This window comes from Gymnoscopelus microlampas (genome assembly GCF_963454915.1).
Source record: "Gymnoscopelus microlampas genome assembly, chromosome: 11".
In the NCBI taxonomy this organism is placed as follows: Eukaryota; Metazoa; Chordata; class Actinopteri; order Myctophiformes; family Myctophidae; genus Gymnoscopelus; species Gymnoscopelus microlampas.
In genome coordinates, this window is record NC_139948.1 from 28034335 (window position 1) to 28095282 (window position 60948).

A 60948-nucleotide genomic window follows, 5' to 3' on the forward strand; every position below is an offset into this window, starting at 1 on the left:
GCATTGAAAAGCATTGTGAGCTTGTAGATTGGCTATTTTCTGACATTTTTTAAAATCTTCGCCTATAAGGACATGCCCAAAATAGGGGTTTGTAGGGCCTGGGTTAACATGGTTAAATTAATGCTTATGATTTTGCGGTGTTCAAGTATTTTTTTTCTCTCCTATAGTATTATTATACATTGATATCTTTAGGCATTTAGTGTGCCCACTTTCATACAAGATATATCAAAATCTAATGGGTGGATCAAGAAGAACAAGAAAGTTGTTGACCTGGAGGATGAATCCTATGACGTATGTGACCACATGGCCTTTCTTCCTCTAAAACCACCAGACCACCACCTTTAGGCTAAAATGTTCATTTGCACACCCTAAGTATCTCAAAGTGTAATGGGCCCATTAAACTAGCTGAGTGCATCAATGTTCCCTGGAGCAGGAACCATATTTATATTGGTGACCCCATGGCCTTTCCTCTTGCGCCACCCTCAGGCCAAACATTTAACTTGTACACCAAATTTCTCAAAATGTAAAGGGTAGATTGTCATGAAACCTTCTGAGCGCATGTCTGCTCCCCAGAGAATTAACCTTAACCATTTGAGTGAACCCATGAGTTTTCCTCCAGCACCATCAGCAGGTGACCAAAGATGGCATTGTATTATTTTATTTTTTTTAAGATTCGTTTTTGTGCTTTGGAGAGAGACAGGGAACAGGGGAGAGCGTTAGGGAGTGATGCAGCAAATCCGTCGCCGGGCTCGGGAATCAAACCCGGGACACAGTCAGGCATCAAAGCTTATATATGCACTAACTGGTGAGCCACTGGGGCACACAAAGGTGGGAGAGGAGATGATGATCATGATGATGATGATGATGATGATTTTATTATTATCATTTTTATTTTTTCATCAAATAAATGACAGCAACAGCAGACAATATTGAATGAAAATGTCCATAAGAGTGAAACTTTAAAATGGTACACCTTGTACAGTATGTCTTGTGGTATGCATGGCTGGTGGTTGTGGATGACGTTTTCATTGGGTGAAAGGGCACTTTTCCACAAGTGGATTTTAATGACTTATTTGACCCAGTTCAGGAAAAGTCAGTGTACATTTTATTTTATAGTTATGCAATAGTATTATTCTAGATTCATGATGAAATCAGAGAATAGATAGATTTTAACAACATTGATTAAACTGTAGAAAGAGATCAGGTAAAAATAATAGCTGGCATAGAGATCTCATAGCGTTTGAGACCTCCCTCCTGTCAGCCACCTGCATCCTAGCCGCCTGAATCTCAGTTAATACTTTGTCATACAACTGTGTCACTTTCTGAAAATAGGAGATTTCCGCCAGTAATTTTTTTCTCATTGTGAGTGATGAAGACAGTGTTCTACAATAGCTTGCCCACGGTCTTTTGTGAGGCACCTGCCAATCTGCAGGTGTGCAAATGTTGCTGCTCTCTTAACTTCTTAATATAGGAAACTCTTTTTATTGTGCCGTTCAAGCGTGGGCATGCCCTGAGGCATGTAGGGAAATCCTTCCAAGCCAAATAGGCACACCCCGGAACACTGCACTAGCCTACCAGAGTCCACCACCATGCTGAGGTCACATGTTTTGACTCTGTTGGAAATACAGTAAGTACATGATGCTGCCACACCACCAGAAAGCTGATTCAAAGACTACCTGTTGAGCATCATTCTGGTCTGCTTTGGCTTGAGGTGTTAACCAACAGGATAATAACAGTCCACAGTGACAATTTACCTGTCAATATTATGACCTCACTGGTAGAAGAAAGCTCTGAATGCTTAGTGTTTAAAGCAAGGCATGTATGTTCACATTTTAGAGTGGCTGACGCCATTCATCATTCGAGCGCACGCACGCACGCACGCACGCACGCAAGCGCACGCACACACACACACACACACACACACACACACACACACACACACACACACACACACACACACACACACACACACACACACACACACACACACACACACACACACACACCAAACCACTCTTTACACCTTGTTCTTGACTTCAAACAAAAGAACGTGTGGATAGAAAAGGCATTCCTTTGGTATCATGCTTGCTTGCCTTTGGTAAAAGGCTAAAATAATGAACTTGGTATTTCAGTAATGCTATGGTTTTGTGTGTATAAACTAGACAGAGCATGACACTCAGAAAGTTGGAATGTTTAACGTAGCTACCACAGGAATGTTCAATAACATGGTGCCATGGTAACAAATCAGCTTTCCTAGCTTGTGTGCGTGACACAATTAAACATTTCCATGACAACACTGTTGTGCATCTCATCTTCCATCTAGTACCTCCCATGGTGTAATTAAACAAGTCAGACTTGAATTTGAATATCTATTTCATCCATTCAAATCCTGTCATTTGAATGGATGGGGGGAGGCTCAATGATTCTTTTGTAACGCTATTGCAGGGCACCATGCGTTATCACTATCCATACCACCCATATCACTGTTGATGAATGTTGAATTGAACAAGAATGACCAGTCTATCTGTTCCAGTGCTGTGGTTTGAAACTCAGACATGGAGAAGGTTGGAGTAATCCCTTCTAAATCTATTGTGGGGCACCACACCTAGCTGTAACTCTCTGACTCTCATCAGTACATTAGAGGCTACACCCTCACTACAGACCCCAAGGTGACAAACAACGCCCATCAGCGTCTGCTGGGTGTGTGTCTATATCAGTGACTGGGCTGATATTTGATTTGGAGAAAAAAAAGACACAAGATAAATATTTGATACTTGATACATCAGTGTTCTACCAAACAAGCCCTGAAGATGAGAAGAGGGAGAAAGAGAGTAGAGCAGAAAAATAGCGGAAGAGACAGAAAGAGAGAGAGAGAGAGACAGACAGACAGACAGACAGACAGACAGACAGACAGACAGACATAGTGAGAGAGAGGGACGGAGTGGGAGAGAGTATGTAGAATGTATTGTAGAATGTGGTCAGACCTGTCCTTGGTGTTTCAGCCCCACCTCACAGGTGAGGTAAGCCTGTGTTTGTAGTTTGGGGTGCAGCGACTCCACAGAACACACTTGTACACATACAGTAACAGTGTTAAAAAGCATACACATGTTGTCGATCAGCAAACTCTCTTGCTATATATATTTATTTATTACTTTTTGTTTTTCCTCAGTTTTTGATACATTTCATGCAGAGGAAATACCATGAGTCACACCTCCCTCCTCTCTAATATTTCAACATGAAACTTTGTGGGCATTTGACTGCATTGTACACGCCAATGCTGCCTGATGCCGCGTGTCCCCCAGGGTGTGTGTGTGTGTGTGTGTGTGTGTGTGTGTGTGTGTGTGTGTGTGTGTGTGTGTGTGTGTGTGTGTGTGTGTGTGTGTGTGTGTGTGTGTGTGTGTGTGTGTGTGTGTGTGTGGGGGGGGGGGGGGGCTTAACTAAAATACAGGTCTCCAAACACAACCCGACGAATCACATGCCTGTGTAACTTTTGAAGAGGACCAATAGGGTGCCTTGTTCAACAAACACTAGCTCTTTGTTGTGCATAATTTCTAATCAGTACTGGAAAAACTAGAGTCGTAAAAAAAGCACTTGGAACCCTTGTGATATTGTCTCATAGTCCCAGTGTTGTGTGCACAAGTATTAAGGACGATATTTTGTGAAGATATTTTCTCAGGGTGTATCTATTCACTACAATTCATGGTTTAGAGTTCATTGTGGACTCACCAAGAGTTGACTGCATGGGTTAAGCTGCTATTTAGCACTCTTTACACAACAGTAGTGCGGTATGCTGCACATACCATTGATCACTTTCACATTACTGTACATTTTTATGACGTGCTATAGATACATTTTTAGCTGTTATAACTATAGCCTCTTGCCTGCGCTGAATTCGCTTAAGACAACATATTCAGTTATTTCCCCAAAATCCAAATAAACTGCTTTACCTCACCTTTCTATGTCTCAGGGTCACAATATATCTTTTGTAGAGGCTCCTCAACTCAAAGTATCATACCCACAATGCATTGCATGAAAGGCCAGAGGCGACAGAGCTGACATAACTTATTCATCTTAGAGATGGTTAAGTTCAGGTATATGGCTAAAAAAGTTTTCCTTAGACATTACATTAGAGATGGTTAGGTTTAGGCATGGGTTTGGTGTGGTTGATGTCAGGGTAAGGACCTGCGAGAGCGGTTAGCCAATGAGATTGCATGGCCTCACACTCCCAGATACTGAACTTGCATAAATAAGAACAGTGCCAGTTCAGGAACCACAACATAGTTTTTTTTTTTTTTTTTTTTTTTTACTGTTATCTGGGCATGGACCTATTAAGGTAAATGTTACTCTCTCAACAACGAGGATTTGGCCTAGGAATGTGACCATTTAAAATCTCCATGAATTCAAGGCTTCGTGGGGTGAGTAATTGATAGAAAATAGGTAATTTTTTGGGTGAACTACTCCTTTAAGTGTGTTTGTCTGTTTGGTTTGTAGCAACATAACTTGAAAACGGATGGGCAGCTTTTCATGAAACTGGTCTGAATAATCAGTAGGCTGCCCATAAGAGATGATTACATTTTGTAAAGGTCAACGGTGAAGGTCACAATCGAGAGGTGTTGAACAAGTTGATGTTGGTGTGGGCAGGGCTTGCATTTGTATATTTGAAATGTTGCACTTATGTTTGGTCATTTTCCATAAAGGTATCAGTGTATCGTATGTAACATTAGAAGGAAAAACTGTTTGTCAGGCCCTTTTTCATGCTGAGAGGATGGCCCTGCACATACTTTATTATAGAAACCATATTGCTCACCATGAATATTGAAGGGACAGAGACCCAACAGTACAATGGGATAACATTTCACCTGAATTGACCGAAACATAAAAAATGTGACATCAGTGGGTAAACATGGGGTGGCATAGATCACTTTAGCCCACTTGAGCAGGGTTAAAATCCCTTAATTAAGATGTTTGTGAGGAGCCCCACCAGTGACAGTGTGTTTCCACACCACCATGTGAAACAATGCCAAAGTGCCGCCTCACATGCCAGTGGAGTGAATGCGACCACAGGAAAGTCACTGCCGCTTTTACACAATAGTAAAGCTGTATGTCTGTGGTCGACTGTCTGTCGGTCTGTCTCTCTCAGCCTCCGTGGTTTCTCTGCCTTAAGCCCAATTTAGTGTATGGTCGCACTAGCCGCGCCTTTTACGAAGAAAGAATTCTGTCTAGATTGCTTTTTCTGCAGAAAATGAAAAAAAAAGAATAGAAGAAGAGGGGACTGGGGTAGGGGCGTGACTGACTCAAACAGACTTCAATGTAATCTATGGAATTTACAGATTATTGAGAACAAAGTTTTTAACTAGTTGGTGTAGATAAATAGTAAATAGTGTGAACACTGCCTTATACTTTGTTGTACGATGTCGCACGCCAACCTACAATCGGACCTACAAGCTTGTGACGTGTTGTGAGCTTGTAGATCAGCTATTTTTGGCATAAGGCACTGTGGTACCACAGAACATAAATTAGGAATTACACAGCGTCACTCCCTTCACAGAGAGTCCTTGAATTCCTTTTCATAAATGAAAACATAACCAACCCCAGGTGTATATTTACAGGATTTGCAGGGGACGGTTGTGGGTGTACTTTTGCGTAAGTTATGGGAAACACAAGGTCCCGTGCAGGTGGCTCTATGTTGAAACTCTCACCTCACGCTCATGCCCTGTTGACTAACGGGAAACGTCTACAATCGCCCACATCCCACTGCTCCCATTGCTGCCGCCGGCCTGGATTCAAACATGGATAACCTACACTGCACATAGCACACATGCAAATCAGTGGCTGGCACACGCACGCACGCACGCACGCACGCACGCACGCACGCACGCACGCACGCACGCACGCACGCACGCACGCACGCACACACACACACACACACACACACACACACACACACACACACACACACACACACACACACACACACACACAAGCATGAACATACAATCTCACCCTATATCCCTGAGGGAATGATACACACACAGCCATAGGCTCTGGTGCACAACAGACTTTTAAACTCTCTCTCTCTCTCTCTCTCTCTCTCTCTCTCTCTCTCTCTCTCTCTCTCTCTCTCTCTCTCTCTCTCTCTCTCTCTCTCTCTCCTGCTCCAGGGAGGCAGGACCTGCTCCCCAGCATTTTGAATGAGTGAGCCGACCAGTTTCAATTGCTGTTACTGACTGAAGGGTATAGTGTACATGGTTTTCCATGTTGTTGCATGCAGCTCATGTCACATCACTCATGTCTTATATACTGCATATATACTGTATATATATACTGCACCTAGGGACACTACCAGGCATCTAACCGCAGCCAACTGTGGGGTATTGGTTAATACTGTAGGCTCTGTGCATAACTGTAGTCCCAGGTTTCCAGCCAGAAGGTCCTGTTCCGGTTCATTTCACCATAGCTTCATTTGATTGGCTCGGTGTTCCCGTTCAAATCTGCTGTCGAATCAATCAAACAAAGCCATGGCACACTGAACCGGAACAGGAAACAGTTATGCCACCTTCTGGAGACCTGGGACTACAGTTGTGCACAGAGCCGATTAATGAGTCTCCATGGTGAGTGAGAAAGGAGCTGGTGATAAAGGGCCCGACGTGGTAAGCCTCACTATTTGGTTGGCAAATATTCATGATAAATGTGTGGGCTTGTTTTGGTAGTATTCATTAACAGCTAAGCCTAAACACAGTATAATCCTTTTAAATTACTGTTCATTTAACTCTTACACTCTCTGAGTTATATATAGATAAATGAACAATGAGGATCTTACTGTGCAGGAACTCTCTAGTAATGTGATTACTAGATCTTAAGCATACAATGTACTATGTGCATTCATCTACTGACGCCTCTGGACAAATCCTCCGTGATGTTCCTGGAATCACTGAGTGTTTCGGGTTTTCAACATAAACCCTCCTCCAGGTGGCCCAGCCAGGGATGATCAGACCCTAGCTTGTGTCAAGATTTTCTTTTTTAAGCCACAGTCATATTGAGGCCCTCTCTGCTGCATCGATGGTACTGTTGATGGACCTCCTCTTCCTCTCTCCCTCGATGCACAAATGACTGAAGGCATTTGTAGAATCGGTCTTAATTGGTTAAGATATCTAGTCAGGACATAGGCAGGATAAGTATTATTCAAGATCCACACCTGCCTGAATAGTCACCACACTTTTCATAAAAGGTGTGCCGTATAACGGTACAACATTTCAGGTCATTGTGATAGGCACCAGCTGTTTCAGTAGGCAGAATTGTCTTAATATTTGAATGATACTGTCACTGCATGTGGTTTCACTGTGGGCGTGCTGACTGATTCCCCTGTAGCAGAAACACTGGAATCCACTGCCAACTATTCACAGCATTAGAATAAAGGGATTCAAATTGGATCCTGTTCACTCATTTGGCAATGGTGCATTAAATGGAGTGAAAATAGAACAGAACAAAGATCACAGAATGAGTGCATACAGCCATGTTATTAAAGCAGAAATATACTGTAGTATGAGGCCGTGGTTACAAGGGTTCTTAAGTTCCCCAATACTCTTGGTGAGGGGAATTCCAACAGACCAGAAAAAACATATGTCCTTGTCCGTGAATCAGGAGTAAACTGTGAGTGAGTGGGCAATCAAAATCTAATTAAGGCATAAAAATAAAAAAACAGACTAAACATGCAGCAAAGAAAATGGCGTGTCTCTCTTAAGTATTAGCATGTGCTCCTCTGGCCGGCTGCCTACGGTTTGAACATTGACTCATTACTCCGTTTCACAGCTCTATATCATGTTGCAACTTGAAATTGTGTACATTGTGTGCGGTGGGGGTTTAACCACTGCACTTTTGAGAAAATCTGAATGGAGAGCAGATATTGTGTGTGTGTCAGTTGTTGTGGTGGTCTAGTCACTGTTTACATTCAATACAAATAAAAGAAGGAATTCCTCATATTTAGCTGGACGGCCCGTTTCCATGGTTACTGGTCAGAGGTTTTTATTCTCAATCCGTTTCTCTCACCCCAAGCCACCTTTTTTTCCTCTCTTTTTAGCCCTCTCTTTCCCCCCCTCCTGCTCTCTGTTGTTGCTACTTTTAACTTCAGTTTCCCCACACGTGATTTCTTCTCTCTGGGAGTGCTTCTACTTCCTTCTGTTTCCGGACTAGTGCCACCGCTGTGTGTCTGCTGTGGCAGCCTGTGACCCCCCCCCCCCCAACTATAGTCTTGTTTTGTCAATGAAATCCAGACACTGTACACCAAGTGTTCTCCATCTGAGAATCGTCGCTCTTGAAAAGAAAACAGCTCCTGGTCGTAGCTAGGCAACTCCAAATATGAGTCATCACCACTGCCGCGCCCGTCAGCTTAACCCCACCCCCCACATTCACACACAGGCGCACACACGCACACACACACACACACACACACACACACACACACACACACACACACACACACACACACACACACACACACACACACACACACACACACACACACGGTGAGCTTCCTCGTGGAGTTCAGGGAGCTGCTCAGATCATTGTGTGTGGACGGAATGTTTCAGTTGAACAAATGCCAATGGGAGTATGACGTAAGAGCAAAATGCCAACCGTGTGAATATGATCAATTGATTTATTATGTATTATATGGCACTATAGATGCTATGTACAGCACAGTATGGTCATTCACCTTGGTTGTTCACGTATTTCACAGTAGGAAACAGAATGACCAGGTGCTCATGGAGAAAAAAAGTGGTATTTGTTTCCTTTCTATTTCACAGTAGGCCTATCTTTGTGTTCAGTGGATGGAACATCTGGAATGTGAAGTTAAAGGAGAAATTCAGACATTTTCAACCATATCTTCATATAATTGGTACTCACTAATGCTCATCATAAGACGGTACCATTTCTGTCTACTTGTTCTGCATCTCAGAGGTGGGCTGCATGTGAATAGTTCAGAAACCTGCCTACCAATGACATCATCGATGGGGATTGCTAATAGAAACTACAGCCTTTCTCCCCCTGGAAAATTGGCATGATGGAATGGAAGCTGTTGTTCTTTAGTCAATAAAAAACTGATGATGTCATTGGTAGGTAAGGTTTCGGAACTATCCACAGCCCTGAGATGCAGTGCGAGTAGACCAAGATGGTACCATCTTGTTAGTGAGGACCAATTATATGTAGATATGGTTGAAAATGTGTGATGTGCTCCTTTAACCTAGTTAAATCACTATCATTCATTTTAGCATGATTCTTTTTATTTAACTTTTACGTGAAAGGATTAACACTATGCTTTCTTGATCCTCATGGAGAAATGAATAATCTGCATTTAACCTATCCTCATAATAACCATGAGGAGCAGTGGGCAGTCACTGAGCAGTGCCCAGGGACCAGGTCCAGCTCTATGAGGCCAGTACCTTGGTTAAGGGCACCGTTAGGAGTATCAAGAGAATCAATTGTCACTCACTCCCACAGGTAGGCTACAAATAGTGAAACGGTGGGACATGTTCCACAAAGATTGTGCTAAACACAAAAATACAACAACAAGATAGTAATACAAATAATAATAATGGATGGAATTAAGTAAAAATGAATAAATAAAAATATATAAAATTCTACATGAGATTAAAGTAAAGCAGCATCTTGTCTCAGTCTTAATCTTAGCAATGGGGAATGTGCAAGAAGGCTATACACAGCCTACATCATCACTTGTCTATTTCACTTGTCTGTGTAGGCTTCATTTTGCAAGTAACATTTCAGCTGCTGTGCCTAACATGTAAAATAATTATCATTAAAATGTAGACATTTCATACATTTCTTGTTGAGAAATTTGAGGTAAAATAATTTGCTGCGTGCGTTAGGCAATGCTGCTCTCTTGTGGAACGACGCGGTACAGGAAACTTGGGTCGAATAATATAGGCCTTTGTATCATTCACAGTTCACACTTTCACCAAAATAACTTTTCTGTCATTATGGCGAATCTGCGAATTTCATGTCCAGCATCTTCAGATAGAACTCATCATACCGTCAGCTAAAGCTACATATTCCTACTATAGCTACTGCTACTTCATATTTTTCTTAGTTAAAGAAAGTTAAGAATATTTTAATAAAAGAAGTTTCATAAATCACTAGTAGCAACAAATCACTACTTGCAACTCACCCCAAATTATGCTTTTGAGAGTAATTGGCCAGTTAAAAGTAATTTGTGGGCGTGAACAGGTGTGCCTGATAAGTTGACTTCATCAACAGTCTTATCATGACTCGTTGTAAGCTTGAAGATCTGCTATTATTAAATATTAAATATGTCAGTCATTTCTTTGTATATTAATGCTATTTGTCATATCTGCCCTGTGCAACTTTTGATTATGAAGCCTAAAAGGCAAAACAGAAATTAGCTACATTTTTATTCATATGTTCCAATGTCAATGTCAAACACAATTAAATCGTAATTATTTGTGTGAAAATCAATCGTTAACTTAAACTTTGTAATTGTGACAGCCTTACACAGTGGTGGACCTAGAAGACACTTTTACCACTAATACAGGCCGAGACCAGTGGCTGGAAATCCTTCCTCCCAGAACCTACATTTAGATCCGAGAAGGTCGCACTCTAATGTTGGGAGGCCTATTGGATCAAACGCACAGAGATTCCAATGCAGGATGGTGTCCTTCACTGACAGCCGCTTCAAACACCGTGATGAGGAACAGAAACAGCCATCATCCTCTTCCACGGTTTCTGACAGACACAGGTGCACTCGAGGACAAATTAAGACTTATATGAGTGGCAGGTTCTACATGGATGATGGGCACCTTGAAGCATCCCTAATGATGGATACTGGATAGGCCTATCAATCAGACTCTTTTTTTAACCCATTGAGACCTGTTGCTACCTATACGTTGTTATACCTTTCAGTCCGGATGCCACCTCTGTGTCTCATTAGTTGTTGCTATAATGTAGTAACATCATTTTTTATTTTTTATTTTTAGTAAGAATTTGAACGTTTTGAGAACCATGTATGCCAGCCAGTTAGCCATAACACTGTAAAGAGGCACAATATTCATTTAAGAAGTCTTCATTTAACTTTTGGCAAGTTATCGAATAGTCCAGAGATGTTAACATCTTTTGTGTGAAGTTTTGCCTTTTTAGTATTTGTTTTCTTTAAATTTCTCACATCCTACAGTACAGATGACTCATTGTTGAAAATCATAATCATGGGGAGATCCTGTAGTATTGGTACTCTTTTTGGTTCCGAAATGCCAATGGTCAGATATCTGATCCCTTATTACCACCTGTGCTGAGGCTGATAATGCCAATCTCTGTCAGTATTATGCAGAACAATGTCTGTATAATGCCGATCTACTGTATGTCAGTGTAATGTTGATCTATGTCAATATAATGCTGATTTATGTCAGTGTAATGCTGATCTAGGTCAGTATAATGCTGATCTATGTCGTTATCATGCTAACCACAACCACAGTACAGTAAACAGTAAGAACAACATTTCCCTGTGGATTAACTGAATCACAAATGAGTCACACATTTCAAGTAGAAGTGACTCAAATCTCATTGACCACACCCCCTCACAGCATTGAGACAGTCCATGTTCGACATATGCTAGTCATGTTTTTGATTATAGTACTGTAATTTGTTTGTTTTTCTCGCTCACATGGGAGTGCCTTCAGTGTCTGTTTTATTGTTCTTATCTTAGCAGATTTATGGGTTGAGCTTGTCACAAGTTAAGGCAATTTGTAATTTGTGTTGCAGCTTACAGACAAAATAATAACTTTTTTAGAATTCAGTTGTCCTCCTCTTAAAGTGCAATAATTTACCATATTATAAAATGAGTATATAAAAAAGAAAAAGAGTAAAATTGTCGTTTGGTTATGTTATGTATGTTGTTGATTTGTTATGTATGTCTTTGGTTTGTTTCTTGTTTCTGTTTTTTGTTTTTCTATTTTCATTTATATTTTGTCTTGTGGTATTTCTTTTATCTGTTGAATATGTTTTTTATTATTACTCTCCGCAGGAGAGTATTGTTTTCACTTTCTAAATATGACACACCGATTGGTCAAGCCTCACGTGACACGTGACAATACGGTGAAATACTGTATAAATACATGGCATCACTTTGACAGTGTCTGTGCCACTGTCAAAGTGAGGTAAGACAGGAACCATCACGAAATGGCTGCATGGCTGATACATAATTGGCAGATAGGACAGATAGGACACTTATATAGACAGGAGGGATATGACACTTACACAGACGGATAGGACACTTACAGTACACAGACAGGACGGATAGGACACTTATACAGACAGGACGGATAGAACACTTACACAGACAGTACGGATAGGACACTTACATAGACAGGAGGGATATGACACTTACACAGACAGGACGGATAGGACACTTACAGTATACAGACAGGACGGATAGGACACTTACAGTATACAGACAGGACGGATAGGACACTTATACAGACAGGAGGGATAGGACACTTACACAGACAGGAGGGATAGGACACTTACATAGACAGGACGGATAGGACACTTATACAGACAAGACGGATAGGACACTTATACAGACGGATAGGACACTTATACAGACAGGACGGATCGGACACTTATACAGACAGGATGGATAGGACAGTTAGAACATAAGAATTAGAACATTCCCAACACAAGTCTGGTAAGAGTGAGGTAAGACAGGAACAATCACGAAATGGTTGAAAAATGGCGGATACTGTAACAATTGGATAGGACACTTACACAGACAGGACGGATGTGACACTTACACAGACAGGACGGATAGGACACTTACATAGACAGGACGGATAGGACACTTATACAGACAGGAGGGATAGGACACTTTGAAAAGAACCAATTGAAAACCTTTCTGTTTGGTCATGCTTTTTCGGAATATCTTTGATTTTCTTTTTTATTTATTTGTTGTAATATGTCTTCTGTTTTTGTATTATAATTGTACTGTTTTGCTGCTGTTTTTGGTTACATTTGTTGGTATGTAAAGCACTTTGTGAGTTTTCTCTGTGAGAAGTGCTATATAAATAAAATTTACTTACTTACTTACTTACTTACACTTATACAGACAGGACGGATAGGACACTTATACAGATAGAACATTCCCAACATTCCCAACAGCGGAGAGTTGTGCTCCGAGGAGCACTTTTTCTAGTTATTATTAAAATACCTTCTGTGAGGAAAAAACTGCAATAAACAGACTGGGGGGGGGACAATTACCTGGCATATGCTGGGTACTGGAACCTGAACATGGATATTTAACTTCTAGGTACAGAAGTACACTCCCTATCCTCACCACTACTACTACCACCTTCCACATCTCTTTCAGGCTGAGCTGGAGAGGTCGCATCATGCTAATGATGTGACTGTCACCACTACAACCTCACCTGTTGACCCTCTAACTGTGGAACCCGTTGTGAGCAGTCACACACTTCCTATCTTGCCACAGCCTCTGACTTACTATGGCTTCCCAAAGTTCCCATCATATGTACCCCAGCCAGTCAGAATTCACCTTATTTCCAGCTGAAAGGTCCTTAAACATAATCAGTGAGCATTCTGAGCAAAATTCAGAAATCAACGTTTCACTGAATGCAGCTGTCTTTTGGTTCAAAATATTTTTTGTAAGTTAGTGCTGCATTTCCCCCACTATTATTTTATGTATTTTTTTTCCCATTTTGAGATTTTAGTAAATTGAATATCTATAATTGTATATTATAGGTTCTAAATCATTTGTAGGATTGGAGAATTCCTTTTTTAAATCCATTATGGATTATTAGGATAATCAGTACTGTGTACAAACCACGTTCACCCCCTCCCTTAAATGTCATCGTAGACTTGCTGCTCTTCACTGCCCATGGTCTATGGGAGAAAAAAAAGGGGGAAAAAGACATGTCCCTAATGCCTAAATTATACTCTGACATATGATGGTGTCGCAACCCGTTGAGAGCTTGTGGATCAGGTATTTTTTTAATTATTGTTTTTTTAAATAATTTAGTCCCCTTTAGTTGTTGTGGTATTTGTTAGTCTCTTGAGACAGACTGTTGGCTCCATAGGTTGGCTCACACAATTTTCAAATGCTTCCACCTAGCAGTCTACTTTGGAAATGCTGAAAAATACAAAGAAATTAAAGCAGATGTCCTGCCTCCCCGCCACTTCCATTTCACCTTTGCAGTCCCATAAATACGTCCTACTATCAATCCCTCTACCTTGATGCTTAGCAGAAATGGAGATTCAATTATTATTGAAATTCTTTATTAGGAATAGCCCCTTGAGATGTTGCATTCCGTTTTCGAGGGGATCCTAGTCAATCAATATGATTTTAAAGTAAAAAAAAAACAAAAAAAAACTCCTATCTATCTATCTATGTATGTATCTATCTATCTATCTATCTATCTATCTATATATATATATATATATATTGTATATATATATATTGTATATATACTAGAGGGTCGGGGCGCTGCGCGCCCCTCCCCCCTATCCGCTGCGCGGTGCTTTGTGTTTGTTGGTCTCTATAATATATAAAGCCATAATAGGAGATGTTCCCAATGGAGCTATGCCCAAATATGGAGTGTGTTGTTGTCTGACCTCACTTGGGTCTCGTTGGGCGGTGGTCGGCGATGACGCTAAGGAACAACATGGCCGACTGTAATGTTGTGAGTTTGTGTTGGCCGCAATTAATTATGCTGCGAGGGGGCAGATGTGTGCTGAGCAGTATGAAGTGGCCTACAGACTGCGCGTAGTAATTCTGCACGTTGTGGCGTGTCTTGTTAGTGACATTGATATGTTGTTTTTGTGTTTAGTCCCACACAGTGGCAGGTTTTTTTTGGGGGTTTTGGGTTTAGAAATGTATTATAGGATTGTATATATATATATATATATTGTGTATATTGTGAACAGAAATGACAAACGGTGATGGCTTCCTGTAGCAATAAATTTCACAAGGCTCAGTTACAGGCTGTGTAGCATTTGTGGAAGATTGTGGAAGAGTTGTCTGGCTTCAGAGACTAGGTATTTGTCACTGCACATTTTCACATAGGCCTACATGACATTTGTCCTCTGTATTTTTACCCAATCTAACTGGATTGTTTTCAGTTAAACTTTTGTGACAAACCCTTTTTGGATGCTTGTTGCAAATTCACCTCAAAGCGCTCAAGGGGTTAATGGGTTAATGCAGCTGAGGGGCACATCATAGAGGTAGGTAGGGGCAGATGGGCAGATGAGTGAGGCTGGGACCGAGGCTAGCTGAGGGATGGGTGGGTGGTGACAGGCACTCATGCCTGTACTAAGGAAGAATAAAAGCACTTCGTCACCATCTAGTGGCGAGGCGATTTCGGCTGCAGAAGTTGGCACCGGTGCTAGCAGAAGCGCACGTATTAATGCTATTTTCCAAACAGTGCAGGTATTCTTTTTTCTTACCCACTGTGAACCCGTTGTCTAAATATCAACTGCACCTACTGTACGTATTTATCGCTCATGGGTGTGTTGGTCTGAAAATGAGTTGTGGTCTGGTGTTATCAGAGTACACTGCTATCTTATTCACAGAGTTTGCACTTTTAGAGCTGGCCTTAACATAAAGCACAAATGTTTCCTTACTATTTAGGCAGAGCATGTGATTAAGATGAGTAAGTGTCCTTCTGGTTCCATTTGTACACTCTCAGGCCCTGTTTCCAGCAAAAGAACGTTGGTTGTAGAACTGGTTCCGTTCTAGATTCTTGGAACCTTGGTGCTTTCGCGGAATCACACATGAACCAGGTTTGCGTTTCCACCAGTTTTAAGCACCAGTTTTAGGCAACATAGCTGAATGGTTTGTGGAGAAGCGGAGTTAGTGAATGCCTGTGGAGCAGGAGTCCCCAATTTCCACAGTTCTGATACAGGCTTGGCCAGCAATGTGTTTAATATGATTGGTCGAACTGTCCATTTCACAGGGAAAATTTGAGCTTGTGTGACGGTGGCCAGGTTGTCACATGTAACTTGCCACTTCTTTTTAGAATGCTGACACTCTTTACTTTGTCTCAATAATAAATAAATAACAATACACATTAAACTCACAACAATAAAATATCAGTTGCACGGTAAAGTGCGGGGTGCGTAATTACTGTGAGAATAATACTGTTTGTTAGGTACTGCAAGACTACGCCACCTTTTTATTTAAGAGGTAGGGTCCTCTGTAACACTCTTTCTTAGGCTATTCACAGGTTCGAGTTTACCCAGGTAAGTACAATACTTTTAAATGAGAACAACACTTCAACACATATCCCTTGGAGAAAGCTGGACGGAAACAGGTTTGTATAAAAAGGTAATCTATTTTATTAAGCTAATACAGTGGCGTCTATAAGCCATAAAATATTGAAAAGCATAAACAAAATATAACACTAATTCTAAAACCTCAACCTCCTAATGCGCCCACTAACTAACTAAAATACAGGAATACAGACAATCACCAAACACTAAAAACAGACAGGGCTTGTGCAAACTATAGCAAATAAATAATGAATTTAGCATTAAAGTGCCAACTATTACTGAAGCAGTAAAGTGCCAAGTGCCAATTCAATTGCTATATGTCATATACTCATCACGGTTCAATGCAAAAGGTGGGAATGTCCTTATATGGGGTTTAACTGGAGCGGGGGTTTAGGCCAGGAATCACTGTCTCTTCTTGTCTTCGTGCGTATTGCCTGCAATCATAGAAACTAGAACCAGTTCATCTGTTCAGGTATATTTCACATATGAGGTTTAGGACCGTGGGTTTATAAAGGTAACGTTGCATAGAAGGACACTTACTCGCCCGCCAGACTGTACGTCTGGCTTTGAGGGTGTGAAGCGCGCAACGTTATCGCCACTGGACCTCTCCTCCGTTCCTTGGTTCGTCTGTCTGTCCTCCCCGTCTCTGCTGCTACTGCGCCGTCTGCTCACCGTCCGCTGCTGGTGGCTTGGTACGTGCCGCGATCACTGTATTCCCCACCTCTGCTCCGTGGTATGTCTGTTCCTCCTGTGCACAACCGTCCCTTCTGGCTGTCACTTCCACACTGCCCTGTATGCCTGTCTCTCTGCTGTCCAAGTGGCTCGCGCTCACTTTTGAATAAGGTGGGCCACACCCTACTCCGCCCTCATTCGCTCTGCCACCAGCGTGACCTGGGGACATTGGCCGTCCGCTGTCACAAGGCCAATGTCACACAGCCTATAGGGGAGTCCAATGTCAAGTGGCTCGGGGACCGGGGGGAAATACATTGTCAACCATAAAACATGCAGTGCAGAAATATAGTTAAGAGAATGATGTTTTTAAGTGCGTAATACAGGTTTTTCATCATCAATAAAAAATGTTACAATTTGGTTTCACCCCCCTGCTTTGACCGTCACATCCCCCCCCACTTTTCCGTTGTCAGTCCCTGCAACCGTCCCTAATCATGTCCATACCTCTGGGGTGGCTGGCCTATATTTGCTCTTCCCGAGCGCCGTGGCTCATCTGGTGCTCTCGGGACGGAGAGAAACCCATAATACTGCGGCGTTGTTGCTTCTACCTGCTCGGGCTGCACTACAGCTGGGGGGTCCTCGTGGGGCGACCTGGGGGCTACACACACTTTCAACGCATTTCTATGTATGGTCTTTTCTCGCCCCCCCTTCTCGGGTCTGACTCGGTACACCAACCCCGTAGCTCCCACCTGTTCCATCACTGCGTAAGGCTCGGGGTCCCACCACGTACTCAATTTCCCCTGGCCATCTCTCTTCCTATTTCGAATCCACACTCTCTCTCCTGGTAATAGGGGTGTAATACCGGCCCTACGGTCATAAACCTGCTTTCTCCTCTTGGCCGTTTCTCCCATCCTCTCCCCTGCGGTCCTATAAGCTGTCGCCATTCTCTGTTGGTGGTCCTGTACCCAGCCACCCACTCCCATGCGCTCTTGCGCTGACTGCACTCCTAACTGGACATCTATAGGGCGCCTCAAATGTCGGCCAAACATTAAGTAGGCGGGGGCATAACCCGTAGCACTATGGATCGTGTTGTTATAAGCATGAACTAACTCGGGTAAGTGCTCATTCCATCTTCCTTGTTTATCAGTGTCTAGTGATCGCAACATGTTCAGTAATGTCTGATTAAATCGTTCCACTCCACCGTTCCCAGCCGGGTGGTACGGAGTGGTGCGACTTTTTGCAATACCATAAGTCTGACATAAATGGTGCATTAACTCGGACTCGAAGTTGGGGCCTCGATCTGAGTGGAACCGGGCCGGACAGCCGAACGGCTGGATAATATGCGTCCATAACGCACGGACAGTGGTGTGCGCAGTCTGGTCTCGGGTGGCAATAGCCCAACTATAACGGGTGAATAAGTCAGTAGCTACCAGAATGTTTTGCCACGCATCAGCAGGCCTACCTAATGTGAGGAAATCAATGGCTATTACTTCTAGTGGATATGAGACTTCAAAGGGTTGTAAGGGGGCCCGAGGCTCTGACCTGTTCCTCTGCAGGCTGCAGGCGACACAACCCTGTTGTAACTGACGCACCGCTCCCTCCATGCCTGGCCAATAGAACCGACGTCGCAGCTGGGCCAAGGTCCTCTCCAACCCAGCATGCGCCGCGGCCGTGTGGATTCCTCTCCATACCTCCTCTCTGCGTGAACCTGGACAAATGATCTGTGAGTATTGTTCTTTGGTATAAGGATCGGTCACCTTCCTATATAACACATGATTTCGTATAATCAGTTTGTTCCACTGGCGTAACAGTTGCCGCGCTCCCCGAGTCCAATTCTTCCTCTCCACCATATTAGGGGCTCTCCCCCGTTCCACGCACCTCTTCACCACCTGCACATCTGGATCCCGATCCTGCGTCTCTCTCCACTCATCCTCCCGGGCTGCTGGCGTCGATTGTACAGCCGCCACATCTACAGGCTGCACTGGGAACCGCGATAGGGCATCAGCGTTGGCGTTGTTTTTGCCCGGTCGATACTTGATGTCGAAAGTAAACGACGCAAGTTGAGCAGCCCACCGTTGTTCCACAGCTCCCAATCTAGCCGTTTGGAGATGCGCAACAGGGTTATTGTCCGTGAATATTGTGAATCGAGCGCCAGTGAGATAATCTTTAAACTTCTCGGTCACGGCCCATTTAAGGGCCAAAAGCTCCAATTTGAACAAGCTATAATTTGCGTCATTCTGCTCGGTCGGGTGGAGACTGCGGCTTGCATAAGCTATTACACGTTCGTGACCGTCTTGGACCTGGGCTAGAACCGCTCCCAACCCACGGCCACTCGCATCAGTGTAAACCACAAAAGGCTGTGTATAATCCGCATACGCTAACACCGGGGCTTGTGTGAGGGCATTCTTTAACGCATCAAACGCCCGCTGGCACTCCGAAGTCCACTCGACTTTACACTGGTGGGATTTTACGTCATTTGGGATTCCTATCAATAAGTTGTTTAAGGGTCGTGCTATAGCAGCAAAAGAGGACACGAAACGCCTATAGTAACCCGCTAGACCTAGAAACGCGCGGACCTCGCGGACCGTTGAGGGTGGTGTCCAGTCCCGCACTGCCACCACTTTCTCCGGATCGGGCCGCACTCCCTCTTTGTCCACGACATGGCCCAGAAATTGCACTTCCCTCCGCAGAAGTTTGCATTTGTCTAACCGCAGCTTCAGTCCATGTCTCCACAGGCGTTGGAAGACGAGCTCGAGGTGCTGTAGATGAGAGGAGAAGTCAGGTGAATATACTATAATGTCATCAAGATATACCAGCAAGGATTCTGTCACCTGACCACTCAGACACTGCTGCATCAGCCTCTGGAACGTCGCGGGCGCATTACAAAGCCCGAACGGCATGCGTTGAAACTCGAACAGGCCCAGCGGGGTCGTAAAGGCGGTCTTCTCCCGGTCCCGGGGATCCATTCCTACTTGCCAATACCCGCTGGCCAGGTCTAACGTGGAGAACCATTGCGCCTTCGTCAGGCTGGTGAGCGTCTCTTCTATCCTGGGTAGGGGGAAGGCGTCCTTGTGCGTCACGGCGTTAAGTTTCCTGTAGTCGACGCAGAACCTCCAGCTGCCATCTTTCTTCTTGACCAGTACGATAGGTGCCGCCCACGGACTGCAACTCTCCTTGATGACTCCCTTCTCCAGCATCTCATTCAGGAGGGTCTTCATCTCCCGGTACATGGAGGGCGGCAACGGCCGGTGTCGCTCTCGTATGGGTGCCGCGTCTCCGGTCGGTATCTGGTGTTGCACGACGTCCGTCCGTCCGAAATCCTCGTCATGGATGGCGAACACCTTCTTCCACCGACACAACATCTCGTGTAACTCTCTCTTCTGCGCCTCCGGCAGGTCATCACGCTCCGTCAACACTTCCATCTCTTCGGGCAAGGTCTTCAGTGGTCCATCATCTTCCACACTGATTACGGCCACTTCCACCTCTCCGTCGGTCCCCAGGGACAGGCTCAGGTCCCTGCCGCCTCGGACATCCGCTTCTTCCACCGGGTACAGCCTCCCCAGCTTCTGGTGGCGGTCCAGGACCAGACTATATGCGTGTGGGTTGCACACTCGTATGGGAACACGTCCGTGGCGCACCGTGACGAGGGCACGGGCCACTCCCAAATCTTTTCCATCCGGCAAGGCTTCCATCAAGGCCTCGTAGTCCGCTCCATTCGGTCCTCTCCAAGCGCGGCCCCAGATCATCACTTCACTCTGCGCGGGGATTCGAATCTTCCGCCGGCCGACCGGCCACACATAACCGATGGACCCATCTTCGTTCGTCACTGCCTCCACCCTCCTACAGGTGGCGAATGCGTCCTTCCACAGCGTCCTTCCCTGCTGACATGGAAACACAGGCCTCCCAGGCCATTTAAAGAGGGCATGCCATACAGCGTTCACGACATTCATCCCAATAATCAGCGGTTGAGTACAATGTTCATCTTTCACGATTACAACTCCTCTCCCTGGGATCTTCATTCCCTCCAGCTCTAGGTCCAATATGGCATAGCCAGTGTACGGTAAGTCAAGACCATTAGCGGCGCGTAATTTAAAAACAAGGGGCCCATTTCCCAACGTTAGGTGTGAGAATTTTTCCTCAAATAAGCTTTGCTGTATTAATGTGACTTGTGACCCAGTATCCAGTAACCCCCTTAAGTGGACTCCTCCCATAGTGATCCCAATAGTCGGACAGTCCCCAATAAACACTTCATTAGCCCTTGATCTGGCGAGTGCGCGCTGCACCCCTGTCTCCCGGACCTCGGCGACAGGGCGTACTAGTTTAAATGAATGGGGTCAGATTTACAAAAGCGAGCAATGTGCCCAGACTGCCTACAGCTCCTACAGATCGGCCTACCTCCCTCATCCCACTCGTTGCGTTGGTACGGCTCCCGGCGTCGTTCAGATGGAGGCGAACCGCGAGGTCGTGTATCGGTGGTGTTGGGTCGAAGGAGCGGTCTGATCTCTTTCATGAGCTCCTGCGTAAACCCCTGCATTTGCGATTTGACGTCTTCCATAATCTCCTGTTTCAGTTTCTCTCTCCATTCAGATTCCTGTGAGGGTGTTGGGATAGAGACAGGTTTAACAGCATGGCACAAGATTTCAGCAGTCCCTTCTCTTCTATGTTCAGTGTCTAGTAGGAAGGCCTCATTTTTTAGGGCGGCGAAGTCTTCTGTGGGGTTTCGACGGGCATATATTCTTAAGGCTTGACCCAGAGGGCCTTCAGACAGTCCTACAAGTAACTGCTCTCGCAGAATGGCATCGGAGGGAGCGGTGTCTGGGTCGAGTCGCCGCAGCCCGCAGAACAACTCTCTAAGCCTCAAAATATAAGCCTGCACACTTTCGCCTGCGCGTTGCGCACAGCCATAGAACAAGGCACGAGCTTGGGAAGCAGAAACAGATGTTTTATACAACGTGTCTAAACATTTAAAGACTTTGGCCACTGTATTGCGATCTTCCTTGTCAATTACACTAATTTGTCGCTTGGCTTCCTCAGTAAGGGTCTGTACTACAAAAGCAACTTTTTTCTCCTCTGTTAAATCCTGAGTGCCCAATAATCCTTTAATCTGTTCTCTCCATTCCCTGTATTTCTCCTCACCTTCTATGCCCGAAAACTTAGGTAGCCACGGTGCCCCTGGATACACTGGCATCATCATCATTACTTTCTTGATTCAACCAAACAAAACAAAACAAAAAGCAGCAAAACAGCAAAATTTCAATACAGTTTCTCTTAGGGATTTTGTGTTGTTCTCTACCCAGTCCTGCCGCGCTACGCCAAATATGTGACGGTGGCCAGGTTGTCACATGTAACTTGCCACTTCTTTTTAGAATGCTGACACTCTTTACTTTGTCTCAATAATAAATAAATAACAATACACATTAAACTCACAACAATAAAATATCAGTTGCACGGTAAAGTGCGGGGTGCGTAATTACTGTGAGAATAATACTGTTTGTTAGGTACTGCAAGACTACGCCACCTTTTTATTTAAGAGGTAGGGTCCTCTGTAACACTCTTTCTTAGGCTATTCACAGGTTTGAGTTTACCCAGGTAAGTACAATACTTTTAAATGAGAACAACACTTCAACACATATCCCTTGGAGAAAGCTGGACGGAAACAGGTTTGTATAAAAAGGTAATCTATTTTATTAAGCTAATACAGTGGCGTCTATAAGCCATAAAATATTGAAAAGCATAAACAAAATATAACACTAATTCTAAAACCTCAACCTCCTAATGCGCCCACTAACTAACTAAAATACAGGAATACAGACAATCACCAAACACTAAAAACAGACAGGGCTTGTGCAAACTATAGCAAATAAATAATGAATTTATTTTACTTACTGAAGCAGTAAAGTGCCAAGTGCCAATTCAATTGCTATATGTCATATACTCATCACGGTTCAATGCAAAAGGTGGGAATGTCCTTATATGGGGTTTAACTGGAGCGGGGGTTTAGGCCAGGAATCACTGTCTCTTCTTGTCTTCGTGCGTATTGCCTGCAATCATAGAAACTAGAACCAGTTCATCTGTTCAGGTATATTTCACATATGAGGTTTAGGACCGTGGGTTTATAAAGGTAACGTTGCATAGAAGGACACTTACTCGCCCGCCAGACTGTACGTCTGGCTTTGAGGGTGTGAAGCGCGCAACGTTATCGCCACTGGACCTCTCCTCCGTTCCTTGGTTCGTCTGTCTGTCCTCCCCGTCTCTGCTGCTACTGCGCCGTCTGCTCACCGTCCGCTGCTGGTGGCTTGGTACGTGCCGCGATCACTGTATTCCCCACCTCTGCTCCGTGGTATGTCTGTTCCTCCTGTGCACAACCGTCCCTTCTGGCTGTCACTTCCACACTGCCCTGTATGCCTGTCTCTCTGCTGTCCAAGTGGCTCGCGCTCACTTTTGAATAAGGTGGGCCACACCCTACTCCGCCCTCATTCGCTCTGCCACCAGCGTGACCTGGGGACATTGGCCGTCCGCTGTCACAAGGCCAATGTCACACAGCCTATAGGGGAGTCCAATGTCAAGTGGCTCGGGGACCGGGGGGAAATACATTGTCAACCATAAAACATGCAGTGCAGAAATATAGTTAAGAGAATGATGTTTTTAAGTGCGTAATACAGGTTTTTCATCATCAATAAAAAATGTTACAATTTGGTTTCACCCCCCTGCTTTGACCCTGTCACACTTGCCTTGTGGTGGTCTTACTGTATGCAAATCAGTTTGACATATCAAGGAGAGAAACAGGCATGGGGTTCCCTGATTGGCCAATCCAACCCATCAGTTTAGCAGATTTGCCAAACTTTGCATGACATTTGTGCTGCTCTACTGATATAAGTAGCAGCACAAAGTGTCACTTGACTCAATTTGATTGAGGTTTGGCTGTGAAATGTTTAGCTGGGTTGCACATCACAAAGGAGGACCGAGCAGGGCTTGGCACGCTGCTCTGACAGTCGGATACCAGATGTATTCATTTGGAGGGTATTGTGAGGGGGAGACCCACACCAATGATCAGATTGATGTCCATGTCTTCAACACACTGTCTTTGCATTGGACTAAGTTACCTCCATTGACCTCTGGAAGAGGAGAACATCGCCTTGAGGTTCCCTCCATGCGTAGAGGCCACACAGCTGTGTTAATACAAGATGTCATCTACATCTGGGGAGGGTATCCTCACTGCAAGGTGTTTTATGCATTTGATGTCGACACCCACAGATGGTTCAAACCGGAGGTTTCTGGGACTGTTCCACAGGAGAGGTACGGCCACTCAGCCTGTGTCTTGGGGAAGGTCATGTTTATCTATGGAGGACGGTCATACACTAATGACATCTACAAGTTGGAAACCACCAGTATGGTCTGGTCTTTAATTAACACCAGAGGAACTCCACCACTTGCTTCATGGTGTCAGTCTGCCACCATCATTGGGACAAAGATGTTTGTATTTGGGGGCCTAGAGGACCATAGGGTCCACAACAACAACAACATCAACAACAACATCAGAGTGTTTGACACAGAGACAAGCTGCTGGCTGAACACACCTTCTGCACAGCCTCTTCCAGAAGTACGCAGGTGTCATTCATCCTTTGTTTACAATGGAGAACTGTACATATTTGGTGGCTGTAACTGTAACAAGACCTTCAATGATCTGTGGAAATTCAACCCAGAGAAATTCTCCTGGAAGAGGGTTGAACCCAAGGGGACAGGACCGGGTCCAAAATATAGCATGAGCTGTTGCATGGTGGGAGATCTTATCATCCTCTTTGGAGGATACAACAGAAATTATGCATCCACTGATGACCTGTATATCTTAGACTTTAGTTCTAGTCTGAAGACATTGTGCAAGCTAGCAGTTATTCAGTATGGTTTGGAGCAGTCAGGACTCCCACACAACATCAGATGGGAACTGACAGCCATGAAACAGTCCAAAAAAATAAAATAAAAAACCTCAAGCTGAATAAGTACCTACTAGTGATGCGCGGGTCGGGTTTTTTCATGACCCGCCCTGTCCCGCCCCGCCACGGAACGCAACCCGCCTCAACCCGCCCCGCGACTTTTTTTTAATTCTGTAAAATTATGGTTAGAAAATAATCCCCAAGTGTATTCAAACTGTTTTATTGTTATTATTCTTATTCTTATTAGGAATAAAGACAAAACAAGAGCATGTTATTATTTTTATTTTTTTTGCGTGTGAGAGCGCGTGACCCGCTCACCCTCAGCCCGCATCATTTTCTCCGAAATTCTGACTTGACCCACCCGCGCCGCGGGTTGACCCGCGGGTCCCGCGGGTTACGGGTCAACCCGCGCATCACTAGTACCTACGGTTCAAGAGTTATAGGCCAAATGGTAAAATGGGCTGTTATAGCACCACCATGAGGCCGACTGGTGTGATTCTTTTTTTTTATAATTTGGCAATAAACTAGTTTTTTCATTTTCCCATTGAAGTCAATGGGGAAATGTAATGCACTAATAGATCAATATCAATTAAACTATACAACGTATCTCTTAAAATCTATCCAGAGGACGTGGCCTATATGGGGTGTTGCGTCATGACCCAAGGAATCCAGAAGAAAGATGTTTTGATTCTACAACCTACGGTTCAAGAGTTATAGGCCGAAACGTAAAGTGGGCTATTATAGCGCCACCATGAGGCCAACTGGTGTAAATATTTCTTTAATAATTTCGCACTGGACTATGAACCTCCCCTCCAAGTGTTGTAGCTGCAGCCCTTACGGTTTCCGAGAAAAAAAAACTTGAAGGGGAGTTTTCGCATTTTCCTATGCAAGTCAATGGGGAAAATTAATTCACTAATAAATTAATATCAATTAAACTATATAACGTATCTCTTAGCAAAATGAGAGCCGTCGATGTGAAGCCGGTCAATTTTACATATGGTGTGTGCCGCAAAAACTGTGGGAGGAGTAGCGCGACAAAATAAAGTTTATCTAGAGTAAATAAATAAAGAACTAGAAAAAGTGCTCCTCGGAGCACAAGTCTCCGCCAGCAGACTTGTGTTGGGAATGTTCTAATTCTTATCTTCTAATTCTTACAAAAAAGAACATGTTACTGTGTCATAGTAATATGACACAAGTGTCCTATCCGTCTGTATAACTGTCCTATCCGTCCTGTCTGTATAAGTGTCCTATCCGTCCTGTCTGTATAAGTGTCCTATCCGTCCTGTCTATGTAAGTGTCCTATCCGTCCTGTCTGTGTAAGTGTCCTATCTGTCCTGTCTGTGTAAGTGTCCTATCCAATTGTTACAGTATCCGCCATTTCTCAGCCATTTCGTGATTATTCCTGTCCTAGTGACACCTGTATTTATAGGCCGCTATACGTCACTAGCCAATCAGATCACACTATTTCACCGTATTGTCACGTGTCACGTGAGGCTTGACCAATGTTAGCTTGTTTCACGGAAAGTGAAAACAATGTCTCCTGGCGGAGACAATAAAGATCATCTATTACTATAGTCTGGTTACCCTATTTGGGCAACCACACTAATAAAGTCGGAAGAGTACTATAGTCTGGTTGCCCTGTTAAGGCAACCACACTAACTAATCTTATTAGGCGCACGGGTGGCGCAATGGTAAAGTCACTGCCCACCACCACGGAGGTTGTGGGTTCGAATTCACCGTGGTGCATCCGGCTTAGTCGAGTTCGGGGGAGGGAAGCCGGGCAGGGAGGGTGATGATGGTTATTGCACGTACTCCTACGGGCTGCGGCGGCACCTGTCAGCGGGGAGTGTTGGCCGGGAGGAGTAGGATGAAGGCTCTGCGTCCTCCTGGTGGGGGCTCCTGACTGGCAGGTGAGTCAGTAGGATACGACAGCAGTGACAACACATAAATGTGTTTGGGGAGGAATTAATTGACATAACGACTAAATCGGGGAGAAATAGGGGTAAAAAATGATTGGCTACCCTACATTTTAAAAATATATATTTATTACTATAGCAGCACACACATGTTCAACAGATTGATCAGTGTGCATGCATGTATGTTGTTAGTTAAAGCAAGCAATACATTAGGGTAGTTACACATTCAGATATTTTAATAATATATATTTCTTTATTTTGACACGAAAATAACCCACAGGAAAAGTGAGGGTGGCTATACCACTGACTGCACCTATACCTATGCAGACACCAGATGCTGTGTTGTCCTCGCGATTTCAGAATGTTGTTTTATGCCTATGGCAACAGCTTGTAAATCAACGCAATTAGTTGATAGTAAGGCTAGTAAGACTGTCAAATAATCAGACCAGGAATGAAAAATACGTGATTTGACCAATATTAAAACTATTTCATTATCCTCGGGTAGTTTTCATTGGCAAAGTATTCTGTCTGTGGGATAGTTGAAACAAGGTTATATTCTGGGCCAGATCTGATTAGTATCTCTGATTCATCCAGGACGTCCGTTTTCGTGGTCAGGAATTATTTTGGTTGAAATCAGGTGATATTCTGGGCCAGATCTGATTAGTTTTGGTTTGACTGGATCTAGCCCCAATCGAGACGTCACCGATTCGTCCGGGTCCTGACTGTGCTTGCTGGGTACAGTACTGTATGAGAACCATGTATGCCAGCTAGTTAGCCATACCACTGTAAAGAGGCACAATATTCATTTGAGAAGTCTTCATTTAACTTTTGGCAAGTTATCGAAGTCCAGAGATGTTAACATCTTTTGTGTGAAGTTTTGCCTTTTTAGTATTTGTTTTCTTTTAATTTCTCACATCCTACAGTACACATTCATTGTTTTAAAATAAATCATAATCATGGGGAGATCCTGTGATGTGTGCACTGTTTATTTAGTACTAAAATGCCATTGGTCAGATGGCATCTGATCCCTTATTACCACCTGTGCTGAGGCTGATAATGCAGATCTATGTCAGTATTATGCAGAACCATGTATGTATAATGCCGATCTACTGTATGTCAGTGTAATGTTGATCTATGTCAATATAATGCCCATTTATGTCAGTATAATGCTGACCTACTGTATGTCAATATAATGCTGATCTAGGTCAGTATAATGCTGCTCTATGTCGGTATCATGCTAACCACAACCACAGTACAGAAGAACACATTTCAAGTAGAAGTCACTCAAATCTCATCGACCACGCCCCCTCACAGCATTGAGACAGTTCATGTTTCGACATATTCTAGTCATGTTTTTGATTATAGTAGCTGTAATTTGTTTGTTTTTCTCGTTTGATTGATTGATTGAATATTTTATTAGGCAAAAAATGTAAAACAGCACAGTTACATTTAAAATACTTTGTCTGACAGGTCCGTTCATAAAAGTCCTTGCGGACTTGTTTCCAATGAGGGCCTTGGTATTCAATTCATAGACATATATAGTGGCACCACAGTTCGAATATCATTACAAAAAAAAAGTAACACTATGTACAACAAAAAATAAGCGGGGAAAAAGATATGTACAAGAACAGGGGGGGGGGGGGGGTCGGCTGTCTAATGGGAAAATGGTACTACCTCCTCTTTTGGTCTCCTTTTTTAAGGCTCTTTTAAATGAGCCCAGCAAACTGCATTTTTTGAGGGATGGGGTTAGACTATTCCAATCCTGGGTGGCAGTGCTGTAGAAGGAGAATTTGCCCATGTTTGTTTTATGGGTGGGTAGTACCAAATTGTTGTTAACGCTCCCTCTGGTATTGTGACGGTAGGTGTCGCTAACCTTTTGGAGGTATTTATTCAGATGGGAGTGCCTTCAGTGTCTGTTTTATTGTTGTTTTAGCACATTTATGGGTTGAGCTTCTCACAAGTTACGGCAATTTGTCATTTGTGTTGCAGCTTACAGACAAAATAATACTTTTTAGAATTATGTTGTCCTATTAACAGAAGTGCAATAATTTATATTATAAAATGAGTATAAAAAAATAGTTAAAATGAATACAAATATAATATATATACGAATAACACAGACGCAGTAGCATCGCACTCGGTTATCTTTCATTGTTGCTTCCCGATGCATTGATCAGCACAATGTCTACTTATTCTACTGTATGAAGTTGAAGTTATTGTGGGGCTAGTGGCTGTGGGGGGCAAGACAATAGAGCATCGCAGTTGCGCAGAATCCGGGTGCCGGAAGTAAATACTCAATGCATTTTTCCCATTGACTTTTCCAAAAATATTTATATCAATGAATTTAAGCCTAGAATCAAGCCATCCAGGATTCTGGTGAATCATGACCATAAAACCTTTTTTTCTGTGATTTTTTAAATTTTATATTTAATGATATGATATACTATGTTTAATAAATACCCTTTGTTTTGCAGTTTTCAAAAAAGTTTTTTCACAGAATCAAACGTTTTATGGTCATGATTCACCAGGATCCTGGATAGCTTGATTCTAGGCTTAAATTAATTTATATAAATATTTTCGGAAAAGTCAATGGGAAAAATGCATTGAGTATTTACTTCCGGCAACTGGAAGTGGGCGGGAACTGCGACGCTCTATATGCCCAAATATGGACTGGGGAGGCAATAACCCGGCGTATGCTGGGTACTGGAACCTGAACATGGATATTTAACTTCTAGGTACAGAAGTACACTCCCATTTCAGCCCCAACTGAATCTTACCTCCTCCATCCATTTCAGCCTTCCTTTATGAAGATGAGAGGTTTTCCTTCTTTTTTTTTTATCGGCAGCAACAGAAAGTCTGCTTCATCATTCTTCCCAGGATGATGTCCATGTTTTGCCCTTACTGTGGAGAGGGACTCCAGTGAAGATGTCCGGCTCTGTTCCTCTGTCCCATCCACCAGTATTGATCCCTTCCTCCCTCTGCTGCTCTACCCATGATATGACTGTCACACTGCAGGGGCAGTCAGCTGAAGAGGAACTCACAGTGAAAGGTAAACTAAATGAATCAATGCCTCTAGCCCTCAGGGACAGGATTATGATCATCATCTTACTAGCATTATGATGATTTAACAGTATTACAATATATTACTGTATATTGTATTGTATAGACATTTTTGTAAATGTTCATACTGATAAAGTAACATTCAGGATTTGGCCATGTTTATTCAAATAGATTTGTGTATGAATGGGCATACACAAATTGTGTATGAACGGGAAGTCCTTATTTACTTCCCTACAGTGAGAGGAGAGTGGACCCCTCTGGTATCATTGGCCCAACAATGTGGCTACACAAACAACCAGGAGAGCTTCAGATGGCTGCTCCTTTCATTGCATGTGGCATCACTGTAGGTCAGAGGCTACAGAGGCCAAATTTATTTAATTTGATTGTGATGCAAGTCCATTTAGACCACAAACATTTACAGGTTTTTGTTTCTTTTTTCCCCCTTTTTAAGTTTTGCTAGATTTATTTCCACTGCAAATGTATTTTATTCTTAACCATATTAATTTGATTTAACACATTTGGATTATTACATTTTCACTAAAATAACCCTTGTTGGTTTCTAGGCAGTCACACTGACCTGTCCAATCTCTCCACCTGAAGAACTCGCCCATCAATCTGCGACTGATAGGACCCATTATCCAACCAAAGGATCCACGGAGCCAGCCTTTGAAACCCTGCGTCCGATATCGCGGGGTCCACCTTTCTACCTAGCACCACTTTACTACACCCACCCTACTTATCCGCAGACGTATTGTACTAATTATCCGCAGAAGAATAGTAGTGCTGACCATTCTGATAGGAGTAATCCACCCACACTTCACTCGCAGTCTCCTCTACATACTGGTTCTTTCTTTCTTTCCTTTATTTATTCAGGGGAGACCATTGAGAGCAAAGCTCTCTTTTTCAAGGACGCCCTGATAACAGCATTTAAAACAAATGAAATACATACATAATGAAAAACCATAACAAACATTTGAATCAAATTACGATCATCACAGATACAAATAAATATAGTGTTACATGAAACAGGAGCAGTTACTGTCTTCTGGGCCGGAGACCCATTATTACTACCCTTACCACATGCTTCCTGGTGAGGGGTACAACAAGGAGTTCACCATCTCCAGTTCCCCCTTACAACAAACAGGTGGATCAATAGATTCAAATGGACCACACACAGGTACAAGAAATGATAAAGTAATTCATAAATTACCGTAAGTCACCTTGAAAGGCACCACGGCTCACATTCTCCCTCGTCTGCTGCAGAATTCCCAGTTCATGCTAAACCTCCTTCACTCCAGCCTTCAAGCTACACCTTTGACCAGTACTATCACTACTACCATCACCCTAAAATCCCCCCCCCCCCCCCCCCGACCTTCGTCAAGACCACAATCCCGGCACTGAGGCCGTCAATGATGAAAGGCATCCTAAAGATGAGCAACCTGCCCATACATTTCCTCCTAGACCTGAAGCTCCATCTGGATCAACTCCCCTTATGGCCTATTCCTGCAACGTATTCCCCTTATCCTCCTCAGCCCTATCCTCACCACTACTTCTAGCACCTTTCTTTCAGGCTGAGCTCGAGAGCTCACACCATGATGATCATGTGTATATCATATAAATGCACCATTTACTGTCACCACTACAAGCTCACCTGTTGACCCTCTGTGAAACCCGTTGTGAGCAGTCACACACTTCCTATCTTGCCACAGCCTCTGACTTACTATCGCTTCCCTTCATACAGTATGTACCCCAGCCAAACCCAGGTGAACCCTCTGATCCTGAAACTGAAGCAGACGCCTGTTCTGCTTTTGTCCGTAGAAGAAAACATGGAGAAAGGGAGACAATTAGGAGAAAACCCAACATCTGTGCTTTCTGCAAGCCATCCTCTTCTCCCTCCCAGTTACCATTATGACCCTCTTCCCAAACCACTTAAGAACAACCATCAGCAAGGACCTGAGAGTTTACCCAACCGTCCACCTTCATACCCTCCAGCTCAGGTTTCTGCCTCTTCAGCTGTAGAACCAACACAGTTGCCGTTTTATCCATTCTACTACTATTACTTCCCCAACAAAGACATGGAGCCTGCTGGGGATCATGGTGACAGTAATGAACCTCAGATCCAAACTCTGAATGCGGAATCAACTTGACCAAAACATTTCCTTTCATCTTTACTACTCCTTACTACTGCCGCCACCATTACCAGCCAGCCGTGTCCCCAAACAACCAAGAACCACACCCTGCAGATGGGAGTCCTTCAGAAAAGGTGGCGTTAAAGAATGAAGCTGAGGTGTCCTCTGATCCTGTGTTCTACACGATGGGTTCCCCTGTCCAAACTGCTGAGGATTCTGGCACTTCCAATTCTGGCACTTCACTTGATCTTCCATGATAACAGGAAAATTGGCTCTGACATTTGCACATATTATTTGTTAGATTATAATGAGGGTGATCTTGGGAAATGGCATCTGACTCTACTGTTGCAAATGTAAGACATTCTGCCTTACATTTTGTAGAATAAGCTTTTATAAATGGTGGATGGAATTAGGGTTCCCGTCAGAATTCACCTTATTTCCAGCTGAAAGGTCCTTAAACATAATCAGCGCAACAAGAGCAAAATTTAGTAATCAGCGTTTCACTGAATGCATCCGTCTTTTGGTTCAAAATATGTTTAGAAGTTAGTGCTGCCTTTCCCCCACTATTATTTTATGTATTATTTTCCCATTTTGAGATTTTAGTATGTTCAATATCTATAATTGTATACTGTAGGTTCTAAATAATTTGTAGGGTAGGAGAATTCCTTTTTTAAATCCATTAATTATGATTAGGATAATCAGTACTGTGTACAAACCACATTCACCCCCTCCCTTAAATGTCATTGTAGACTTGCTGCTCTTACTGCCCATGGTCTATGGGAGAAAAAAAGAAGGAAAAAGAAAAGCCATGTCCCTAATGCCTAAATTATACTCTGCCATACAATGGTGTTCCATGCTGAAAATAGCAATCTACAAGCTCGCAAACCGTTGAGAGCTTGTGGATCAGGTATTTGTTTTATTACTTAAAAAATATATAATAATTTAGTCCCCTTTAGTTGTTGTGGTATTTGTTAGTCTCTTGAGACAGACTGTTGGCTCACATAATTAAAAAAACAGTCTACTTTGGAAATGATAAAAAATACAAAGAAATTAAAGCAGATGTCCTGCCTCCCCACCACTTCACCTTGGAATCCCATAAATAAGTCCTACTATAAATCCCTCTAGCTTGTTGCGTAGCAACAGAAATGACAAACGGTGATGGCTTCCTGTAGCAAATTTCACAAAGCTCGTTACAGGCTCTGTGTAGCATTTGTGGAAGATTGTGGAAGAGTTGCCTGGCTTCAGAGACTAGGGGGTATTTGTCACTGCACATTTTCACGTACATGAAATTTGTCCTCTGCATTTACCCATCCTAACTGGATTGTTTTCAGTTAAACTTTTATGACACTGATACAGGTCACATGACCTGCCCAGACCCGTTCATTGTTCATCCTTGTGTACCAAACTCTCCACAATGCTGCTTCCTTCACAATGCACACACCAAACAATGCTGTACCTACTACAGTTTGGCAAAATTGTATAATTGAGTTGAGCTGAATAATCTATAAATGTTTGCGATTGATACTGTAAGTGGCCATTGTAGCCTACCAATATCTTGAAAGGCAGAAAGGGAAGAACGCTTGTGTCTGAAAAATATCAATGGAAAGTCTCAACTGTACAGAACTGCAGTGCCATTAATATGAGAAACAATTGCTCTGACGTAAAACATGTATGAGGGTCAGCCAGTCACTGGATATGTTGTTCTTTAAATGCCTGTGCTACTTTTTATCATAAATACTGTAAAAATGCTAAATACTGCTGGGATGAAGACGATCTGAGATATTATGCTTTTCACTGTATGCAACTTGGCTAATTAATGTTGATTGTTGGCGACAGTGTGCACAGTCAAATCCAAATTTTGGTTAAGAAGTTCTGTTGGCAACTACACACTAACATCCTCAGTAAGAATGTATGCATTTTTAACTGTACAGATTTTAAGTGTACAAATCTCAGAGTTACATTAACACTGAGGATTTGACACTGTAGAAAGGTTGTCAGTAAAGTAAAGTAGAGATGCATGAATACCCCCACCTCTCTCTCTTCTTATATACAGTGACATAATCTGCCATTCACTTTCACGTGTCTACATACCTGCTACTGACTGTCAGTTAGGCTACCGACTGTCAGTTTGGGTTGACATGTTGCCTTTGAGAGCCATAATAGTAGCCTCACGTTGCCATCCCCAACGTCACTTCTGCAGAACTTAGGGGCTGGGTCAAACCTGCCAGATACTGGTCACCCTCCAGTGGCCAAGGCCACTTATCTCTCCTGCCTGAGTGTCCTGCTGACCACTGATATTCTGTTTCAGGTAAAAGATGGCTGATATAATCATGTTATCTGCACTGGCCATCACTCACTCCACAATGAGCCACACAGGGGGTTTGTTGTCTTGAAGGACAGAGATTTTACCATAAGAAGGATGTGAGCAAGGGTGGGTTGAGGGTACTCATTAGTAACACTCAGGGTCGGTTGCACCAAGAGGGATTAAGCTTTAACCTGGTTTAAATCAAGGTTTATCTATTAATCCAGTTGCACCAAACTTTAAACCTAGTTTCCACTAACCAGGTTTAGTTTTAAACCATCCTTTAATCTTGGTTTTCATTTTCACAGTAAACCTGGATTAATGTTAATCCTGTTGCACCACTACTTTAAACTCCAATTTAAATGTCAGTAAGGGATTAATTCTAAACTTGCAGTACAGGTGGTTTAAATGTAAACATGGCAGCATATAACAGATGGCTTCATGAAAACGAAAGAGTAGCTCAAAGAAAAATAAGGGACCGTCTAAACCCAGTCGAATGTTATGATAATGCTGAATTTAAAAGGCGGTACAGATTCAGCAAAGAGTCTGTAATGAGAATAATTGATAAAATTAAAAAAATTAAAAAAGTAATTCTAATGATATTTGGCTCAAGACAAGAAGTATTCCTTTTTATTGACAGCGCAAATCCAAGATGGCGGACACAAAACAAAGTTTAATCCATGAAATAATCACTGTTTAAAGTTTTAATCACTGTTTAAAGTTTTAATCACAGGTTAAGGATTTAAATCACAGATTTGTTAAGCAATGCTTAAAGTTAAGTGGTGCAACACAACTCGAATTAAAATAAATCCTAGATCAACAAATCTTTGATTAACCCTAAACTAAGCTTTATTTAATCCCTTTTGGTGCAACCGACCCTCAGTCTGTATTACTGTAGTACATCACCGCATGTATAATATATCCTGTGTTGTTTTTTGATGGCAGCTTGCAACGTTTTCCACCCTTCATGTCCTATAATCACTGCAACTTGGAAACAGAGTCAACATGCTAAAGTTGTACTCCCCCCATTGATGCTGCTGACTGTACCAAACCAAAACAACTCAGCATATCACAACTGGGAATGTTAATCCAGAGAAGGATGTTATCATTTATTGTGATTTTAATGACTGGTAATGTTGATGGTAATGATAATGTTGATGGGCATCCAAGTAAATCAAATATTAAAAACAAGTGAGGGCTGTACAGTATTGAATGTGCTCTTTGGCTAAACAAACCTGAGGAGAAATCAGAATAAAATAAAAATCATTTGAACCTTGCTTCTCTATTTTTGGGCATGTCATTAAATTGTAAATCATGCTCATAAAGGTGTAGTTCATGGGTCTTCAATAGGGGATCCTCAGAGTTACTGGGGGGGGGGTCATTATAGTGTGAACAGTATTAGCAAAGATAATCTATCAAACTAAAATATTACATTTACACAACACTGGTATGGTTGTCAAACTAAATTATGAAGCCATCAGAGCTGCAACATCAACACTGAAGAGTAGTCACTTATGCACAACATAAACAGCAGAACTTTTTATTCATAAATTGGTATTTAGTGACATCTAGTGACCACTTGTAGCAACGGCAACAAAATGAATTGATGAAGCACTATAAGAAGGGTACGCAGTACAATGTTGAAGTAGTATATTTTTACTTGTTTCCATTCCTTTTTTTGTTACATTCCTTTTTTTTGTCAAATATTGTACCTTTTTCTTGTTTTCTTACATCTTACTTGTTTTTTTACATCCAGGCTTAACGGGAGAGTGTAAAGGACAATGGCAACTTATTGACAGGATACAATTAAGAAGGGACAATGGACAATGACATTGAAAGGACATTGCTTCGTTTCTGTCCTTCTATTCTTGTTCCCAAAAATCCATCCCTTGAAACTTCTGTTGAAAAGCCATATCCTGATGGTCGTTGAGGATCCGCTTCAGTTCACTGCGGATGATCGTCCAGGGGTGAAATGTTGAAAATCAATTTGACAGTTATTAGGCTGAACACACCTTTCATGTTTTTGAAATAGAATTTTTGAAACGTTGAAAATGATCTGAAACTATTTCTGTTACTTAAGACAATACTGTGCACATAGGTAATGAAACAGTGGTGGTGGTGGTTGTTGTTGTTGTTGTTGTTGTTCATAATACGTAACTTTTAGCAAAATACCATTTCAACCACTTAAACCAAATAGGTTTCACAGAGGGCTATACTTGGTGGTCCCCTCTTTTTTTCCCCTTCTACGCAAAATCTACCGGGTGCGAGGGCCCAGTCATTGCTGCTTGCAGCTTTAATTAATAATAGTTTTCCATGATACAATATTCATAAACCAACAACAACAAAACAGTTTATGTGGTGGACAGGACCCTTATAAGCAAAGGATACTCACCCGGTGTAGTAGGGAACGATCCCGGAGAACGTCATTGTCGCGGTTTGCGTCTCGCGGAAATTGTTAGGCAGGTCAGCAACGGCCTGCCACTTTGCATCCTACAAGAGAAAAACATCAACACAGTGAATGTTGAGAACCACTCAATGTTCTACAAGAGGATGAGTGATGGGAACCACTCGAAGACGTGGGTATGTACCAGGATCTCAGTTGAAGAGAACTTGAACTTGTAGCAGGATACAGGGTTGAAGTTTCCATCTGCGTCATGCACGATGTACAAGGAACCATTTCGGCCACGCGCACTAGGTTGTCGGGTTAGGATTTTTTGGCTGAAAGTCCGACTTGCTCGCATCCTCACAAGCAGAGCAGTGATGTCCATCCCCGTCTCCTCCTTCACCTGAAGGTCAAAGTCACAGAGAAACCTTTTATCTCCATATTCTAACTTTTTGTGTTTTTTTGTAAACTAATGTCCTACTTAATCATACTACAGCGTCACACAAAAGCATCAAAAGTAGTTTTGAGTAGATCTGCTACTTTTGAATTTGAATCCTAAAAAGTAACTGTTTTGGATATTGGATATTTCCACCCGATAGACAGAGACAAAATGGAATTCAGTTGAGTTATACACACATGTGTGTAACCTCTTTAACCATTATTTTATACTTTGGCTATTCAAGATATACAAGCTTATAGCGCATCACTTCGTGCCGTGCTATGAGCTTGTAGATCTGCTATTTTTTGTTTTTAATCTTGAAAATGTGTGCCAATCTTTGAATATATATATATGTATTATTTTTATTGTTATTATTGTCAGGAGAGACAATACATTTATGCATAGCAGTGCATCATACTTCACAATACAATATTAGCAATGTGTGTGTCGATATATAAACCGGGGGCCGCGGCCAAATACATACCATTTTGGTGGTCCTTGACATGAAAAAGTCTGAGAATCACCGATATAGCAACATAGGTTTTTCAGAGAACTGTTAGGATTTAGCAGACATTTGTAAAATCGGCCTCAGGTCTTACTGGGTTAATAGAGGAGTTGTTAGTATGCAAACTTTATATATATGTGCCATGTCTAGTTTAGGATATTCATTGTCCAGTTAGTTGTATAGAATGTTTATATGACCTAGGTTCGGTAAAGGTTGGCCTGTAATTGATACCACATGTTGACCCCAGATGAATAAAAAGAATCCTGTGTGACTAGCTGAGCTGACCAATGTTGTGTGAGGAAAGCATATATAAACCCCTGTATTGCCAATGTTCTTTGGAGAACTCCTCGGATTGATCCGTACAATAAACTGACACAGAGAAGGACTTATTCACTCCTGTCTAAATGTATTTTACCAGTGCCATGCCATGAAGGATTCATATTATCAGGAGTGTTTTTGACTCACCTCTCTTATGGCGCATGCACTAGGCGTCTCATCAAACTCTTTTTTCCCCTTGGGGAATCCCCAAGTCCTTGTCCTCCTTTCCTGAACCAGCACGACCTAGAATGGAATGACATCAGTTAGTAGGTAATCATATCATATGGCTCTTTTCGACTACAAAGGGTAGCCGAGAACATTCCATAACCTGGAACTTTCCAGGGGGTCCCGGACACCACATTGAGAGCCAGTGCTATAATGCAATTACTCACATGTGTCAGTAGGTCACTTAAAATTATGGCGCCGTGGGTGGGGAGTGTTATTGTGACGTTGTCATATCTTGTTATGGCCTGGGCGATGGTCCTAGTCTGGTCTGGACGATGGATGAAAAGATGATTTAAGCCACAGAGTATATCGCTGTCAAGAACAACACTAGCCAGTGGTGGACAGTAAGGAAATGCATTTACTTGACTATTACACTGTAAACACTTTGAACCTGGCGTCCCTATTTTGGGCATGCCATTATAGGTGAAAATATAAAGAAATAGCTATAATAGCAGATCTACAAGCTCACAATGCATCTTGATGAGTATCGAGATCTAGAAAAACTTGTCCATGCATTCATCTTCAGTACACTTCTGAATACTACTATACTAATATACTAATACTACTATAACAGTATCTTTATAGGTCTACCTAAAACATCAATCGGACGACGGCAGTTGATTCAGAACGCTGCTGCTCGACTCCTTAAGAATACCAAGAAAGTGGAGCATATCACAGCAGTTCTTAAATCCTTACACTGGCTCCCCGTGTGTCAAATAATTGATTTCAAAATACTACTGTTGGTCTATAAAGCTTTGAATGGTTTAGTCAAAATACATTTCTGATCTTGTGCGATATCATGAACCATCCAGACCTCTCAGGTCATCTGGGAAAGGGTCTGCTTTCTGTCCCTAAAACCAAACATAAACGTGCATATGATATACAAATAAAACTGCAGTGCCTATCTGCACATTACTTTATGTTTATGACAATTAATCGTCAAGTAAAATGTTAATATTGTGACAACCAGTGTTAATTTAGACAGCAAATTTTGATATAGTTTTAGAATTAAAAGAAATAAAAATGATTTTGCAAACTAAAAAATCTCCATGAATTCAAGTCTCCATGGGGTGTGTGATTGATAGGAAAAAAAGTCATTTTGGGGGTGAACTATTCCTTTTAAGTTTTCATTTAGTTTTTGTCAGTGAAAAAAGGTAGTCGACCAAGATTTTTCATCATAGTTCTAGTCAACGAAATTAACTCTGGTGACAACCCACCTCATTCACTCACTCACTCACTCATTCACATCAAAGGATATGACTTCTTGTAAAGTCAACAAAAGTAACGGATGGTAGGTACTGCTGATCCGTCTGTAACTTATCCATGTAGTGCCAGTGTGCCCTCTCTAGCTGGCTGCCGATATGGTATTCCACCTCATTACTTGCCACCCTCCTGTCCTCGTCCAGGCCCGCCATGAACCTGTATGAAATATTTGTATTATCATTCTAACTTCTTTTTTTATTATTGCGTTAGAATACCATTTTAACCATGTTAGATTTGTCGAAAACACCCGTCCTTGATTCTGGTGACTCACCCTGCCCTCCTAATGCGTGAGGGCGCCGTGTTTTTCCGATTCTTTTTTTCATTTTTTTATTATTTTTTTATTGTATTAATTTTTTTTTAAATAATAATTACATAAATAAAAAAAGTAATTTAAAAAACACGGCCCCCTCCCCTAAAGGTCAGAGGTCAAAAGTCAGAGGGTGAAAGTTGTTCAGCATGAGGAGACGCATATGTGTATCCAAGTTTCATGGAGGGCATGAGTTGTACCTGTTCGAAGTTGGCATTTTCAATTGAGTGCTGTAGCGCCACCCTTTGACGAATGAGTGTGAGAATTATTTCTTGGGTCGTTTTTCATGACCATCTACAATATGGCCGAGTTTCGTAAAAAGCGTATGCACGGTTAAGCCAGAACTGGCAAAATCGGCAGAAGAAGAAGAAGAAACAGAATAATGCCAAAAACAAAACGGAGCCTTGCTCTGCAGAGCCTGGCCCCGTAAATATCAGAAGAAACAGGATAATTACCCGCTGAGATATGGCAGAACCCACGGATCCACATTAAAATTGGCACCTGGTGGTGGGACCAGGTTCCACCAAGTTGGACATCTTGCGTACATGCCGGCTAGCAGTGATTCTGTTGAAATAGAATTTGATTAATTGATCGAATACAACTAAAATGGATCACCCATGAAAGCCGCAATAGGTTGTTTCAAAAGGCATCCTCACGTACTCAATTCATGGAGAGAACAGAACACAAGTTTACACAACACAACACTATCTTTATAGTTTTCTAGATTCACTGGAGGCTATATTCATGAACTATTGCACAAAACGACACAAGTATTCAATAAAAAAAGTGTTGAAAATGGGAAATACTCCAGTAAAGTAAAAAAATCCTAATCGTAAACTTAACTCAAAAGGTCTTAGTTAGCAGGACTCATTTCATGGCAGTAAACTTAACTCAAGGTTCTGAGTTATATTAAGTAAGCAGCACTCCTACAAATGTGTTATCCTTACTACTAAGCCTTCACATAACTTAGAAAACATAAGGAAACCGATTGCCTTGAAACGTTTAAGTAAGCTTAACTCAAATTGTTAATCTGTTGATACAAGAGACCAAATTGAAGGCAAAAGTTAAACAGTTTATTTAACAAACTTTTTTCAGATCAACAGCAGTCATATTCTGACACCAGTCCACAAAGGGTTGAAGTGGTTAACATACAAGACAAGTTCTTGTCTATTCAAATCCTGACTGAAAAACTGCCGCCAACATCTTAACATTTGATAGGGCTGGGCAATATGGATAAAATCAAATATTAAAATGTTTGTTTTGACAAAATACCTCAACATGATATTGTAACAATGTTGTAACTATATCCCCCCCACCCTGTCAAAGCTTAAACAGTGAAAATAGCATATCTCCAAAATCAAAACAGGCCACATGACATTGTGGGTTTGTAGATTTGCAACAACAAAAAAAACGTACATATAAAATACAGTTTTAAACCATAGCACAATAGACATACAGTATATCGATATAATGGCAATATTGCCCAGCTCTAACAGAGTGGTTCTCAACCTGTGGGTCGGGACCCTGAGGGGGGGGGGGGGGGGGGGGGGGGGGGGTTGAAAATAGCTACAAGCTCGCTGATCTACAACGATCTGATCTACGTTGTGAGCTTGTAGATCTGCTATTTTCACAATAATTACCTGTGGACTAATTGTAATGCCTAAACTCCTACTTGTCCGGGTGGGAGGTCCCCAGTTCAAATATGATTATTTTGAGGGGTCCCCAATTCAATGATGATTATTTTGGGGTAAAGGCCTGCAAAGGTTGGTGATTAAAACCATACCAGTTCAAATAATATTGTTTTGGGGGGGTCCCAAGCTCACTATGATTATTTTGGGGGTCACGGCCTGAAAAGGTGGAGCACCACTGAACTTCAAAGAAATGAATTACAATTTTGCTCAAAATAAAGCACCTGCAGTAAATCGGTAAAATCTATAAAATAAAGTGCTCCTTCTAACCATAACACAAAAGAAAGGGGGAGAGGTCCAAGTTCAAATATGATTCTTTTTTTAAGGATTTACTGTATGTCCAAGTGAGAGAAGAACACTTCAAAGGTGTTCTTCATTGGTTTGGGGTACTCCAAATTCAGTCCGTAAATCAGTTCAAACAGTAGGCAGATGGCATGTGGGAGACTTTGAAGGTCATCTATCACTGTTCCTTCCAAGACGATACATGATAGTGAAGAGTTCAGGTGCAGTGAGTGAGGAGAGGCCGGGCTGTCTTCAGGAACCACGGTCAGGATCCCAATGGCGAGGTGGGACATGTCTGGAGGGTCATCAGTGTCCTAACAACCACAATTACATGTCAAATGTCGCCTTGGATTTATATGGTAGAAAACACAATACACACCGACTAAGAGGAAGTTAAAATCTGGAATTATTATACTCAATAGAAAGATCAGACTGTAAATACTGTACATGCATAAATAATTAACAGATTAATTAATGATTTAAGTACATTTAGACAGCTGTAAACATTCTGTCTGCTTGAAAGTAGAGTTGTTATCCCAATATTTATTATGACCAGATAGTGTAACACATTGTTAAACATAGCCATGTCCTGAACTAAGCAGTTGTCATGTTGGTACCATTTTTAAATAGTATAGCAAACGTATTTACCAAGAGTACCAGTGAAGTGTTGATGTTGTTAGAAGAGAAAGAGTCTCAAGTTGATGTGTTAGTTAGACTTTAATTAGATATAGGAAATATTAGTAGATCCCCTCATAAAGACAAGTGAAGGTGTACAGATACCTGTGTGTATGTGTATAGATACAGTAAATGACATTTGTTTTATCATTTATTCATTTAGTTTATGAAAGCAATTGGGTTTCACATGGGGTGACACTAGGGAGCTGCGACTGGACCCTTTGGAAAGACAGGAGATACCACTAAAAGGGTCCTTCAGCGATAGGTCATCAGTGCATACAATAAGAAGCTACAGAAGTGTTGATGAAGCTGAGTGGAAGATAAGTAATACTAATACTAAAATATATCAAAGTAAAAATTACAAGTGTTAAAATAAATTGGGAATCCTGTGGTGTGGAATGAAATTGTCAGGACTAGAGACAACTTACAAAGAAAGCATGTCTTGAAGAACTCTGTGTCATCATCTCCAAGGATCGCAGGAATGCCACGGAGGACTGCAGTTCGCCTCCCAGTAGTATCGGTACTCTGAAAAATAATTTCAAACACACAAGACTCCTAAGTGGTCAGGGACTAGACACAAGTGACTACTGCAACGTCTAAGTCGCAATTTCCATCATACACGGTCCTCTTCATGAGAAATAAAACTTGATTGCATTTCATGGCAATAAACTCATCAATATTGCACCTCTACAATCAATCAATTCATTATTTATTGAGAAAAAGTTGCTCATGAGATGAGTTTTATTTTTTTGTCAATTTTTGTCTGATACAAAAGAGAATGCGATTAAATGCAATCAGATACAAGTTTTAATTCTCATGAATAGGGCAGTCTATGGAGGGAATTGTGACTTAATGACAAGACAGATGAGGGTGTAACTTAAGCGATCCATCAATAGCCTACAAACTTACCTCTGGTGATACCTGCTACAGATACCCCTTGAGTTGTGGAGCACAACGTCTTCCCTTGGACTTGAAAATCTCCAAGAACCACCCAAGAGTGTGTTTGTCAAGTTCTTGGAAATCTTTGCTTTTGAGATTTTTGCTTGTTAAGCGACAAAACTCTGCTGCCACAATCTAAAAGACAGGAAGGACAAATTAAGATTCAAAATAGTCGTTTTAGAGGTACATTGAAGAATAGCAAAACACTAGTTCAGACTGGTCAGAAAAATATTGTTGCAATGGCCTCCAGATTGAATATAGGTTACTGTAAATGTTGTATCCAAATAGCTCTAATGAGGTGAAGGCCAGTTAAACACTTTTTTTCTGCCCAATGTGATGTGGTATTTCTTTACTGTTTGGTTAGGATTTATAATGGTAAAAGTAATTAAAGAAATTGGCGTGGTTCTGGCATAGCTTCCATGTTTCAAGCGATAGTGCTTAACTAGTTTTTCTGAAGAAAAAAAACAGTTCTTACAATTCCAGTGCATTGCTATGTACAGTCTCAAACACCTAAAAAAGAAACATCAAAAGTTAGTGAAAATATAATTAACTCATTGTCAAGATGAGATATTTTTTTACCTGGTACTATAGGCCAGTTTAGTTTTTCTAACCCACAGGGCTGGAACATTTAATTGAATAAATATTTTTTATAAAAGCTATCTTCAAAAACATCAAGTGTATTGCACTCTACATACATTATAACTCTATGAGGAAATAGCCACCGATCGGATTAAAATGCTTTTTATTAAACAATACGGAAAATACGGTTACTTCTGAGAGCCCATGCATAATGGTAACATGAGTGGCCATGGGTTAAGCACTTTATATTTGAAATCGGAACGTTTATTTAGATGTACGGACCGTAAATGTTGAAAGTGCAAACACCAGGTTGAAGTTTCGGCATGACTATCATAATATGACAGTCTTGTTTCAGGCTTATACTCGGGCAAGTTGGACAACATTTTATTTCCATAAACTAATTCAACTTACCTGTTATAACTTATAGTAGATTAGAAGCACGGAAACATCCCTGTTTGTAAATAAATGTTTGCTCCTGAGCCGTTTCTTCCTACCGGACAGTGCCGGTATGTGTGTGTTCAAAACGGATCAGCTCTGCCTTGTAATGGATGATCCAATGTTAGGTCAGTGGTTTTCAACATGTGGGTCGGGACTGGGGAACACCCGGGGGGTCCCCACATGATTTTGGGGGGGTCCCCAGATGACAGTGAAGGGACATTTTAAGTAACCTTTTTAATAAATAAATAAATAAAAATAAAAAGTAAATATAAAAATATAGCAAAGCAAAGACCATTACTTCATCAAAAGTAATCAACAAACTATACTAAAAAAATGGTCAAACATAGGCCAAATTCTCAAATAATATAAGAAAGAGGCTTTCTTTTTTTTTTTAAACAGCTGATCTGCAAGCTTGTAGATCGGCTATTTTCACAATATTTATCTGTGGAACGGAGTCAAACTAAATGCCTCAACTCCTACATTCCAAGTGCATATCAAGGTTGGGGGTCCCCAGTTCAAATATGATTATTTTGGGGGATCTCGGGCTGAAAAGGTTGAGAACCACTGCTGTGAGTAAGAGAGAGAGAGAGAGAGAAATTTGTCCAAGACAAATATAAAATACAAAATACAAAAACAAAAACATAAGCACACAGTGACATGTTTTTCCTAGTCAGACTCATCACCCTCCATAATAATAATAAATAATAATAACCACCTCATCCAGCATATAGTGCAATAAGACACACCTTAGCACACCTCAAAACCTTCAGCCCAGCCTTCTGCCCACCGCAAGGACATCATTGAGGAGTGTAATTGACATAGGGACAAAGGAGTACTTGTACCTATTGTAGTTGAACGCATGGGTCCCGTACCTCCTACCTGACGGTAGTGACCCCTCTCATGTCCTATACTCAGTGTATAGGACATGAGAGGGGTCAGACACAATCGTCCTTAGCCAGCCCAAAGGTGGACTGCTCAAAAATGACCTGGGGGGTAATGGGGGGTGTGGACATACCCATAATCTTCCCTGCCATGTTGACTAATCTAAGGATCTCAGATTTATACTTTACCATCAGGTTTCCGAACCGACTGGACTGGTTATACCATATCTGACAACAGACTCTATACTAGCTCTACAAAAGATCAGCATTATGTTTCTACATACACCAAAGAGTCTAAGCCGATGGAGAAAATGAAGGCACTGGTGTATTTTTGCACACACTTGTCACATTTCACAATCGATCTGTACTCCTAGATATTTATAGGAGTTGACCTGTTTGATGCCATGACCATGAATGGTGATCGTGGTGTGGTCTCCTATGGACCTGGGATCCACCACAATCTCCTCAGTTTTCCTTACATTAATTTGTAGGTGGTGTTCATCACATCATCCTACAAACCTGTCCACTCCAGGTTTTAGGATGGTGTGATGAACACTTACTGAAAAGACATTAGTTTAATTACAAATCCCCCTCACTTATAATGTTAAGTAAGGGTTACTGAAAAGACATTAGTTTAATAAAACACCCAAAATAATCCTCACTTATAATGTTAAGTAAGGATTACGGAAAGACATTAGTTTAATTACAAATCCTCCTCACTTATAATGTTAAGTAAGGGTTACTGAAAAGACATTAGTTTAATAAAACACCCAAAATAATCCTCACTTATAATGTTAAGTAAGGATTACGGAAAGACATTAGTTTAATTACAAATCCTCCTCACTTATAATGTTAAGTAAGGGTTACTGAAAAGACATTAGTTTAATAAAACACCCAAAATAATCCTCACTTATAATGTTAAGTAAGGATTACGGAAAGACATTAGTTTATTACAAATCCTCCTCACTTATAATGTTAAGTAAGGGTTACTGAAAAGACATTAGTTTAATAAAACACCCAAAATAATCCTCACTTATAATGTTAAGTAAGGGTTACTGAAAAGACATTAATTACTATCCTCACCAAGTTTGTTTAACTTCTTTAGAGTAAACAAATTAAGCAGAAATGAGTAACGTTGACTCATTCTTTTAACTGCGGTATACAATGACATGATATTACATTTACTTTACACCACTGTTTGGTCCAATTCGGTCCAATCTTGAACATAACTAGTTTGTTAACACTCACCTTATAGATTAATAAGCTAATACAATTAATGCCTGCGTCTCGTGTTTTCGAAGACCGCGCTCTGCACTGTACCGGCGTAAACAGACATCCGGCATCAAGGTTTCTGGTTGCCTTCAAAATAAGATAACCGTATTTATTTTTTATTTTTTTTGTATTCATTTTTATTATTATTATTTTCCAGGTAGAAAATTCAACGAACAAAAGGACAAACACGAGAAAGACAAACATAGAAAAATAAAAAGTAAAATGACAATAAAGAGACAAACAAAAGGACATAAAAATTGTGTTGAGATGAGGTCGGCGTTGATTCTAGGCAACTTTAAGCCAACATTTAAAAAATATTTACATATATGTGTTTGCATTTTTTCCCCCTCTATCAGCCACTATATAATGATGCTGGGGTGTTTTCCTGCATTGAAACCTCTATGATTGAAACCATAGACTGATTGAAACACATATCTTGGTGACGTATGTGGGGGGGGGGGGGGGTGAGGGAAGGAGGGAGAGGGGGGAGGTGGGGTGGAGGAGGGGGGCAGAGTTCTAGCCAATAACAGCGCGAGGGTGTATTCAAAGGTATTCCCAGGTACAGCCCACCTTTTTCCTCCTTTCATTCATTGATTCTGATGAATGTACTAGAAGCAATGGCCGACGCTCTATCAAAGCAAAGAAAGTTTGATGGAAAAAGCCCTGCAGACAAAGCTTGCTCTAAATCAAGAGTAAAGCTGGGGCTTGCAGATGAGGAGCGACGCTGATTTGGGAATATCCCTGTTGGACAGGTATGTTTCTCTACCAAAGTGTTTATTCACATAATAAAACGTAGTGCTCCCAATGTAAACCAACAAGGATTGTAAACTGCTCGTCTTGGTGGACACAGCCTAAAAGCTTTTATCCTGCCAAATTATCATCTGGTTTTCCATTGTAACCAATGCTAACGCTCCTATCTGTTGAAGCTGGGTCCATTAGCTTTCATTATAAATACTACACGGTAATTTTATCAACCATGGGGAGAGGTAAATGAATATATAACCATCGCATCATAGTCTATTGCTGAATTCGGACTTCAAATGATTTTGATGGAAACATCACCATAGGCTTTATCTGGCAAGTGTTTGCAGTAGTTTAGCTTAGCATAGACGCTAAATCACCAATCTCACATGGGCGGAGGGGTGAATAAATAAAAACAAAGGTCTCTAACTGCAGCAGGCTGGCCTTTTACTAATCTCTCAAGAACAGTTTCAGATGGGTTCCCAGATTGGCCTTTTACAGACTATTAGGAAAAAGGGAATCCGTATGGAAAGTATGTTTTGAAAATGAGCACATGAGAACACAGTTGCTGAATGATGCAATGTTTTTGTGGAAGTTATGTTTATATTAGTTTTTCCTTTGTTGTGTGACAGACAGACAGATCTATCTGTATGTATATAGATATAGGGACAGGCGTATGTATGTATGTGTGTGTATATATATATGTGATAGACAGGTAGGTGTGTGTGTGTGTGTGTGTGTGTGTGTGTGTGTGTGTGTGTGTGTGTGCGTGTGTGTGTGTATACAGACAAACATACGTGTGTGTGTGTGTGTGTGTGTGTGTATATACAGACAGACCTGTGTTTGTGTATATACATACAGACAGACCTGTGTGTAGACAGACAGACCTGTTGTGTGTGTGTGTGTGTGTGTGTGTGTGTGTGTGTGTGTGTGTGTGTGTGTGTGTGTGTGTGTGTGTGTGTATAGACAGACAGACCTGGGGCCTGTTTCACGAAACCTGGATTAGGGATAAACCGGGTTTAATCAGCTATCCTGTTTTAAATGATCCAGGATCAGCCATGAATCGGTTTCACGAAAGCTGAGTTATCTCGGCAGCTTAGCCAGTAAACCTGGATATGTTTATCCATGACTCGGTTTCACAAAAGAAAATTGAAGCAATCCTACCTTAGTTACCATGGCAATTTAGCTGTGAAGTTAGCCTGGTCCGGATCAGGCTAACTGCCAGGTTTAACAAATCCTATTGCCTTTACTGTTCATTCAGCAGTCAATGTGATCACAAACCAATGAGTTTTTCCACACTTATTCAATTCAAATGCGAAAATCGAAGATCTACAAGCCCGATTTTTTTTTTGTCTTATGGTCCCTTTGGCGGCCGGGGTTCACATGGACCCCGGCCCCCTATGTACTCCCGGACCCCCGTGGACCGGGGACCCCCGGCGGCCAAAAGGCAAGCTTTTCACTTGTAGATCTTCGATCTTAAGTGTTTATAATTATAATTCCAATATTCACTTAAACTCCTCATGTTTAAGCCTAACTGAATTATATATTTATGGACTTGTACATAAATTAATTGTATATTTTTGGACGACTTTTGCATTTAATTTGTCGGCAATACTTTGCCACGATTTCTCCCTGGATCAATATTTATTGCGGCCTTGTTTCCTTTCTTGCTTATTATACATTTTACTTCCTTGTATGATTCCATGAGCTGCTGCAGTGCTGCTGTTCAGCCACAGAAGAACGCCGCTCTGGTTTTGGGCTCCATGATTGGTCAAGTTCAAGGCTTCTGCTATCGACTTTCATGGTCTTTTATAGGAATACGCGAACGCACATTCAGCCTGATATAACGATCCTGGCTCGACAAAGCCGCTCCTTCTCAGCCCGGCTTGGCGTTCGTGGAACTGAATAAACCAGGCTGAACAGCGCAGGCTTGTCAAACCTGGATTTGACTTTTAAACCAGGATAATTTAATTCCGCTTTCGTGAAACAGGGCCGTGTGTGTATACAGACAGACAGACCTCTGTATAGATATAGTGTGTGTACAGACAGACACAGACGTACCTGTGTATAGATAGATATAGACGTGTGTGTGTGTGTGTGTGTGTGTGTGTAGATATAGATATAGATGGACAGACTGACAGACCTGTGTGTGTGTGTGTGTGTGTGTGTGTGTGTGTGTGTATATATACAGACCTGTGTGTATACAGACAGACATACGTTTGTGTATGTATGTGTGTGTATATGTATATATATAGACAGACAGACAGACAGGCGTGTGTGTATATACAGACATGTGTGTACGTGTGTGTGTACAGACAGAAAAACCTTTCCACTGTGATGATTGTGAAAATGGTGTCAGTCAGCCAGGTGCTCTGAAGAGACACCAGCAGACAGACAGACCTATCTGTGTATATATAGAGAGACAGACAGACTATACTGTATATAGAGAGCGAGATCAATAAATCAATCACTTAATTTGCTATGTGGAAAAGTTTTTTTTCCCAACATGTGCTGTCTCATATGAGCATGTGTAAAGCCAATTAGGCTCTACTCTATAGTATCGCATTTATAGTTCTCATTCTGTAGATGGATAATCCCGATTTGCTGCAACCTCATAATTCTGATCTTGAGTCCAAACAAACAAGTTAAGAAACAGTACAGTTACAAAAGCTATGCTAAAATGATTACACTAAAAGCTCTGTTTGAATGTTCCATTAGTTATGGGTCCATTTGGTTTATGTGGTGGCCAGTCTACAAAGAAAATTGTTGGCCAGATGTTTTCAATCACAGGCCTCCAATTCTTCATTCACTCATTTGATGACATTGAATTTAACAAATTCTTCAGTGACTGCCATCAATTAGTAAAATTTGTTTTATAAATCATATACCGTAACAAGTTACATGTTCATTTTCTGTCTGTCTCCAATAGCTTTGAGGGTGGTCCATCAATCTCAACACCGCAAAAGCGCCTCTCTGTCTTCCCGATCCATCTGTCCCCAGTTGCGGAATCTATGGCTGGACCGTCCAGGTATGCCTATGTCATGTTGGATACGTGCTCAAAACTGCACATGATTGTTCACGATGTACTGTATTTGTTATGGATCTTTCATGTGTGTGAATTGAAGAATGAATGACTATATATGTTGCATAGAACTGTTCCGGGGGGCCCGCCGGATCAGAGAAAATCAATGAAAAAAGCGATGCATTTGCGCTTACAGTATTGATTGATTGAATATTTTATTAAGCAGAAAGTACAGTTGAAACACTTTGTGTAAAAGGTCCGTCCAAAAAAGCCCTTGCTGTCTTGTTTCCATTGAGGTCCTTGGTATTCAATTTATAAACATATGTTCTGGATTGCTTGTTGCTCTCACGCAATAAATGGCAACACTACTAGTTACTCTCACTGGGGAGAAAACACATGAGGATTTATGATAAGACAGACAATTTAGCATGTTTTTCAACTAGAAATGATGAATTTAGGAGATGTTTGGACGTTGGAGGGACATCTAGTGAGTACAGAATGTTTAATGTGCAGAATTGGCCGCGGGGCCTACTTGAGTAAAAGTATAAAATGGAAAATGGATCAAAGGCGAAAGTACTCATTATGCAGAATGTCCCATTTGAAGTTTTCAAATGTATAAAAATCTTTTGAAAATGGCAGATCTACAAGCTCTGTGAGCTTGTAGATCTCAGATACATTTCAGCCATTTGAAAATAGCCGATCTGCGTTGCATCGCGATGTAAAAGTTAATGTGTCTGGGAGCTGAGACTATTTGAATATCGCACTAGCATTCTGGTATACTAAACAATCAACTTGTTTTTTTGTTTGTGTCTGTGGTGCTTGCTTTCACAGATCTACATCGGACCTGGAATCTTTTCAGAATTGCATTCTGATGTATGCTTCAAAGAGGTTTTCATTCAGCCCCCCGGTCTATGAGGCAAGGACAATCCTGGCTGCGCTAGACTACAATCACAACAAGGGTCGTCCTCACAGAATCAATAAAGCAGGAGAAACGAGGTTGGTAGACACACACACACACACACACACACACACACACACACACACACACACACACACACACACACACACACACACACACACACACACACACACACACACACACACACACACACACACACACACACACACACACACACACACACACACACACACACACACACACACACACACACACACACATACACACATACACATACACATACACATACACATACACATACACATACACATACACATACACATATATATATAATGTCAGTGTACTAAGACTGATGACCTAACTTTATGAAAACTTTATGGATTCATTTCCATTTTCTGGTGGAAATGTCAGAGTTGGAAGCAAGGCTTAGCTGGATAGTGTTTAACAACTGCTATAATATTACCGTGGCGCCCCAGCTTAGTGTCTCCTCTCTGTATAATAGACCCTGATTCAGAAAGACACCCAGGTTCACACGGGCAGATACAAAGATACAAAAAATATACAGCATATTTGTATCTGGAAGTTGAATCCAGCTCTACTTGAATTTGTAGCTGTTGTAGCAGCTACAAACATCAGATGTTGCTTTGCATCTTCATGCCGCTGGGTTCCATTGAAAATGGATGGTAGTCTCTGTTTGTATCTGCCTGTGTGAATGCAGCATTGCACTGTTTGACCCACAGTCCTGTCCCAGTACATCTGCAGTTCCACCTTGTGCCCTCTGTGTGGAGGTATAGGGTCACTAGGCTAATGACCTCCAATGACACCCCCTAATTATTAATACCCCATTAACCCTCAACTAAACTCCCCTATTGTACTCTAATGGTAAACTAATATTTGATCTCTTTTACAGTAGGACCAAGATCTTCAAAAAAAGGTCCAATCGATGGAACGTGCACACATTGAGAATGGATAAGACCTACACCTACATTCCTGACTTACAACGGCGTATCCTTGAAGTGTGTCATCAGGGAAGGGTCTTCCGAGAACCATGAAGCTCAGACCCGACGATCCACACCGATTCTGGCTGCTCTCCCTGCACCATCAATGGAAGAACTTCTCCAGGCCCATGTCAGGAGAGGTGATGGCCACGGTATGTAAATTCCATTACTTCTAATTTCTTAGAAATGTCTGTGCTCTGGTCTATAACGTTACTTAGTGTAGCACACAACTAATTAACAATGTTACACTATATCCCTTCCCTCCCCCTTCACACATCTTTTTCCAATAGGACCGGGTGTACCACTGTTGACGAGATGGAATAGCAAGATGAATCGCTGAGGTAAGAACAATTGAACACGTAATGTTTGCCTTTTGTTTATCTTGGGCCCATTATTCCTATGCCTTTGTTAGGGTTAGGATTTATAAAAATGATAATCACCATCAAAGAAATTGCTAAATCATATTTATTTGTCCTAGCTAAAAAAAAAATGTTGTAATGCTTTTTGAAAAAAATAACACTGTATTTATTACCTGGATAATTTATGTAACGGTAAAGAAATGGACAACATAAGGAGGCTTTGACATCGAATGGCATAAATCAATACTAAAACATTGTTTGTGACCTTATGTATTTGTCTTGTAGGTGCTGAGTTCATCCTACAGTCCCATGCTTCCTTGCTGCTAGAGCCCTGCTCCGAACCCAATGCACAGCACACATTACTTTCACATAATTGGGCTGATACAAATGTTGTATTGCGTAAAAAGCAATTCAAAGTAGCCAATCATTCAACCTACATTTGTATGGCCTCATAAATAAAAAAGTATAGCATATTTTATTGAAGAACTGCATAGATGGTGAATTGTATAAAACAAAACGGATAAGATATGGCGGCCAAAAGTCTATAGGAGACCTGTGTATGTGCGTGTGTGTATATATTGTATTGTGTCTATAATGATGTGTGAAATCTACCACAGTGTTTACATTTTTAGGCAGTGTCATTTGTTTTGCTCTCAGAACCGGCACCTGTGAAGTGTACATGTTTATGCCCAAGGTTACGTTATTAAAAGGGTTTCTCATATATTGATTGCTTCATTGACTGGGTTATCACAACGGTTGTAGGTACCATGAAGTTGAAAGGATTGTATAAATCAAAATGTTTTTTTATGACATTTGAAATTGTGCAACAGTAAACATAAAAAAAGTAATTGCACCTAGTCAAGTAAAACATTTATAGAAAAAAAGGATTATAAATTATACAAAAAATAGTTATTGCACCTGTCAAGTAAAAAAATATTGTGCACAAGGTAAACTAAGTAGCAGTAATAAAAAAAAAAATAGATCTTTTAATCCAGCACGCAGCCAAGCCAAGAAGATTCTGAGCATGTTCTTTTTCTAAGTCACAAAACTCACAGCACAACTCTCTGTCTGTCGGCATGTCCCTGCAGTTGTGACAGACACACCAAGGAGGAGAAGCAGGTCCAGGTTCTTGGTCAGTTGCCTGTGGTTCAGGTGGTCCAGGAGGGTACACTGGCTGTGGTTCTACTACTGGTACCAGTAGAACCACAGCCACTGCTTGGGGCTCTGCAGCTCCAGGTAGATCGACTGGCGGGCTTGCAGGTCGTGATTGGGCAACTTGCTGTTGGTGTTGTCTGCGTTGGTAGGCACTCAGAGCGTCAAAAAACAGAGCTGGTTCTCCGTTGAACATCTCCAAGGAGAAGTTAAACATCTCCGTGGTCAATCTTCGAAGTAGACCCTGAGGGATCAAATTACATGGGGGTGAATTTCACTACAGCTCCACAAGTTGCTGTGCATTGATGAGGCAAATGTATATTATTACCACTTGGTCAGTGTTGCTAGCTTTAGTTTGAAAGATGAGAACATTGGCCTGTGCTGCTGATAACGCAGGAATGCATGGAGTTCAGTCGGAAGGTCAGAGCTGCCAGCAAGCCAGTGGCTCTTTTGTTTTAAGACAAAAGGAAGATGCAGGGGAGATGAGCTTTTGCACTCGCAAGCTCAGCAGAAGAGATCTAATCCAATTATGATGTGACAGTCAGGGAAGATGTGTTTATATATGTCACAGGGAAATTGAAAAAGGAGCGCACGTTTTTAGGTGTGGGGCTTCGGCGAGAAGCGGGGATTTTCGAGACAGGGTTTTTTACGTGAGGCTCTCTGAGCGTAACCTGGAGAACCTTACATGGTGCAAGTGGGAACATTGTCTTACAGTTTGAACAAATCATTCCTGGTGGTGTCAATCACCTATTGTATTTTGACAACTGGTTTTCTTCATTGGATTTGTTTGCTAGAAGGGAAGAGGCGCATTTGAAAAGAAAAAGGCTGATGTTGACAGTGTAGAAATAAGAGCAACCAAATGGTTTGACAACAGAGGGGTGATCGTTGCCAGCACTTTTGCCAGTGCCCAGCCTACTTCTACCAAGATGAGACAGAAAGTTGAAACGGGTTGTTGAAGCAGAATGCCCAAGCATCAGCCAGTACAAGTTCATGGGTGGCGTCGATGCCCTTGATGCACTAATTGCATATTATCGCATCAAGATAAGGTAAAAAAAAAACTACTATCAAAATGTTATTTTTTCATTTTGTCGATATGGCAATTGTAAACAGCTGGCTGTTATATTGAAGTGATAGTCACTGGGTGTTCCAAAAAAGCAGAACGATTTGCTTGATTTTAGAACATCAGTTGCACTGGCACTCTGTATGCAAGGCAAGGATATGTCAGCGAAGAAGAGGCGGAGGCCTTCCTCTTCCTCTAATGTTGACAGGGAAGTTGAAAAGAAGAAACGCAGAGGTTCAGCTAAGGCTATTCCAACAATGGAGGTCTGCACAGATTCTGTGGGTCACTAGCCAGTGGTTGAGGGTAATATAGGCAACGCTGGAAACATCCCAAACTGTAAACACGGAACGCCCCTGTGTGTCTCTGTCAGTAACCTCGCGTCACCAGACTTTCACTCAGTCAGTATTCCCACTACTTGCTTGCTACAGTACAGTATCTCAATAGTCAATACAGTCTCCCCGACAGGCTGAGGCTACTCACTTCTATTTTAGCGTCATTTTGGCATGATTAAAATGCAGAATGCCCCGTTTCACAAGTTTCCAAATGTATAAAAATCTTTTGAAAATAGCAGATCTACAAGCTTGTAGATCGGCTATTTTCAAATGGCCGAAATGTATATAGGGCTGAAGTGGTTAATGTGCGTTTTGTAATAATAAACTGAATCTACAAAGTAACTAGTAACTAAAGTTTTCAAATAACTAAATATAATGTTTGTTTCTGAGATGTGGTGGAGTAGAAGTAAGTGTTAAATACTCCATTGAAGTAAAAAAAAATGCCTCAACATTTTACCACTGACCCACACGGAGATAGACAGGAACGCCCATATTTGGCACATTCTAGCCTGGTTTCTAGTCTACTCTACTGCCTGCATTGGAACTGTAAAGTTTGTTACTTTTCAGAGCACAGTAAATGAACTGTTCTCTATCTACATTAAAAGTACCTAGGTTAAATACAATGTTTTTCTGTCCTTTATCACACAGATGGCTGAAAAAAGGAGAGTAGCAGCAAAGTCTGGGACTACTTCACAAAAGAAAATGACAGTGACCTTGCAAGACATGCAAAGCAGAGATAAGACGGGGATCTACCAAAGCTAGCCAAAGGAATACTAGCAATATGCAGTATCACCTGGGAATAAAACCATAAAGATCTCCATGCTGAGGCTAATAAGCTGCGAATGGCTGGACCAGCTCTACAAAAAAAAGCATCCCAACACGGCAACAACAACGCAGCAGAGCACACTACCACAGATGATTGTCAAAATGGAGACCCAAGTGCAAAGAAACTGGACAAATTGGTGGAGATGATGGCCACAGACATACAACATAGTCGAAGGTGTTGGTTTTAAAAGGCTTGTAGCTGCTCTAGAGCTGAGGTACACAACGAAAACTGAGAAGTTGTACCGCACAACAAAGCTGCATGGCCAACTGGTGGAAAGAATCAAAGAGCTTCTCTCTGTTAAATGCTGGAGAAGACATAGCATTCACAACAGACTGCTGGTCAGGGACCACCGAGGAACTGATGAGCTTGAGTGGGAAAGAGCACAAGTCATACAGTACTTAATGTGAAGGCGATGACAGGATCCCACACTGCTGATTACACAAGTGAGCTGTTTTTACAGACAACACTGTGGTATAGTCACTTTTTTTCTTGTTTTCTTTATTTACACATTATTTGATCATTACAAAACATTTATATTAGCTAGGGTCACATTGTGACACGTGAGCTTGGAGATAATCTATTTTCACTATATTGATGTATAACAAAGTATAAAAGTGGTTAATAGTAGGCAGATTAAACCAGATTAAACCACAAATTAGTTTTTCCTTTCCCAGACTATGAAGCCATTTTACTTTATTTACTATTGCGCAGTAAGCTATAGTTTTATAAGAGCAGCTTGTTTTCTTAATTTCTTAACTCAACAAGGCAGCCGCGATGACAGCGAGGCCTTGACCGGGGGTTCCAGGGGGTCCCCAACAAAATGTGTTTATATAGCATCAAAATAAGTCAAACCACTTTAAAGCTATACACAATGGCGAAAATAGACAATCTACACTTCAAAATAAGTCTTGCATGGGGGTCCCTGGTACAAAATATTTTCAGATGGAGGTCCGTGGCCAAATACATATTCATTTAGGGGTCCTTGACAGGACAAATTTGAGACCCACTGGGCGTGAGGATCGCGAGGCACGCCTGAGCGAACAGCCAACCGACTCGCACATCCACATGCAGACAGATTAGTTTATCACGTCTTCCACATGCAGCCATCCTGAGGAAAAACAATATCACTCAGCGTACACACTCACAGTACTATATATACCAAACCCATGAAACTGCAATAATACACTACACCTATTATAGTAAACCATTTTAATACATTACAAAATGTAATACAAACAAAGATTACAAATATACTGTAACAAATGTACTGAACTCTTTTTTCCAGCCTAATTTTGTGTTTTTCCTCTGTTTCCTCTGAAAATTAATTGGTTCATGCGCTGAACAGGTTGGAAGATGCAGATTCGATATAATGACAAAAGCAAGTGAAAAGAAGAGGGAAACTGTAAAGATTGAATTTCCCCTGTGAAATGGACATTTCAACCGGTCATATTTGACACACTGCTGGCCAGCCTGCAATCGAACCTGGGGCAACTGGGGACTCATTGCTGCCATCCTATTGCCCTTCTTTTTTTTAGGAGTACTTCCAATTTACCAATTTCCTTGTATTTGTAGATGTGGTCCTTCAGCTCACTGCGGATGATCGTCCAGCGGTGAAATGTTGAAATCATTTTGACAGCTATTAGGCTTAACACACCTTTCACGTTTTTATTTTTAGGAAAACGCATATTTCTGTTTCTGATAATTTTTGAAACGTTGAAATGACCTGAAACTTCTGTTACTTAAGACAATACCACATAGGTAATGAAACAGTGGTGGTGGTTGTAGGACAAAGGTCAAAGGACTCAACTTATGTAGGGAAATATCAGCTTGAACAATCTTTTTGTGACGTGCACCGTGCAGGATTCATCGGGCAGGTCCATGACGTGGAACCACCGGATTTCCTACAAGAGAAAAACACCAACTATGAATGATTGGGAACACAGATGGGGAACCACTCAAAGACGTATGTACTGTATCTCAGTTGGCAGGAACCTGAATGAGGGGTTGTGGAAATCAAATTCTCCCTCTGCGTCCTGGATGAGGAAGAGGCAGGCTTTTCGGCCTTCCCACATCTGAGGAATTGGTCTGTATTGTGCTCATGATTCAAAATGTTGATGCTGGTCTCCTCCTCAACCTTCAAGTTCAGAAAACTGTTAGGATTTATAAGACATTTGTAGAATCGGCCTCAGGTCTTAATACCTGAGGCGCACTCGAACTCTGTCTCATTCTGTTTTCGCTTCGGGAATCCCCACAACCCTGACCCTTGACCAGCAGACACTAAAATGTGACAAGTTAGTAGAAGTGACAGGACCACGATGGAAACAAGCCAGAAAGAGCCAGTGCTATTATGCAATTACTCACGTATTCCAAATTTTTGTTCACGTTCAAGTACGATTTCCTATAGTATATTGCTGTCAAGGAGAACACTACAATACTGGACAACAAAGACTAGTCAAATAATATTGGTAATATAGTCAGTCTTTTGAATAGAATTTAGATTTTAGTCGACTAAATCTACAGTCGATTTTATCGACAAAATTGTATTTTGGCGGGCCTTGATGACGTTGTAATGCCTGATTTTACACTTGGTTGCATGCTGAAAATAGCAGATCTACAAGCTCTCAACGCGTGTGAGCTTGTAGATCATAAAATGACTTGTCTGGATCTCTTCTCCACTAGTCCCTCCCTAACATTTTAGTCTAGTTTTTATTTGTCAATATTTTAGTTTTAGTCATCATAGTTTAGTTTTTATTAAGTTTTTATTTAGTTTTTGTCAGTGAAAAAATGTAGTCGAACATTTTCCGTCATAGTTCTAGTCAACGAAATTAACACTGGTGACAACCCACTCACTCACTCTCATTCATGGAAGGATAGCAGCTCGAGCAAATGTATGGAGGTTACAGTCAGGAAGTCCCTTGTTATCCTTCTTGAGGCGGTCCATATACTGTCAGTGGGCCCTCTCAATCTCGCTGACCTCCTTATCGTCATCGGACACCAAATCGGACAGATTACAGTCCCTGGGCAAGCCGCTCTGATAACACAACACCCATTGAGGAATACCTAGCAGTGATTCTGTTGAAACAGAAAAGAACACAACACCGAAAATAGCAGACCTACAAGCTCACAACACCTGGAAGTCTGAGCTTGTAGATCTGCTATTTTTGGCAAAGAGGTTTGGTGTAGAGGGATAAAAGAGCAGACCAAGTACAGAGTGAAAGGTCAAGTCTACTAAGTATTGACGGTTTAAGTTGTTAAATGTCTGAAAATACACATTAACATGAATCCAATATATTAAAAAACATTGATTTACACAACACAACAAGTCTATGAGGCTATCTATGAAAATGTTTTATCTGCAACACAATTTTATACAATATGTAGTGGGGGGGTCCCTGCTTCATCTCTCTCAGCTAAGGGGCCCTTGGCCTGAAAAACGTTGAAGACCCCTTGTGACTCTAAACCATGTCGTTCTCAAAGAGGATTCAGAGAATCCTTCCAGGGGGTCCCCAGCAAAACGAGGAACAGTTTGATTTCACCAGCTAGAAACCCAATAAGAGAAATGTAATGTATAATCTTAGCAATGCGTAATGTGCAAGAAGGCTACTATATAGGCCTACGTGACACATCAAATGCACTTGTCTATTTCACTTGTCTGTGACTCTGTGTAGGCTACATTTTTGTCATTCAAATGTATTTAAGTTCATAAAGTTAACATAAGTATAACTAAATGTATTTGATATTAAATAAACTTTTCAGGATTCTAATTCAAAAATCGCAACAACAAAAATCAGGATTGTCATTCAAAATGTCATTCAAATGTAGACATAAAGGTGAAGTAATGCTGCCCTCTTGTGGAACGACGCGGTACAGGAAACTTGGGTCGAATAATATAGGTCTTTGTATCATTCACAGTTCACACTTTCACCATACTAACCTTTCTGTCATTATGACGAATCAGCGAATGTCATGTCCAGCATCTTCAGATAGAACTCATACCATCAGCTAAAGCTACATTCCTACTGTAGTAGCTACTACTGCTACTTCATATTTTTCTTAGTAAAAATCTTGGCCTAAGATTATTTTAATCAAATAGCCTACATTTCATAAGTAGGTTATTGATAGCTGTCATTGTGGTTATAATCACTCAATCATGTATACTTGCAACTCACCCCAAATGATACTTTTTGAGAGTAATTGGCCAATTAAGTGTAATTTGAGGGCGTGAACAGGTGTGCTGCTTTTCTCTGATAAGTTGACTTCATCAACAGTCTTTGGTGTTGCCTACAGAGAGAAACTCACAATGCATTTGAAAGCAAAAGCATACGGTTACGGTGCCATTCTCATTTACACCATCACAGCAACAATAACTTTGATTTCACAGGGACTTTGTGAACCTACAAAAACAAACAAGTACTTATATCGTGATTCTAGTGAATCTACACAACAGAACTCCTTCAGAATCAGCGCAGACTTCCATGATGAAAGAAAGGGGTGGAAAACTTTAAGGGAAAAACTCATGGATCAAGCCCCCGGGACAGTTCACCCAAGGCTCCGCGGTGGGAGACACAGTGGTGGACCTAGAAGACACTTTTACCACCAATCCAGGCCGAGACCTGTGTCTGGAAACCCTTCCTTCCAGAACCTACATTTAGATCCGAGAAGGTCGCACTCTAAACCTGTTGGGAGGCCCATTGGATCAAACGCACACAGATTCCAACGCAGGATGGTGTCCTTCACTGACAGCCGCTTCAAACCCCGTGATGAGAAACAGAAACAGCCATCATCCTCTTCCACTGTTTCTGACAGACAGAGATGTACTCGAGGACAAATTAAGACTTATATGAATGGCAGGTTCTACATGGATGATGGACACATTGATACAAGCATCATTAATGATGGATTTCAATCAGACTTTTTAGATTCAGGTAAACATTTCTCTATAGCAGTCGTTCTCAACCTGTGGGTTGTTTTATTTTTTTGGGGGGGATCCCAGATGACAGTGAAGTGCCAATTAAAGGACTTTTAAGACATTTGTA

At 41.6% G+C, this 60948-nt stretch overlaps 2 protein-coding genes across 2 annotated transcripts; both read left to right on the forward strand.

Annotated features, from left to right (window-relative positions):
* Positions 1 to 23974: 23974 nt before the first annotated feature.
* On the forward strand, positions 23975 to 24949 carry LOC311054697 (kelch domain-containing protein 3-like; the record flags this gene model as incomplete). The annotated part of the gene is made up of 1 exon (XM_084070701.1): positions 23975 to 24949. One exon carries the CDS (start codon positions 23975 to 23977, stop codon positions 24947 to 24949), a length of 975 nt encoding a protein of 324 aa, XP_083926827.1.
* Positions 24950 to 47121: 22172 nt separating this feature from the next.
* On the forward strand, positions 47122 to 53160 carry LOC311056202 (uncharacterized protein). Its single transcript, XM_084072651.1, has 6 exons — positions 47122 to 47255; positions 50174 to 50272; positions 51098 to 51262; positions 52096 to 52335; positions 52474 to 52524; positions 52828 to 53160. Exons 1-4 carry the CDS (start codon positions 47215 to 47217, stop codon positions 52235 to 52237), a joined length of 447 nt encoding a protein of 148 aa, XP_083928777.1. The 5' UTR covers positions 47122 to 47214; the 3' UTR covers positions 52238 to 52335; positions 52474 to 52524; positions 52828 to 53160.
* The last annotated feature ends 7788 nt before the right edge of the window (positions 53161 to 60948 follow it).

Bases quoted from the DNA above. Each gene is read 5' to 3' on its own strand.
- LOC311056202 (XM_084072651.1), top strand. From the start codon at position 47,215: ATGAGGAGCGACGCTGATTTGGGAATATCCCTGTTGGACAG. The intron at 47,256-50,173 runs GTATGTTTCTCT...TGTCTCCAATAG, and splicing joins GGAATATCCCTGTTGGACAG to CTTTGAGGGTGGTCCATCAA. The intron at 50,273-51,097 runs GTATGCCTATGT...TTGCTTTCACAG, and splicing joins TCTATGGCTGGACCGTCCAG to ATCTACATCGGACCTGGAAT.